The sequence below is a fragment of the Gossypium arboreum genome, chromosome 10, assembly GCF_025698485.1.
Source record: "Gossypium arboreum isolate Shixiya-1 chromosome 10, ASM2569848v2, whole genome shotgun sequence".
In the NCBI taxonomy this organism is placed as follows: domain Eukaryota; kingdom Viridiplantae; phylum Streptophyta; class Magnoliopsida; order Malvales; family Malvaceae; genus Gossypium; species Gossypium arboreum.
The window spans coordinates 11254535-11326623 of NC_069079.1; the positions used below are offsets into that span (position 1 = coordinate 11254535).

At 34.0% G+C, this 72089-nt stretch overlaps 2 protein-coding genes, 1 long non-coding RNA gene and 1 other non-coding gene across 10 annotated transcripts; 3 read left to right on the forward strand and 1 right to left on the reverse strand.

The window, feature by feature from the left end:
- Positions 1–17660: 17660 nt before the first annotated feature.
- On the forward strand, positions 17661–23186 carry LOC108487017 (protein NUCLEAR FUSION DEFECTIVE 4). Of its 2 annotated transcripts, XM_053019788.1 has the most exons (4): positions 17661–17777; positions 17975–18381; positions 21262–22163; positions 22457–23186. In XM_053019788.1, exons 2-4 carry the CDS (start codon positions 18052–18054, stop codon positions 22920–22922), a joined length of 1698 nt encoding a protein of 565 aa, XP_052875748.1. In that variant the 5' UTR covers positions 17661–17777; positions 17975–18051; the 3' UTR covers positions 22923–23186. The 2 variants fall into 2 exon arrangements, with proteins under 2 accessions (XP_052875748.1, XP_017646706.1); XM_017791217.2 differs by having other exon boundaries at positions 17713–18381.
- Positions 23187–27037: 3851 nt separating this feature from the next.
- On the reverse strand, positions 27038–36678 carry LOC108489184 (uncharacterized). 6 transcript variants are annotated; one of them, XM_053019792.1, is made up of 17 exons: positions 36480–36678; positions 36300–36380; positions 35270–35568; positions 35061–35189; positions 34744–34951; positions 33885–34031; positions 33396–33470; positions 32801–32872; positions 32219–32290; positions 31789–31860; positions 31630–31701; positions 31311–31382; positions 30453–30524; positions 28695–28838; positions 28310–28381; positions 27749–27895; positions 27038–27593 (listed from the first exon to the last, which is right to left on the reverse strand). In XM_053019792.1, exons 3-17 carry the CDS (start codon positions 35465–35467, stop codon positions 27409–27411), a joined length of 1737 nt encoding a protein of 578 aa, XP_052875752.1. In that variant the 5' UTR covers positions 35468–35568; positions 36300–36380; positions 36480–36678; the 3' UTR covers positions 27038–27408. The 6 variants fall into 6 exon arrangements, with proteins under 6 accessions (XP_052875752.1, XP_052875750.1, XP_052875751.1 ...); XM_053019790.1 differs by having other exon boundaries at positions 31311–31409; XM_053019791.1 differs by lacking the exon at positions 36300–36380 and having other exon boundaries at positions 31311–31409; positions 36467–36678.
- Positions 36679–45409: 8731 nt separating this feature from the next.
- On the forward strand, positions 45410–46570 carry LOC128281609 (uncharacterized). Its single transcript, XR_008271856.1, has 2 exons — positions 45410–45539; positions 46344–46570. It is a non-coding gene; the product is annotated as an uncharacterized LOC128281609 (long non-coding RNA).
- Positions 46571–59873: 13303 nt separating this feature from the next.
- Positions 59874–59979, forward strand: LOC128282871 (small nucleolar RNA R71). The gene has a single exon (XR_008273223.1). It is a non-coding gene; the product is annotated as a small nucleolar RNA R71 (small nucleolar RNA).
- The last annotated feature ends 12110 nt before the right edge of the window (positions 59980–72089 follow it).

Below are 72089 nucleotides of genomic sequence, written 5' to 3' on the forward strand. Positions count from 1 at the left end.
AGGAGTTTTTAATCATGGTACTTCTTGTGGACTAACTCCATGATTAAGTAAATTGTGAATTATCGGAACGGTACTTTTGGACATAATTACAATTGCTCTAGCCTAATTGTATATATCCGATTGGATCCTCCCCTAGCTTAAAAAAAGCTCGATCGGATTAAATTTGAATTAGAAGAAAATTCTACAACTTTGGAAATAATTTAATTAATTGATGTGGAATTAAATTAGGTAGTCGTCTTAATTATTCAATTAGAGAATTTGATTAAAGAATTTTCTTAAAATTTAATTTGAAAAATCTCAATGATTTTTGAGAAAAATTAATTTTGATAAATTAAAATTAAATTAATCAAATTAATTAAAATAAAAACTGTATTTTTTTGAAAATTAAATTTCGAGTCAGACAATTGGACTGATGGGTAATTGAACTTGAAAATTGGACCCGAGATAAAAAACTGAACCTAAGAGCCAAAACTCAAGACCAAAACCCAAAAACTAGTTGAACTGAGCTCTATGTATGAAACTGAGCCGACGATCCAACTAGTGGTTGGACTGGACCTATCAGGCTGTCACTAGCTCATATCGAACTGGCAGCAGTCAAACCAGCCAAGCCCATTTGGGGAAAATGAAAACGGTTCAAGGTGCTAGGGAGTCATATTGTTGATGGCACTGTCGGGCACAACAGCTGTGATGGCGACGATATGGCAGCCGACGGATGGTCGGCAGCGACAGTTTTTCGGTGGTAGAATAGTGGAAAAATTAGACTCCTAATGGGACTTTGCCTGGTAACTTGATTTGAAATTAACTTTTCCAAAGATACTATTATTTTAAGGAATTTAATATTAAATTAAATTAAATATTTATCTAGATAGAATTTTATTAATTTAATATTAATATATGATATTAAATTAAATTTAATATTTATCTAGATAATATTTTATTTATTTGATATTAATGTGATTAATTCTAATCCTAGTTGAGCTCTCTCTAAATTCTCCCTATGGAGAGTGAGCATGGGTCATCATTCTCATACATTTGATTCAAGAAAAGTTGTAGAGAGAAAATTCTCTTAAGAAATTATTTCAAAAAATTTCTAGAGATGTTCTTGTTGTTTACAACTTGACCCCAGAAGCCTAAAAAAATTATGAAATTGCCTCACTGGTGATTTTGTGAAATTTGATTCGAAATAAGCCTACACTTTGTAGACGTGTGCTCTAGGATAGCGAAAAAAACCACTCGATCAAAGCATTCAGCCTAGACAAATAATAAATTTATGATTTTGATTAGGTGTTTAAAACTTTAGATAACACATCTAAGTTTTTATTTTTGGAAAAATTTTAAAACTCTAGCTTTTCCCTAAAGCTATATTCTCTTTTTTGGGTGTACTCCTATTAGTTGGTTGTCCAAAAAACAACCAACTATAGCTAGGTCCTTCGTTGAGGCTAAATATAGAGCTATTATTATCGTTGCTATTAAAATACTTCGGGTGTTGCATCTTTTGCAAGAATTTCAGGTACCTTTCTCATACTTTTCAAATTTTTTCTAATAATATTGGGCCCATATATCATTGTCAACATCCTATTATGCGAAGCAAGATAAAATACCTCGAAATTGATTTTCACTTTGTCCAAGATCACGTTGATCGGAAAAATTTCCCAGTCAATCACATTCATGCTACCGATTAACTTGCTGATACATTTACAAAAGCCTTACCCAAACTTGCCTTTGTTTGTCAACCTTCTAAGTTAGGTGTTGTTCCACAACCCCAAACTTGAGGGGAGTGTATTAGTGATATGAGCTTTAACCAAGTCTTAATTAGTTTTTATCTCTTTTTAAATTTTGAATTCAATTTTGAATTTAAATATTTTATCTTTTGTTGTTTTTGAATAACTAACCTTATATTATTGAGTTTTCTACTTGTATAAATAGGGTCACTTATCAATAAACCTTTTGTTTTTCTTCTCATGCTTTCAAAACCTTATATTAGATGTACCAATAGAATAGATTACACTCAAGAACACTAAATTATTAGTAAGTTTTATATTTTAGTTATTCAACTTCAAAAGTTACAACATGGTCATTTAATTATTCAAAAATTTTCATTCAAGTCATTGAATTATTTTAAAAAAATTTATTTAAGTCTCTAGGTTTTTGAGATTTTTTTTAAAAAAAGTCCAATTAGTGAGCTTCAAGTTATGATTCAACGACTGGTATGATGGATTAGTACCCATCAACTAGTAGAAGAACATATCTTAGAACCAAGTTGATCTGACGGTTAGTTTCGGAGATCGAAGAAGAAAGTTGTTTGAAGTTTGGTTCACATATTCATGATGTTCAAATCCGTTTCATAAAAAAATAAAGAAGGGGAATGAGAGCTTTTGATTGGTGTAGCTGGTACAAACAAAGAAAGCCATACATCGGAGATTTTAATAGTTCGATGACTTAGATAAAAACTTTCGAATAATTCAATAATCATTTTGTAACATTTTGAAGTTAAGTGACCAAAACGTAAACCTATTAATAATTTAGTGACATTGAATGTAATTTACCCTAAAAATTATAACACAAACATATCATGCTTAAAATAATTAAATGAATCCACCTCAGCTATATAAATATCATGTTATACTCTAACATTTTTGTTAAGAAGGTAAAAATCCAATCACAGAGGTGAACCAAATTTCAAAATGTTTTCTTTTCAGTAATTTTTTTAGGAAACCCTTACTGCATCTCACAACACTATATCAAACAATTAGGTTGCTTTAATGACTATACTTTTTTTTTTATAATTGGAATCGAAAAATAGAAAGGAAGTAGAGCTTGGAGAAGAAGAAGAAGAAGAAAGAAGAAATTGAGAAAGAAATTAGTGTAAATAACTGTTTTCATTCTATAACTGACACTACTATTACACCGATTTTATAAGGATGAAAAGAAATAAAGGAATTAAAACTTTCAAAAGTAGTTAAATTAATAGACTAAAATTATGACCAAATGATGAGTTTCATTAAACCCTGCTCTATGTAACATTCTACTTAACTCTCCCATACCTACGACTCAGCCCAATCAACTATAACCCAATACTTAGACCCAACATGAGTTTTAGTCCATAACAATATTCTACCTTCGATGAGGACCTTTTTCCTTAAGAATCTATATGAGTAAAAAAATATTTGATCTGCTGGAAAAGTTCCCAGGTGGTATCTTCTAGAAAGGAATTCGCCTATTCAACCAATACTTCAGTGACTGCTGCATTCCCAAGCTTTACCATTCTCCTGTCTAAGATTCTAACAGGCTCCTTGGCCCAAGATCCATTATCATCAATCACTGGTAAGTCAGCTTACACAATAAAAGATCTCACATGTTTCTTAAGTTAAGAAACATGGAAAGTGGGATTGACTCGAGAGCCTTGAGGTAGTTGCAGTTTGTAAGCTACTTTCCCTATCTTTTTTCCACCTTAAAAGATCCAAAAAACCTAAGAGCTAGCTTTTGATTCATCAATCTCCTTACAGAGTATTTCCTGTAAGGTTGGAGCTTCAAATACACTAGGTCCTCTACCTCAAATTGTTTGTCTATCCTGTGTCTGTTTGCTTGTTGTCTCATTCTATCTTGTGCTTTCTTTAGATAAAACTTGACCAACTTCCTTACAGCCTCTCAATGTTGCAAACTTCTATCAACAGTGGCCACCAAAGATGCCCCAACCAAATATGGCATGTGAGAAGGAGGTGTTTCTCTATATAATACCTCATAAAGTGTTTTGTGAATAGTAGTATGGAATGTAGAATTATACCACCATTCAACAAATGGAAGCCACTTCACCTAATCTTGTGGCCTTTCACCAGAATACATCTTAGGTAACCCTCAAGACACTTGTTTAAAACCTAAGTTTTTCCATCTGTCTCTAGATCGTAGGTAATGGAAAGATGAAGCCTAGTACCAACCTTTTGAAACAGATCTTGATAGAAGGTACTGATAAATACCTTCTCCATATCTGAGACAATCGAGTCTAACATACCATGTAGCTTGTACACATTTTCCATGAACAATTGAGCTATAGTTACAATAGTAAAGGGATGAGACAAGGCAATAAAGTGACCATACTTAGTTAGTCGGTCCACCACCACCAAAATGACACTATTACCAAATGAACTTCGAAGGCCCTCTATGAAGTCCATAGAAATTGATGATTAAGCCCTCTTTTGTATTGGAAAAGGCTACAACAGTCCTAAAGAAGCCATATTTTTTTACTTGTATTTTTTGCAAATGGAGCATTCCCTTATTCATTTATAAATATCATTGGATAGTCCCTTCTAATACAATAAGTTGCCCATTCTTCTTTTGGTAGCCTAGACCTTTGAGTGCCTTCCCAAGGCACTTGCATGGAAAATCTGAAACAATTCATATTTGAGAATAGTCATATCACGTACCATAATTTTTCCCTTCCTTCTAAGGAACCTGCCATCCCAATTGTACTTTGGATGCTTGGTGCCTTGTTGCTGAACCTTTAAGCACAATTTTTGAGTTTTGGAATCATCTTGATAAGAAGCTTGGATCTTTGAAAGGAGATGAAAACCGATGATACTGCCAGTGAATTATAAGAATTGCCCATTTTTTAAGGACCGATTCTTGGACAATGCATCTGTTTCAAAATTTCTGGAGGCCTTCCTACTAACCACTTCATAATCATACCCTATCATATTTGCAACCTACTTTTGTTGGAAGAGAGTAATGACCACTTGATTAGTCAGAAATATGAGACTTTGATGGTCAGTTTTGATATTGAAATGCCTCCTACAAGATAAGAATGTCATTTTTTACAGCTAACAATGCAGCCATCAGTTCCTGTTCATAAATGTATAAGACTTGATGCCTAATGCTTAACCCTCTACTGAAATAAGCCACTGGTCTCCCTTGTTGTTGAAGGACTGCCCCCACTTCAAATCTAGAAGCATCAATACCCACACAAAACTCTAATTGGAAGTTGGGAAGGACCAAGATTTGTGCTGCGCATAGAGCTTCCTTCAGTTACTCAAAAGTAGCAATAGCCTATTCAGTCCACTACCAAGCATCCTTCTTGAGGAGGTTGGTCAAAGGCCTAGGTAGGATACCATAATGATTGATGAGTCTTCTGTAGTATATCCTGTGAGGTCTAGAAACCCTCTCAATTCTTTAAGAGATATAGGTAGTGACCAATTCATCACACAATCCACTGTAGACTGATACATAGAAACAGTTCCTTGGGAAATAATGTACCCCAAATATTCCACTCTGTCAGTGCCAAAACAACATTTATTTTACTTAGTAAAAAATTGATGTTGCCTTAAAATTAAGAAAACCTCTCTGAGATGTATCAAGTGATCCAACCAGGTAATGGAGTAAACTAGGATATCATCAAAGAATACCAAGATTGTCCTTCTCAACAATGGTTTAAAAATAGAGTTTATCAGGCCTTGGAAGGTAGAAAGGGTATTGGTGAGGCTAAAAGGAATTACCAAAAACTCATAGTGGCCCTCATGTGTTTTGACAGTTGTTTTTGGAACATAAGGATCAAACATCCTAATTTGATGATATCTAGACCTTAAGTCCAACTTAGAGAATGCTCTAGCCTGTCCAAGCTTATTTAACAGTTCTTCAATTACTGGAATAGGGAATCTATCTTTCATTATCACCTAATTGAGTTGCCTATAATCCATGTAACACCCTAAAATAGGGTTTAAGATTTTAAAGGTATTTTAGGATTTTTGGCTTAGACGAGATCAAAATTTTGTAAGGCTAGTACTCGATAATGTTTTTGAATTTGGCACATTAGCTGTTAAACCAAATTTTGAAAAAGTGTTCTAGAAACCCTTAATTTTAGAGAAAGGAATGATTTGTGACAAAGTCAAAATAATGAGTATTTATGTGGTAATTAAACCTGTAACACCCATCACCCGTATTCATTGCCGGAATAGGGTTACGGAGCATTACCAAATTTATTTCACAAATAAACATACATTTCTCATACATTTTTCCATTCCAAATATAAAACATTCACAATCATTCATAACGTCCCTAATAAGAGCTTACGAGGCCCAAAATATTTTTAGGAGTGGTTCGGGACTAAACCGGTACCTCAAGAAATTTTTAAAAATCTTAGAAAATTTTACAAAATACAAGGGACACACGCCCATGTGTCTCACACGGCCAAAGACATGCCCGTGTCACAGGCTGCGTGGACATTCGAAATGGGATCACATGGTTGTGTCCCAGCTCATGTCCGACCCCATGTAACTCCCTGACTTGGGTCACACGGCCAACCACACTCTCGTGTGACTAGCCTGTGTGCCCTTCGAAATAGCCTCACACGTCCGTGTACCAGGTCTTGCCAAACCTGTAGGGTATACTGACTTATGCCACACAGCCAAGTTACACGCTCGTATGTTGGGCCTTGTAGAACATATTCACTTGATTTCTAATTAAACACCATGGGACATACAGCCATGTCACTTGTCCGTGTGTCACACACGGCTGAGACACACACCCGTGTCTCTGCCCGTGTGGACAAAAATAGGCTATTTACCAAGCCATCTTTCTCACCCAAAATTTTCAATCACCTACACAAACTAATTGGCACATAACATGACATAAATAGGCATTCAAACAAATCTCAACCAAGCCTAATTCATGCTAATACCATACCATCAACCACAAGACACACAAGTATCACAATAAGCCATTCAATTCATGCCAATTTCACATTCTCAAATCACCTAAATGGTAACTTTCATTTATGCATCACTTTGCCTAAAATCACAAGCATACCAATTCTCAATTATCAACTATTTGATACTCAATTACCAATCAACAAACAACCATTTACCACAAGCATTTACATAACAATTACCAAATGCATAACAAAGGCCATTTGCACACACACACACACACACATATATATATATATACATACACAACCAAATCAACCAAAATAAGCCAAGTCACATGGCTATACACATAATAAACATTTATCGTTTACAAGCTAACTCAAATGGCTAAGTCCATTACCAAACTATATACCAAAATGACCATAACTCCTATACATGCCATATAACCAAATACATAAATTTTAAAGTACCAAAGTGATAGCTTGACAGTGTGATGAGGTCTACGACGGTTCCCAAATCCGAGCAAGCCTCGATATCACTATAAAACACAAAAAATTAAACAGAGTAAGCTATAAAGCTTAGTAAGCTCATATAGTTAATAAGTAAATCTTACCATTCATTCACCAATCAAGTAGTATGATCATAATATACAACTAAATCATTAAATAATAAGGTTAACATATATTCAATCACATAAATAATCATGAATTCACAACATTCATAGGTTCAATACTCATATAGTTTCCGTACATATCTGTATTGATAGGTATCTATTTCTCACTGTTTCATATCTTTGATATACCCATTGAACCATTTGGAATACTATCGGATACTCAGGAATCTCGCACCCTAAGTACCAATACATGGCCGAAGCTATCTCAATCTCATATCTCATATAATGCTCACTCTCGAGCTATCAACAGGTCTGCTCACACAAGCTGACGGCTATAACGTAGCTACACGGTACTATTCACACAAGTTGACAAGAATCCATAACACATGCCAGATAACTCAGCCACCAGTAGGACGTATAGACCAGCACCCAAATTAAAAAACCCCTAATGACATGTCATTCATATCCTAATCTATTCCTAAGGTTCAACCGAGATTTCACATTACCAAATCTTCGTCGAACATATCTGTAAGATTGTATTCACAATTAATTCATTCACAAAGCATTTAAAACACAATTATAATAATGCTTATTAACATACGAACTTACCTTAATCGCAGAAACAACGAAATGGATTAACTAATCTAAAACTTTGTATTTCCCCCGATCTAAATCCGAACTTCATTTTTATTGATCAATTATATTTCTATTCAACATAGCCCAAAATTCATATTATGGCAACTTTACACTTTTGCCCCTAATATTTCAATATCTTTACAATTTAGTCCTTAACTCATAAAAACACAAATTCATGCAATTAAGTCCCTACCCATGCTAGCTGAATTTCTCTTATTACTATATAGCCCATATTTTTCATTTATTTCACATTTATACCACAATTTTTACATTTCTCAATTAATCCCTAATTGACAATTTTACCAAAAAATCACTTTACAAATGTTGTTTATCTAACAACAAGCATACATTTTGTATCATCAAACATCAAAACACACCTATATTCATCAATGGAAAACCCTAAACCTTTATAAATTTTGCAAATTAGTCCCTGGGCTAGCTAGATTAAGCTGCAACGATCTCAAAAACATAGAAATCATTAAAATCGAGACAAAAATCACTTGCCAATCAAGCTTCAAAGTGACCGAACCCTAGATGAACAAAAATGGTTTCTTTCCCTTCTAATTTTCGGTTGAAGATGATGACTAAAAAGATGATACTTGATTTTATTTCATTTATTTAGTCTTTATTTATTAATTTACCAATATAACTTTTAATTAAAACATTACAATTCACTAAAAAGATGTCCATCTTTGTCCAATAAAATTAAAAATGGTCTAATTACCATATAAGGACCTTCAATTTAAGGTTCCATAGCTATTAGACACCTTTAGCTAATAGAACTCAAGTTTTACACTTTACGCGATTTAGTTTTTTTTATTAAATTGAACATTTAAACGATAAAATTTCTTAACAAAATTTTCACACAATCATATTATCATGCCGTAGAAATTAAAATAATAATAAAATAATTAATTCAACCTCAGATGTGTGGTCCCAAAATCACTGTTTTGATTTGACTAAAAACAGGCTGTTACAAAACCAGTTTTTAAAATTAAACTTAAAAGCCACCCCTACCTACAGTTTTCACCTTAAACCTTCCTCTCCTTTTCTTTGTGTCGCCCCTTGTTCTTTTCCTCACTATTCCATTGGTTTTTTATTCCCAAATCACATACATTGATTACCTACCACTCCTAAGTTATTTACCATCATAACTCTTCAAGAAAAATATCAAAAACTCCATAGATTCCATCATCTTCTCCAAACGTGGGTGTTTCGAAGTTGTGTCAAAATTTATCAACTCTTTTGTCAAAGGTAAAATTTTGAATTCCTATGAGTTTCTTCTGATATATAGCCTTTAAAACTGAATTATTAACCCTCAAATCACGTGTTTTAAGCAAAAGCCGAAAATCGAGCCATTAATGGTGGATTTCGGGATTGAGTCAAAATTTGGTTTCAAAGTGTTTTTCAAATTGTTTTAGATGATTAAAAGGTTTTTAAACTTATCTTGAAGTTTCTTTATGGATTTCTTATGTTTTAATGAGTTTTGTGAAAATTACCTAAAATATGTTGAAAAATGTTGATACCATGAATTGAGTAGATTTGTCTAGTTTGAAGGTTGCAAATTAGGTGTAAATGATTAACTAGATGAATGGAACAAATTTTAGGCAAAAATATTGAATATAGACTAAGATATTAGAATTTAAAGTTTGTTGTGCTAATAGTTTAAATTACATGGGAACTTAGCTTAAAGCTTGTGTGTTAGTTGGTTTGAGTGAATTTTTGGTTGTTATTTGAATATGGTTATTGTATGATTTCTATGTGTAATGCTTCAGATTCGTTAGAGCTTGCTATGAGCTAGGGAAGTGTTAGTTGAACTTTCGACTTTTTGACAAAAGCATAAAGCGGTGAGTGTATGGAATTACTACTCGTAAACACGAGTCATGTGCCAACTAGGAATTTAGACATAGCCTAAATCCCTACTCTAAGTTTCCAGTGTAAGTTTCTTTGAATCCATAATTATCTTGTGATTTTGTGGTTGTGTATTGTGCATAAAAAGTGGTATGTTGATATAGTAACTATTGTGTAAAGTGCAATCACATACATGAAATGAATGTGTATTATATGTTGTATGACTATGCTAGTGTTTTACAAAAGATGCTAATATGCAGTAATAGTGCATGGATAATCAATAAGTAATATGTGTTGTTTTCGGATATTTTGGCCTTGTGATCTTGGAACCATTGGATATAGTTGGCATGCCGTAGGATTGTGAGTACTCACTTATATGTATAGTGGTTTTGAGCGTTGAAGCCCTGAGACATGTTTGGAGGGATAAGAGAATGAGAGCTAAGCTCTATTCAACGGGACATGTGAGGGGAAATAAGAAGAGTGTTAGCTATATGCTTCACTTTTGGGACATGTTTGACTCTATGGGTCTATGTGGTGTAATGGAGATCCGTGTATCCGATGTGTGATAGTAAAGCTCACTTTATGTTTCATAATCCAAGTGCCATCTTATCATATTTATGTAATTGTGTGGAACATGTTCTATACTTGATTGAGTATGTATGCATTATGAGAATGACCTATTAGATGATGCATGAGTTAATACTATATGATGCTAGACTTAAGAATGAGGTACTTGTGAGTAAATGATAGGTTGGGTTGCATAATAACATGTTTGCTTTGTGGAAATTCTTGCATTCACTGATCTTGTTGAAGCTCACCCACTCATTTCAACCTACGTAAATTAGTGACGTCATGGTGTGGGCGGTGTGGTTTCCGAGAGAGTGATCCAAGGAAGGCTGGTTATTTTTCGTAGGTGCTCTATTATTTATATTCGTATTAGGAAATAAGGAAATGTGGTAGACTTGTTTAGTTCCATGATATGTTTGGATTATTTACCGACTTTGTTATTTCGTTTTTGGAAATTTGTGAGTTTATATGTTTGCTTATGTTCATAAACTTTAATGATGGCTTGATGTATCTTGCTTGGACCCATTTAGACGGTTCGAACTGATAAATTTAGCCGTAGGATGATTAATTATCGAAGTAAGTGATGCATGATACTTAGAATTTGATTTGGGATGAGCTCATTGCATATGTATATCGTGTTTTGATGTCTAGGGGCAGATGTATCGATATTCAAAATTTAAAATCGAGACCTCTGTGTTTTAAAATGTACAGGAAAACAGAATAGAGATTTGATATCGATACCTTATCTCGAGTATCGATACTCGGGACTAAAGTATCAATAATTTTTAGCTAGTACCAATAATTTTTTACAAATAGGATTTTTACTGAGAAACAGTATGCTCTTTTGGTATCGTTTTCTTAAGTGGTATCGATGACACTTAAAGAAAATATTGATACCTTAATGTTAATATGTATACCTACGGACTTTTTTATGAAATTTTGCTAATTAACCCTTATGCATTATTCTGGCTGTATGTATGACCGATTAACGAATGATTTGCATGTAACAATGTTAATTAACTATTTGGACGACATAAAACTGATATGGGTTATCAAAAGGCAACAGGTTTGCTTAAATCTAGCTTCCTATTCGATGTACGTGAGACGAGACACTGATGTGGCATCCCGTATCTAGACTTAGCGACCAGGTCGGGTATAAGGTGTTACAATCCACACAAAGCCTCTACGTGCCATCTTTTTTCTTGACCATCACTACTGGAGAAGAAAAGGATTGCATCTGTCCTGGAACATTTCCTTAATCAATCTATGTAGCTCAGCCTTTTACATCACTGGGTATCTGTAGGGCCTGACTTTAACCATTGTTCCATCATCCTTGAAAGGAATTTTATAGTCTTGGAGTCTCTTATGTGGAAACTAGCAGGAACCATAAAAATGTCCATAAACTCATCTATTAGTAACTGAAACTCCTCTAGTAGGTTCCTAGGAAAAGAGATAGATAGGACTATTTGGTCAACACTAGTCATCAGCAGAACATAATGATCTATTTTAGCAGTGATAATTGAAAGCCACTTTGTAACCTGTCTCTGACTCGTTAACTCTATGTTTCATAGTAAAATGCCTTGAATTGTGTAGGGAATACCATTACTAGAGAAATGCATCACCATGGAACAAAAATTCCAAGTTATGGATCCTAGAGAAATGAGCCTGTAAAAAATAGAACATTGATAATGGAAATGTATTGCAAAGAAAAGAAAAGAAAAATAGAACACACAGAATTTTTACGAGGAAAACCTTTCGGGAAAAAAACCATTGGCAAAGATGAAAAGAAAATTCACTATGTCAAATTCAAATGATACAAGAGGGGAGACAATTACATCTATTTATATGTTTAAAACCTTATTCTAATCAAAGTCAAATAGAAGTAATTCGGTTAGGTTAAAACACTTTATTCTAATCAACATCAAATAGAGGAAGTAAACTTCTATACAGATTCCACTTGTGTAGTATGTATCGTACCGCGGGGGCCACCCCTAATTACGACCCCGATCCAATATTTTGCTTATTAGGGATCTACGATGGACTACAACCTTTACCCTCATAGATCCACTATCTTGTCACTTGTATTTATTTTAACAAGAATTTGGGTCACACAATTTCTAAACAGAGCCATTAAATGCCAAGTACTGCACCACATCCCTTCAAAAGTAACTACCTTCCATCAGCCATAGTGACATTTAATTGATGTTGCTCTCCTCCTGGTAGCGCCAACTTGGTAACTAGTCTGATATCTAAGAAATTGTGTGTGCTCCTAGTGTCCACAAAAAAAATAGCTTTGACTAATCCCAATTTTGCCTCAAATATCATTGTATAAGGCTCTTGAAATCCTTTGATTGCACAAAGAGACAAAACAAACATTTTTGTTTGATCCCCTTCACCAGTAGGGTCTTTCAATTGCTTTGAACACTCTTGAAACTCCTCCTCACCTGGTGACTCTAACAACATATAATACAACTAACTCTTGACACACTTGTGACTAGTGTGATCCTTGGCATTACACCTAAAATAAAGCCCCTTTTGTTTCCTTTTAGCTAGGGTGAGCATTAGATCGAATCGAGTTGAATCGAGTGAAAACATTTTGAGTTAATCAAGTTCATGAGCCCTATTTTATTATCCTAACTCAATTTGAAATTTTTTCAAGTCAAGTCGAATGAAATGAAATTTGAGTCAAGTCGAATCAAGTGAAATTGTTTGAGTTAAATTAAAAAAGTAAACATGTCAAATAAAGATATTTTTACATTATGACTAATTCCATGTTAGAGCACATAAATTTGAAACCATATATATTTAAAAAAAATTCAAAGCAAAATAATAATAATAAGATACTTAAGTATGATAAACTTAAATCATTAATTAGGTCCCCAAAATTATTATTTTTGAAAATTTTAAAATTTAACTTTTTATATATTTTTAATATTTTTAAAAATTTTATAATTTTTAAAATATAAAATTTGAAATTTTTATACATAATTTGAATTTTAAAAATTATTTAATTTTTTTTTTGTAATTTTTGTTGAGAGAGACCAAATTGCTTATTTTCAAAGTTGACAGGGACCAAAAAGGTAGTTACACCAATCTGTTATTCGAATTGTGAAATTCAACTCGACTTGAACTCAAAACTCAAATTTTTTTCGACTTTTTCGAATTGAATCGAGTTTTGCTCACCCATACTTTAGGCCATCAAGGCTGGACTTAAGCTTTTGGTGGATCCCTTTGAAACCATTAACCCTGTAGATGATGACTGAGTTGACTGATCAAATGATCTAAAGTGAGAATAACTAGGGGGTCTGGTAGCAACATAAGAGGGTGGTGGTGAGTTGAATATAGGCAATGAACTAGTGTCAACTAGAAATCCCTTTTTAAGAGTAGTTCCTAAAATTCCTTCCACCTATATAGCAATACAGAAAACTTCTACCAAGGATCTTGTGTTAGGAAATGTGTTCATATTGTTGTAAACATGTAATTATTTTCTATGTATTTGAACGATGAATAAATAAATAAAGTTAATTTCACATTTTACTTTTATTTCTCTTGTGTGTTCTATCTTTCATGTTTTGCGTGCATAGAGAAATTGTGACAAGCAAATTTTAGCTTATTGACTGTCTAAGTTCAAACTAATGATAAGTGGCATTATAAGAACGTTTACATTGCGAGAAAGACAACTTACTTCAGTAAATAATCTAAACGAGTCTGTAATCCCATAAAAGAATCAAAATGAGCATTTGATTCAAATAATTAGAAGAATTATTATGTTGTCTACAATTCCAATTGGAGAGATAACTAGTCTAGTTTTGGCTATCGGAGCAGTTGACTTCACGGGTAAAGACATAGATGTATTCATCAGGAAGAATGATACATTAGACTGAACCCAAGATGAATTAATTTAGAATTCATTTGTGAATTAATTCACTTGTGGCGTTCATTGTGTGATTTACCTAAATCCTGAGTTAGTTACTAATCATGTGTATATAACTCATGTGCTTTGATATAAATGGAGGCTTATGCTCTAAAGATGATCGAGCCGATAACCGATATGTTGGGTACATGACTTATGTATGGCATGAGTACTTAACTAGAAACAATGGAACTCATTGTTTGGTTAAAGAGTTAACAATACCCTTTCATTGACATAGTGTGGATTGATAAATACGGAACGTGGCCATGGGTTGCTTGTTCTCGAACGAGCGATTTATTATAGCTATTTGTTGGCAGTGATCATATTATTCATTAAAAAGAGACAATGATGACAATAAGATAAAATAGGATTGTATTGAGTGAACGAATTTAACTCAAATGAATTAAGGATACCATATGAGAGTAACACACATTACGAGGTCATTGGATAAAGCAATTGGATGAATTGCTTTTGTAGAGAGTATACAATAAGAAATTTTCAATCATGTTACTTCTTGTGGACTGACTCCATGATTAAGTAAATTTTAAATTATCGAAACGATACTTCTAGACATAATTGTAATTACTCGGGCCTAATTATATATATCTGATTTGTCCCTCCACTAGCTTAACAAAAGCTCGATCGGATTGCATTTGAATTAGAAAAAAATTCTACGACTTTAAAAATAATTTAATTGAGTCAATTTATTCGATGTGAAATTAAATTAGGCAGTCGTGAGAATTGTTTAACTAGCGAATTTGATTAAAAAATTTTGTTGAAAAATTAATTTGGAAAATCTAAATGGTTTTTGAGAAAATTAGTTTTGATCAAGTAAAAATAAATTAATCAAATTAATTAAAATTAATATGATATTTTTAAAAATTAATTTTCAAGTCAGACAATTGACCCAATGGGTAATTGAACTTAAAAATTAGACCTGGAATCGAAAATTGGGCCCGAGAACTCAAAATCGAGACCGAGACCCAAAAATTGGTCGAACCGATAGTCCAACCGGTGGCAGGACTAGACCATTTGGGTCGTCACTAGGCCCGAACTAAACCAGCAACAGCCGAACCTACTCAAGGTGCCGTAAGGGTGTCGCACTTGCGATGACACCACCGGACACGACGTGTCGGAGGTGGCGACCACAACATTTTGGTGGCTGGCGGTGGTTCTTCAGTGGTTGAGTAATGGAAGAATTACACTCCTACTAGGAGTTTACCAGATAATTTGATTTCAAATTAATTATTCCAAAATTATATTATTTTAATTGTTTTAATATTAAATTAAATTTAAAATTTATCTTGATAGTATTTTATTAATTTAATATTAAAGTGATTAAGTTTAATCATTGTTGAACTCTTTAAACTCTTTCTACGAAAAAATTATTTCAGAAGATTTTTAGAGATATTTTTTTATTTACAACTTGACATAGAAGTTTAGAGAAATTGTAAAATTACCCCACTAGTAATTTTGTGAAAAAAAAATTTATTCGAATGAGCTTGAGGATAACGGAGAAGACTACTCGATCGTAACGTTCTTTTAGACGATTAAAAAATGTACAATTTTAATTAAGTATTTATAACTTTATTTATCACAACCAAGTTCTAGCTTTGGAAAAAAAAATTAAAACTCTGATTTTTTTCTTAAACTTATTTTATGTTGCGTTTTTCAAACACGATTTTCCAACATATTTATTTAAAAAGCTGTCGATATCGGCTTATCTCCAACTTCAAATTGCTAACAAATATACTGAGGGCATATGATTCAGGCAACTACAGCTGTGTTAGGATACTTACAAACGGGTCATGGTAATGCTCGACAGAACCTTGCTGCTTCAAGGTGACCAGCTCAACCATTGAATCCTTGAAGATATACTAGATCCAAAACGCTCCTTCAAGCTGTTTGCGTAGCATGTCCAATCTAGCAGGTGCGGATCTCCAGGCCTCTGTGCATAGAAGTGATACCAGTCCAGTGTTCGACCCTTCGATACAGCATAACAGTCCATACCTTGTCACATTTTGGCACACCCTCAGTTGCAAAATATTGTTGAAGCTCCGACCACCAACCTCTGAAATCGAAACCATCAAATCTAGGGCATTCCAACCTATAAGGACACTCTTGAAGGAAACCAGATCAAGGTACAAGGGTATCGGCACAAGGTTGAGGCATTTCCAAAGGGTCTTTGGGAGTAAATCCAGGAGGTGGCCCTCCCAAGACTCCATTCCCTTTAGCAGCAGCCATCGCACTCGGGGAGGAAAAGTTCCCCAAAAACTACTCAAACAGAGAGCGCATTTCCTGTCGCATATCCTTCTAGAATCCTTGTCATCTAGCTTCCAGCTTAGTCCCCCACTTAGCATCCAGTTGATACAACTCACCCTGAACCTTCATTAAATCCTGCTACAACACAAACACATCCTTCTGCCCTCGTGTGGTAACACCATCCCCAGCCATAGGAACGTTGGAGCTTTGATACCTTGTTATGATCGTAATCGAAAAATAGGAAGGAAGTAGAACTTGGAGAAGCGAGAAATTGAGAGAGAAATTAGTGTGAATAATAGTTTTCATTCCATAACTGACACTGCTATTACACCGATTTTATAGGGATGAAAAGAAATAAAATTGCAACTTTCAAAAGTAGTTAAAATAACAGACTAAAATTATGACCAAACAATGCGTTTCATTAATCCTTGCTCTACGCACCGTTTTACTTAACTCTCCCATACCTACGATTCAGCCCAATCAACTATAACCCAATACTTAAACCCAACAGAGTTTTAGTCCATAACTTCTTTTTTTTTTTTTTTTTTTGTGTGTGTAATGTAAAATTTCAAAGATCCCAATCATATTTTTAATTCAGAAATATTTTCAACATATTTTTCAATCAAATAATTATGTTGTTCGCATGCAACTTTCAATTTAAAACATTTTTATTTAATGTTGACATTATACATAGTACTATATATTTAATTTTTATATAATTTAAATTATGTACAAATAAATTTAAATTAAATAATTAAAAATATGTCTAAAATTCGAGTTCAGTCTTAACATTTTTTTCAAACTTATTTTCGTCAGTATAATTTTTGGGTTAAATATGTTTCAAGTTCCTATACTTTTTTACATTTGAAATTTAGTTCTTTTACTTTTATTTTTAAGAATTTAGTCCCTTAACTTTTAAATGTTAAAATTGATGTCAAATTATTAACATAGTTAAAATTCTTCTATTAAATTCATTAGTACGATATTATAAAATTAAAAAAAAATTACTTGATAATCATATAACAAAAAGTTAACGTTTTAATGAACCTCAATTTAATAAAAAATTTAATAATATTAATAATTGAATTAACATTTTAAAATCCAAAAATACAAAATTAAATTCTCTAAAATATATTAAATTTCAAATATAAATTAAACCCTTGTAAACTTCACAGAGAAATTTGGATTTAGAGGAATAATAACCCACCTTGCCTAATCACAAATGCCTTTAATTATCTTATTGTCTCCTTTATCTCAAGCTACAATAACGTCTGAACGTGTCGGTTGATAAGAAAAGAAAGTAAGAACAAGACAAAGGGAATGATTGAGTTATTTTAATCGAAGGCCTTTTCAATCCATGTGTAAATTTATATTGAAAATCTCTGAAAACCTTTGAAAAAAACTACTAGTCTAGTAATTATTTTTGTTTTAAAAGGAAATAGTTGGTGGTAGTAATAAATTCTATAAACAGCTCTGTTTCTTTAATCTTTTATATAGGCGATCGTCGCCACTTACTAAATCAGCAAACAAGTTCAACCAAGAAAAAGTAGCTCTTCAACGATAGCGATTAGCAAATGGCAAAATTGAAGCTGAAAGCGGGGAGCAGACCGCCATGGGTTGGGTTGGCAGCTGCTTTATGGGTTCAGATATCAGCTGGGAACGCCACCAACTTCACACTCTATTCTTCTGCTCTGAAATCGGTGTCGGGGTTGAGTCAGCAACAGCTCACGTTCTTGGGAGTAGCAAATGATATTGGAGAGAGTGTTGGACTCCTCCCTGGTATTGCCTGTAATCGTTTCCCTCCTTGGACTGTGCTGCTTGTTGGGGTCTTTGCCTGTTTCTTGGGATATGGTGTTATCTGGCTTGATGTTAGCCAAACTATTCATCCTCTGCCTTACTGGGTGGTAAGTCTTCACATCACATGTTTCATGGTTTCAATTCTATGGGTTTAAGTTTTAAATTTAGTTTTATATGACATTAGTCATTGGTTTTTATTTTATTATTTATTATTAGTTATACTGAAATTTGTTCTATTATCAGTTGTCTATCTATTTGCAATTATTGTCTAATTATGTGAATTCTTCTTAATTGGATTGGTTTTACAAATTGCTTTTTGGTTGTTTCTCCATAAGGTTTTCATGAGGACTGTTTAATCATGATGATTCCATTATTTTATTATTATTACTATTATTGGAAATCTTAGTTTAGTTTTTATATGGTGTGATAGAACCAGCTAAAGTGAGATGGGATTGCTATGATATAGGAAAATCATCTGCTTTATATGTTTCCTTTGGAGCTTGTTCAAACACTGTGATGCCCCATGAATGACAACAAATAGATCTAATCTTAATAGCTCACGAAAGACCATGAATCTGTCCACTGTCCTCCACCAGAAGAATTGCTTAATAAAGTTGGGAGAAAAAGTGTTTTATGACCTGCACTTGAATACTTTGAGTAGTAATATGATTTGGTGCTATTTTTCGTGATACCAAGCTCATCAAGTTATGTAATAATGACTTCAAGCAAAATTATATCCCAGTCTGTCTTGCTATATGCAGATCAATTATATCTTTGTGTCTTGATGCTTTAAGCCTGAAGCTTATCTATAAGTAGGCCCTCCTATTACCTGCCTGAAAAAGCAGCCTAGAGATTCTTACCAGTTTACCGTATTGGATTTATGGTTTCTGATTCTGTATTATGCATTTTTAAGTGTCAATGCTTTTCTTTTCCTCATGGTTTACAATATTGGTTGTTGGTGAGGAATGAGTACTTTATTAATGGTAGATAAATTCTCTTCTGAAAGCCTCCTGAAATATCACCAAGTTCTTAATTGTTTTCTTTTAAACATTTAGATTGGTTGGTATTCTGCTTATCTCATGGCCTCAAAAAGTGTTTTTTTTTTTTTGTTCATCCACTAACAAAGGAGAAATCATTCAAAAACTTTTTGTATGTTTTGGGTGGGAGTGGAGGGACAAAGGTACTTACAGGCTTGAGTAAATCTTGGAGAGCAGAATTATGATTACGAGCTTATAGTTTTATGAGTCTTGAGAAGATTATTAGCAATCAGAATCAAGCAACTTGTGTAGTTCTAATCTTAGGCTTTGTTTGGTATAATGAAAAGAAAATTGGAAAGATGGAAAATTGAAAGACTAGAAATAGAAAGAAAAAAATATTTTTTAGTAATTTTTTTCATCTACAGCTGATAGAGTTGAAAAATGAGAAGGAAAAAAAAAAAAAAAAAACCTTTGAAAAATGTATATCTCTATCTCATTTTCTCTCATCATTTCAAATTGAAATGATTTGTTTTTACGCACTAGGATCATTTCTCTTATTTTCTCTTCCTTTCTTTCTTTTTTTCCTATCAAGCACACTCAAATTTTATTTTCTACCTTGCACACCTAAGTGTTAATGAGTGCTAATGATATGATGATCATATTGTTTTAAGTCACATAAATTGGTATTACAATCCTCTGATTTTGGTTTCTATTTTTCATTTCTTAAGGTATGCATTTCTTGTACAAAAGTGTTTTCTTTCCCTTACCTCCATTTTCCGGGTTTCCTGCTTTCTTCAGTGGAAAATCTTTCCAGATTTTCTACTTCAAACTAGGGGTGAGTAAAATCCGATTCGATTCGAAAAACTCGATAAAATTTTTAAATTTTGAATTAAATAGTTCCAGTTATTTGAGTTAATCAAGTTATTTAGATCAACTCGAATAAAAAAATAAGTTTTTTGGTTTAACTCGGATATGAATTACACAATTCGAGTTATCCGAAAATCCAAATAAGAAAAGGTAAAACTACGTCATTTTGATAAATGTTTACCTTTTCTAAAGTTAAAAGTCAAAACCATTAAGTTAAAAGTTAAAACTACATTGTTTTGATAAAGTTTACTAATTAAGTTAAAAGACAAAACCATTATATTATATATGTTGTTAAATAATTTTATACTTCGTTTACTAATTAAATAATCGGTTGATGTAAGTGCAACATTGAGTAAAAATAGTAGGATTCGTTAACTCGACTTGACTTGACTCGAAATTTTTTGACTCAATTCGATCCGATTCAAAAAAAATTCAAATTGAGTTCGTTTGCCAAAATAGGATTTGTAAACTCGACTAACTCGAAATTTTTTGACTCGATCCGACTCGACTCGATCGAATAGTCACCCCTACTTCAAACTGTTCTCCTTGGAGATTACCGAGAGCATTTTGGATCACTCGTACCATCCAAACAATAAGTAGTACGGGTTGATTTAGAAGAAGATAAGTGATGAAGGAAATTAACCTTGTTTAAGTTTTGATATTAAACTCATGCCAATCTGGCACTTCTCTTGTCTGGTTATGTTGGTATTAACTGTTGATCAGTTTCATTTTGTGTTTCCTACAAGCAATTTACTGATATTCCTAGGTCTTCACTGGAGCATTTCCAAACCTGTAATTAGTAAATTATTTCACTACCTATTTATTCTTGCTCTTCATACTTTGATGTAGCAGAAAGTTAAAATAGTAGCTCTGTTGCTGCTGGTAAGCATCTCATAGGTCATTTTCTCAAATGGGATTTTATGTTCTTTATTTATTCCCAGTCTCGTTTGGAATGTGAAGAGATGTGTGGCTGTTGATGGATACCCCTAAGAAAATATCAAAGTACCATTACAGTTTTGTTTTTGTTAGCGTCTCCCACCAGATGGTTTTGAAAAGTATGGCTTACAGTTATTAATTTCTCTCATTCTCATTCTCTTTTTATGTTTAATGTACTTACTTGACCCATGTTCCATGCCATGGCAGTTATGGATCGCACTTGTGGTTGCCTCTAATAGTAATGCATGGTTTAGCACGGCAGTGCTAGTAACTAACATGAGAAATTTCCCCCTCAGTAGGGGTACTGTTGCTGGCATCCTCAAAGGTTATTCTGGGATCAGTGCCGCTGTATATACTGTATTATACAGCTTGCTGCTTGAACAATCCGCTTCAAAACTGCTGCTGTTCCTTACTCTTGGAATTCCAGTTATATGTTTGGCCATGATGTACTTTGTTCGCCCTTGCACTCCTCCTTCTGGAGAAGACTCTTCAGTTCATGTCCACTTTGTTTTTACCCAAGCTGCTAGTGTCTTGCTTGCTATCTATCTTCTCACAGTAACAATTATATATGACAAGGTTTCTCTAAGTGATGCTGTTTCACATGTACTACTTGCTATTGTATTTCTCTTCTTGCTTTCTCCTCTTGGAATTCCGATCAAGATGTCACTTTTTCGAGCCAATGCAGAGACAATTACACCCTTGGCAGGTTCAACAGAGCATTTGGCTGAGGGAGAAGGTGCTCCTAGTCAATCTGTTCCTTTGTTGTCTCCATCTTCATCAACCTCAAATCTTGGAAGTTTCTTTGAAAGTGAATACGCCTCGGATGTAGAAACTCTTCTTGCTGAGGGAGAGGGGGCAGTGAAGAAGAAAAGAAGACCCAGGAGGGGGGAGGACTTCAAGTTTCGTGAAGCTTTTATCAAGGCTGATTTTTGGCTTCTTTGGATTGTATATTTTCTTGGAGTTGGTTCTGGTATTACCGTTCTCAATAACTTGGCTCAAATCGGACTTGCATTTGGAGTAGAGAATACAACAATATTGCTCTCTCTTTTTAGCTTCTGCAATTTCGTTGGTCGTCTTGGCTCGGGTGCTCTTTCAGAACACTTTGTCAGGTTATTTCTCATTATAAAATTTTGATTCACTAAATATCTTGTTTCCCTTTTCTGTAATCATTCAACACCAGAGCGAGAACTACTAAATTCTCTTATTTTTTGTTGTCATGATTCCTTGTCCATACACATTTTGCTTGAAAGGAACAGCTTTGGTGGTTGAGTTGAAGATTTGGGAATGTTCCTAGTACTTCTATCCAAACTTTGTTCCAGTCACGGACTTTAGACTTAGTAGTTTATATTAAAAGTTTCCCTTGTTTATGAGGCATTATTCTAAGTGATTTGTGTTCTTGCAGGACGAGAACCATTCCTCGAACATTGTGGATGGCCTGCACGCTAATAGTTATGGTCATAGCATTTGTTCTGTATGCATTAGCTTTCAGTGGTACCCTCTATGTTTCAACTGCTTTGCTTGGTATCTGCTACGGATTTCAATATAATCTCATGGTTCCTACAGCATCTGAACTTTTCGGCTTGGAACATTTTGGTATCATTTACAGCTTTATGCTGCTAGGAAATCCTGTAGGTGCACTTCTTTTCTCAGGTCTGCTTGCTGGTTATGTTTATGATGCTGAAGCTGCTAAGCAAGGAAGTTCCACCTGCTTGGGACCTGAATGCTTCAGACTCACTTTCTTTGTTTTAGCCGGCATCTGTGGTCTAGGCAGCTTCTTGAGCTTGATTTTAACAATTAGAATACGGCCAGTTTATCAGATGCTATATGCTTCTGGTTCATTTCGTCTTCCTCGGGCTTCGGATCACTGAAAATCCAAAGTACTCACTTGCCAGAATGAAAGTGGTGATATGCCTGTTTTATATCGGTTTGCTCCACGAATTTTGGTCTCTAAGCAGTCCCTCACATTAGCTGCAAATTTTGCTGCACTTTTGAGCCTATATCAAGTAAAGTAGGTCATTGAGCTTAGTGCTCATATATTTGGCGGTTGTATTCAGAGGGATGTAATGTATCATCTTAACTATGATTAAAAATTTTTATATATTAATTAAAGAGATATACTTGCATTTATTACAGTTTAACTTATTATTATTGCATTCCCACTCATAGTTTAGTTATAAAATTTGTTTCTGTGCTTCTATGAAGATGGTTGTGAAGGAAATTTTCATGGCTGATTGCTATGCCTTTTTCTTTTCTAGCAAAGATTAAGACAGGATTTGTGACCCAATTTTTTTACTTTTTGAGATTATAAAGGGCATCCTAGAGAAATTGTTGTAAATGCTAATATTCGATTTCTTTTAATGAAATATTATGTAAATAAACTGAATAGTTATATTTCGAGTAAGAAGGACAAGAGCCCACTTTTTTGGACTATGAGATAATGCAAATCCCAAAGCAAAGCAAATGATTAATCCTAATCATTCATAAACAAAGAGTTGTAGCTTAATACTAAAACTACAATTACAATACTAATTTGAGCAACAAGTTTCTTATACCAATTTACAACAAATGCAAGAATTACATCATCTGTGAGGCTTGTAGACATTGGCAAGAAAACTGACGGCATGCTAGCCATCAACGCACACCTATGAAATGAAGGACATTCGCCTTCAAGGTATAAAAGTTAGGTATTCCTCTATTCTCATCTTCTCCATTTTTCAGCTCTTACTATTCCTGAATCTCCAATTTTATTTTCTCTTAAATTCATCATTATTTAAGCATTGAAGAACAATGTGAAGCACAAGCTTCAACGCTATTACAGCCCACTTTCCTCTTGCAAAGCCATTAATGGCTTAGGTCTAATTCTAAGTCTATCCAATATATGTTCAATCTCTATCCGTCTAAAAAATATGTTAGTATTTGAGAGTGACAAGAATAGGGTAATTTTTTTCAATCTTTTTCATAGAGCTTAAGAGTATATATAATATTTATACTGCAATAGTCATGTAAGAATAGGAATGATATATAATATATTCCTAAATATATTCTTAAATATATGGAAAGATATATAATATAATATATGTCTAAAAGATAGACAATATATTTAGATATCCCTAAAAGATAATATCCACCTTTGTAAAAATGTCAACCAACTGAACAACGATCGGAACATAAAAAGGTACAATCAACCCATCCTAAATTGCCTCCTTAACAAAGTAACAATCCACTTCAATTGTAATATGTAACGTAGATTGACGATCACAAAAAAAAAAATAGCTTTAGGATAATGAACACCTAAGCCCAATAGCAAGGCCTTCAGCCACTTGAGCTCACAAGTAAAGGAAGCCATATACCTATACTCAGCCTAAGCCGAAAGCAAAGAAAACATATTTTTCACCTCAGCCCCTTTACTCAAATGGGGCAAGAAAACAACAAAAACAGATGACCAAATCAAAGGGTAATTTGAAGCACACATTGCATCCTTTACTCTTTCTGCAACTGCCACTTCTTCAGTAGTCCTTGAATAATTCATACTAACCAATTCATCATCTAATGCATTCAAAAGCCACAAAAATAGTGCAACACGAATAGCATAAGCCCAATCATCGAAGTGTCGAGCTTTAATCGAATAGGAGTAATAAGAAAAACGGAGAGTTAGGTTCAATTTTAGGCGGTGGCAGTAATGATGGTGAAGTAGAATCGTCACCTATCATTAAGAACGATGAAAAAAATTGATAGCCAGCCCGGAGGCTAACACCGTCGCGCCACCGAGCAAAACAAAAAATAAGAAGCAAACGACTTGGAGAAAAAAATAAATAAAATGGGAACCTAGGCTCTTGATACCATGATAATAATAGAGTAATTAATTTCAATATTCATTGACCTCAAAAGTATACTACAGTAATCACACAGGAATAGGAAATATATATAATATATTTCTAAATATATGAAAAGATATATAATATCCCATAATAATATCTTAACAAAGAGACATTTACTATTAAAATTAAAATTAAATAATATTTTAAAAATAAACTTTTTCAACAACCTAATAATGAACACTTCGAGATAATAAATTAATTAAAGGGTCGTGAATAGCCAAATACTTCCCTTAAACAAATATAAAACAAAAATGTACATGTTTGACGTTTTCTTTAATAAAAATATCCATTCATAAGCAATAAGCTTTAAAAAAACATGATTACAACCATCTTCATTCCAGTGTCATTTTAGTCACGCAATTCGTGCGGTGTTAGGCGATTTTTTTATTTTAAGTTTGTCTAAATTAATCTAATTCAAAACAAATGAGCAACGAAAGAACATAAAACGACATAAGAAAAAGCATGTCAAGTGTTTGAGTAAATGTTCTCAAAGTATTTTATTACTCTAAAGAATACAAAGAAGGGAAAGTCTCTATTTATAATTGAGCTCCCAAAATCAATGGTATAGATTAATTTACGTTAACGGTCAATATTAGAACCTATCTACAATTGAGATTCTAAAAGGATTGACCATCAATCCTTAATATTACAAAATCATATCTTATTAAATTACAAATTTTTTAATATTATTTTTCATATTTACCAAGGTAGTTCTAGTTCTATTAATTCAAAAGTGCTTCACTGAACTACCAAGGCTTCAAGTAGACAGACTTCTCCACATATTCTACAAATTAAGTCAATTCATATAATTCGAATGAGCCTCATTTATTCAATTGAACTTCATGATACACTTTTTACGCAATCATTACCACAAACTTTAATCGCTATCTGTGACACTAGTCGAAAATATTATTTTAACACTAATAAAAATTCTAAATGAAGAAAAAAAATCTGATTTTATCATACAAAAATTACCTATATACAATATATGAATATTTATAATTCCAAAGAAAACCCTTTAGATCTTATTTTTAAGTTGGAACTGTACATTTCAAAACATAACAACAAAAAACATAGGTACAAATTAAACAACAATATGGGATATGCTAGCATAATGGCAGGCACATTAAAAATCAACCATAACCATTTGACTGTGTACTAACAACAAATAAATATTCCCAATTGTTATAGCCAATATTAACATCATCCATGACAAAGATCTCTGCACCCTGCTCGACCTCAAACCCTTGTCTTGTTTCCCTTTCGTCAGTGCAATCAAACTGGGAATGTAAAACCTAACGAAACAGCTGTCGTTGCCCCTGTAAACTTGAAAGCTGTCCATATATTTGGGATCATTGTAGACCTAAGTATATAAGAGCCAGCAATACCAATGCTAATGCCAATGACCTTTTCCTACTCAATATCAAAGGAGCTGATCCATGAAACACCAAGGTGTCCACAGTTTTTTGTAGGGAAAAATGTATAACAGGGAAAACATGGACTAAATGAAAACTTCAGCCAACTAGAACGATAAAATTCAAGCCCGTGCTGAATTTAATCCCTCAAAACATCGGTTTCGGTGTGCTTCCACAAAAGTTGCGATCCTTCCTACCTTGTTGAGGAGATCGTCCTTCAAGCTCGTTGTATGTAGGTTGAACATGAATGACAAACATATGCATTTGTCCTAATAGGGATCACCACCATTAAATCCAAGATTGCTTTTTTGGACCCAAAATCAGGGCATAATATTTGATCTTCCCATAATAACCTAAACTAACATCTTCCTATGATCCCAATCAATGGATATATTTGGTTCAATGCAACACAAAGCAGCCTTGATCGCAATTAGTGACGAAATATGGTACTGACGGTAAAAAAGAAATCAATTTCCATTTAAAAATGATCTTTCCACTTCTATTTTAAAAAAACTTAAATCACAATTACCATCAACCTTTTTTATTAAATTCGTTAAATGTAATATTTTAAATTAAAAAATAACAACATAAAAATGTGTTACGATGAAACTAAATTTAACCAAAACAAAAGTACCATTAAAAATCTTAAAAGTAAGACTAATTCTTGAAAATAAAAATAAAGATAAGGAGTATGAAAAGTTCAAGCATAATTCAAACTAAATAAAATTCATGATAATGGGCCGGTACGTACAACTGTACACAAGTTCACCCAGTACAGCACACACCGCTGATAAATCATTCGAAGCATATTTACAGAAATTTGATTATTCTTCTTTCATCTAAAAACCGCAGCCCTTAAAGAAAGTGACCATTTCAGCCCCTCCCTTTAAATTTACTAAAGTAAATTAAGCTGCTTCATTAACTAGCTTTCAATCACCCCATATGTACAAATCTGTCCCAACATCTGCTCAACTTTTTCACATATACAGATAGCAGTTTTCCCCTCCCTCCCCAATAAAAGCTATCTACAGAACATATCAACGCCACCATAAACATAATTACTACTCAGGGCGGAAGTTTACCAGATTAGGGAGACCAGCTGACTGAAGCCTCCTTATGTCATTTGCTGTGACCTTGCAAGCCTCCAAGGTCAGAGATCTTAAGTTCTTCAGGGGCTTTAGATGTCTCAATCCTGCACTTGTCACACGGGAATTTGAAACGTTCAAAGAGATCAATCCTGTCAACCCTGCAATGCATTAATGGCAGTGCACTACATGTGTCAGATCCAACGCTTTGGTTACTATTACTCTACACTACAATTATATACGAGCTACATTTTATCATTCTCAACCACCTCCCTTCGACATAGGAAAATAACAAAGTATAGAGTCACAGCAATACCGGAGATCATCTCCAAAGTTTTATCTGTCAGGTTACAGTTCTGTGACAGATTTAGCAGCGACAGGGATGAAAGATCTTTAATGTTCTTCACACCAGCATCAGTCAATCCTCCACCACAGATTTCCAAGGAGCGCAGGTTCCTCAAATCTGTAAGCAGATGATCCATTCTCAAAAAGTAAAATATGCAGTGTACTTTTAGATCAAAAGACTTGTGGTACATTGGTAATATAAGAGGTTGTTAATACAACACCCTTCCCCCAAAGGGCAAAGTAAACATTGATATCAAAGCAGATATGCATCTGTTATGGGGAAATAGTGGAGTTCCTAAACCATGTTATATGGACTCTTAACCTTACACTAGCACATATGGGTATTACAAGAGCTGCAGAAATAATTTAGAAAATTTACTGTATACAATACTTAAGTAGATATCTAACACCCTATCCTGAGTCCACATAACATAGTTCCAAAACTATCAATATGGTTGGCCATCCAAAAACACGAGTAAGTAAAATAATTGTCTTATACGAAATGGCATTCAAAATTAAGTACTAATCATACTTCGTAAGTGGCTTGTCCCAGAATCTGTGATACGGGCTCCAAAAAGATCAAGATGAGTCAGCCCAGTCAAACCTGCCTCAAGAAGAAAAGAAAATAAGAGCAATACAATAAACCTAGTATGCACATGATCCAAAAGTAAAGCATCCTAAGGTGCTTGCCAAAGCCCAAAGAACAGTTGATGTATATCCTTAGTTGCTTTTTAGAGCTTTAACATGAAACGTGTTTCTTGTTGACTGGTTTTCTGACAATTAGCTTGTTGGGAGAAACGTGAACATATATCATAATCAAATCATAGTTTACAGATAAAAGTGCCCACTCAAAAAATTGAAAGAAGCATGAAAAGCTTTAGAGAATTGTCCTTGACAACTGCTTTGTATAGTCTTACTTGTAAGAGCTGCAAGTCCAGCATCTGTGATTTGACGAGCATCCAGATTAAGTGATTTAAGAGACGTTAGTCCAGACAGTTCTCTTAATCCACCATCAGAAACAACAGTGAATGACAAGTTTATACTCTCCAGCTTACACAAACCTACAAGTAAAACAATAAAAATTGGATGATCAAGTATAAGAACTACTAGATTGTTCAAGTAAGTACTGTTCTCAATAAGCATATTGAATGATTTAGTTCTCTAGACTAGACAAACAAGGTGACCGCTCTCTCACAACTTAAAATTGTCTTCATTAATCTGCTTCCCCTAGGTTTTACCTCAAGCATGAAGACATATACTAGCTGTTTGTTTTAGCATTATGTCATACAAGCACAACTTGATTAGGCAATGCTCTCCAGCAACAGCTCTTTTGGCAACACTGACAGTACTCCCTGATAACACATCACCTGCAGTAATGCAGACTACACTACTGAAAGCGCTCACTGATAATAGCACTCCCTTGAACCAAGCACTCCATGCTTCCAGTACTTCAGTACTCTACTCCCAATTCTCCAGCATTCCAACACTACACTACTGCAATGCTCCATTACTGCATTCGAATGCTCTAGCACTCCACTACTCTAGTCTGTCACTATATTCTTCCGACACTTCAATGCTCTATTAATTTAATAATAATTAATTTAGAATTGAATATAATAAAATTATTTCTAATTTAAATTAATTAATCCATAATATAGAAGCGTGAAACACTGAAAAATAATTTTAACTGACTAAATAGTTATTACTTTTCAATATAATTTTTAAATTAATCCTATACTAAAAATCATCATATAATATAATCATAGACCATACACATATACAATAATTTGATTGCTAAATGTAAAACATTACACATTTATTTATACATTTAAATAAGAGAACAAATATGAAAGTATGATCAATTTTATATATCAAGCTATTTTTGCATACACCATCAGAATCCTAAATGACAATCACAATTAACATGTTATATATTAGAAGTTAGAACAAATTAATAAGTTACATCATATGTATTATTTTAATAAAATTATTTTTTAATCATACTTTGGACCATTTTAGGCTAGGCTCATTCTAGATTCAGGTCATTTCGGATTGCGCTCATTCTGAATTTGAATTATTATGGGTTTGGATCATTTGGCTTCAGGTTAAGCAGGTTCGAGTTTGGGTTGTTGAGTTTCTAAAGGTTAAAACGAGTTGGTTTGGACACTGATTTGAGTTGATTGGATTTGGGTGTATTTGACACATCTAACTATTACTCCCTCATTTACTCTTCAGTTAAGTCGCAGGCGGGCGGGAGGGCGGCGGGGATCTTAATAGCAAAAGCTGAGTATCATCCACTTAATGCCAAGCGTTCCTCCAGGCAAAGAGGAAGGAGAGTATTCCATTAAATCATTACACCAACAACTGCTTACAATACTTATTACAACAGATCATAATTGATTCATCACCGCCAACAACTTTAGGATCTTATCAACTTGAAACAGTTAAGGTTTTTAATTTCTAAAAGCTCCCTACAGCAGATAAACCTATATCAGAAAGGAAAATCTCCTGAGCTTTAAGAAAGCTACGAAATCAGGATATTAAATGGGAGCACAGAGCAAATTGCAACAAGGAATCAACTAAACAGATGGCAAGACCAGATAATTTAAAAGCATTTTACCAACAAAACTGAACCATAAATGATGTCAAACAAAGAGAAAAGGTGGATAGCTAACCAGAAAGATAGCGAAGACCATTGCTTCCAACTTCAGTATCAGACAACTCCAAACATTTCAAATTTTGAAGACCTAAACAGACAAAAATTACATGCAAACATCAGCACTTCTTTCGGGTGTTCAAACAACAGCTTTTTTAAGAGGCAGACTATTAAATTATGTTAATGAAATGAGTGTAGTAAAGAAATGAACTAACAGATGAAAACAAGCAAATGCAGGGAACATTTAGTTAAATTATTTATACTTGAAAAATGAAGCAATTTTGAATCTCAAAACATTTATTTCCTTCACAAACATAGAATAAGGTTAATTAGGTTTCCGATGGCAATACCCTCACCGCATATATCAAAGGCAACGGTAACATTACTTACAAGGCAGTCTCTTGCAAAGAAATCCAAAAAGCAAATATTATTATTCCGATAAACTCATTATACCGTTTTATTCCTTAGATAACTTATAAACTTATTCTACTAGTTAGAGAGAATAATTTCCAATATCTTGTGAGAGCAACTCCAAACAACCTTATGCTAAATCTCCCGAGTTCATTCTTATTCCACTAGCTATGGAAAAGGACTTTCTAATATATTGCAAGGGCAACCCCAACTTTCTTTTTGCTAGAGAAAATAATTTCCACTGGCAAGAGAAAGTAAACTTATTCCAATAGCTACAGAATAATTTTCAATTTCTTGTGAGGGCAACTACAACTTTTTGCTCTATCTCTTGAGTTCTTCCCATTTTTTTCTCTTTTTTGGAAGAGTTGTTTCCTTCCCTTTAAATATGCATATATCTGAATGTTTATATGATACATATTGCCCCAAATCGAACAATAAGGAAATATTAATGAATGTTACTAATAACCTGTCAAGTGAACCAGCCCATTATCACCAATTCTGCATGAATCCAAGTTCAAGCTCTCCAAATTTGTCAAACCTAAATAAGTATTACAAAAGAAATGGACTGTAGGTCCCATAAAAGTAATTTAAGAAATTTCACAAAAAATACATATATCACAAGACACTTTATAACATGTTCCACAAAGAATAATCTCATTATGTGGATAAATAATTTCAGTTCTACCAATATCCTCTTCATTATCAGATCTTCAAAATAGTAGAGTCGACATATATCAAACAAAAATACATAGTTTATTATGCTATCTAACAACGTGAGAGAGCACCTTTTAGGTGTATCAAACATGCATCACTGATGTCATTGAAACCCAAGTTCAATACTTTCAGATTACCAAGCTCTGTCAAAAGAAAATACCCATAAGTCAAAGGCCATCTCAGAACTTTTTTAACTCTACAAACATGGAATGGGTAAATATGAAACTTACTAGAAAGCTTCTCACATCCATCATCGGATAAGTTGCATCTGCTAAGATTCAAAAATAACAGAGATACAAGCACTACGGAAAGAGAAAGAAAAATGTCAAGAATGTCATGTTTATGTCAAAGTACCCGAAGCAATAAAATTAAATTTTATACAATAGATCGATCAATTTGAAATTTTCTCACAATAACATGATAAAATGTTGAAACTAAAAGATTAATCAGTAAGAAACACAATCAGGAGTTCCCATACAGATTTATAAAACCCAAAAGCAGTTACTGTCACGAGCACCAAAATACTGAACTGGAAAAGGGAAGGGAATGGATGATTTAAATGAAACATCACGTTTTAACAGCAGAAACAGAGCTGCAATTTGCAGTTCCAGATTCCATCTGGCTCAAAATGGTTAGCAGTATGGATGAAAAGATATATACCTGAAAGAGTATCAAAGCACGAAGCTGTAACTGGGCAGCCCTCCAAGTTCAAAACAGAAAGATTTTGCAGACCTGGAACAGATTAGAAATAAAATCAATTTCAGGGAAATAAGAATTCAGAAATCAGCAGCAGCCAACTACAGAATTCCTATAACCTTCTATAAGTAGAAAACGCTCGAGCATTAACTCTCAAGTTAAATGAACTAAAACAAAAATCCAGTTTCCACAAGGCAAAATTGTATACCACAACTTGCACAAAAAGCAAGTAAACCAAGAATTAGAGAAAGGAGACCTAAGCAGGAAATTTAAAAAACTAACTGATTCATTCTGGTCCAGAGGTTTAAAATGACTTTCTTTTGATGGAATTAGGCATGCATATAGCAAACAAACCTTCTAATATCGGCCACCTTAGTTTAGATTAAAGCCTTTATGTGTGTCTGTTGGGGGGGTAGGGGGTTGTAGACTCATAAAAATCCACCCAAATCTGGGCAGCCCAACAGAAGAAACTATCTGTCAATTTATCATATTCATTTTAATACCATAAGGTCAAGTATCGCAGCAAATGAAATTGTCATGTAGTACCTTTTAAATAAGTGATGCCAAAATCTGTAACCTTACTACAGGAAATCTGTAAGCTTTTCAAGTTTGTAAGCCCTAAAACATGATAAAAGAAGTTAGTGCAGATACAAAAATGAATTAAGTAAGTCATATTAGTATTACTCAGCAAATTAAAGCAATAGCAGAAGTAAAAGAGGGAAAAAATGAGTCCATTTAAAAGTGTTCTTAACCTTCATGCGACCAAGTGGCCAGACAAAGAAAAGACAAGGATCAAGAACAATTGAAAAGAGAAAAATATGATTCCAACAAGTAATGATGGCCTATTGGAATGCTACAAAAAGAGAAATTTCAACTGTCAAATCCTATGACAAAGGTAGCACAGTCGAGTCATTGGGAAATATATATATATATATATATAGCCAACCGGAGGTCAAGAGAGCGGAAAATTTTTAAATATAAGCCAAGTTCAAGTCAAGGCAAGACAAGTTTCTTCAGAAGGAAGGTAAAAACACAACTATATTTATGTGGGAGATAGCAAATGAGAAGAGAGTTAACTGGAGAATATAATGTTCTGGAAAAATCTACCAAATGGCAGTAGCAAACACAATGTAAGAATCACCTGAAAGAGGCTTCATATCAGCATCTGTTATGCAATTACACCATTTAATACTAAGAGACTCTAACTTTGTCAAACCTGTAGATTGATAAACAGAGCTCATCAGCCAAATATAAAATAATGCCAACACAACATCCATAACTAATATGCAGAATAACACCCCAAAGAAGTGCATTTCAGTATATGCTAACTAGTCAAGGGAAAGGCCAAACCCATCATGAAATCATCTCCTTATATATTCTGTCATTCAAACATTTCCACTAGTGTAGAGTTAACTTTAAGAACTAACAACTCAAATCAGCTGAAGTTGAACTAACTATCATGCACCCTAAAAGCGGAGAAAGAGGGAAGGGTGAACGAAGTTCAGATGGCCCATAATGCTACTCTTCCAAAATATGTTCCTCAGGAGCGCTTGCAGCCTCAGGAACAGCAAAAATCCTTGTTAAGAAACCAAAAAGTAGAGACAAGACAATCATACAAGTAGAAAACTACCTTTGATGTGAATAAGCCCCCCGTGAATCCCAGGACATTTTTCCAGGTCCAGCTTCATCAGGTTTACTAGGCCAGATAAGGCAGCCATTCCTTGTGCAGTGATTGCACTGTTTCTCCGAAAAGTGAGACTCCTCAAGTTTGAGAGACCTAAAAGATTTCACGTCACATGCAGACATAGAAAATTACCAAGATATGCAAAATTGTTGAATCTATACTAAAAGTTTAACTCATAACTGAGTTAGGATCACAAGTTAATTCAACACCAACTCGATTAAGAAAATATAAAAAAAACAGTTTTTTTAAATATTATAAAAAGGGTGACTATGTCATTTAATATTTTTAATACAATATCTTTGAAAAAAATAACCATTTATTTTAAAAAGTACTATATACAAAACAACTATGAACTACCCACCTCCTGTAAGAACAGTACTTTCACAAAAAAAAAAAAGGCACCAACAATTAAAAAAGTTCTATGTATATTTATCTTTTTTTAAGCATTGCAAGTTCGAAACATAAGTGTTTTCGTCACCAAAATATGCGTCATAAGGTAATCTAGTATCAAGTTAATGAAGTAGCTGAAAGGAAGAAAAGAAAGAAACCAGACCAAGAAGGAAATAGTAGAAGAGTAATCACTAATTTTTTTTTTTTTTTTGGGGGGGGGGGGAGGCAAAATATAAACAGAGAAGCGACTTTGAAAGATAAAATTCAATTTGTCAAAACCTTAGGCCAGAATTCAGATTTGCCTGGTTATGTTGCACCACAGGTCGCAATCAAAATACTTGTTATTTAATATTTTTTTCCTATTATGGAATTTTGGCATTTGATAGATCAGAATCGTAAAGCATTAAAAGGTTACCACTGATGTGTTTTAGCCCACGGTCAGAAATCTGGTCACAGTAATTTAAATTTAAATCTTGAAGGTTCACGCAATCTTTGAGATATATCAATCCAGGATCCGAAACATCAGAACCAGAGAGGTCTAGTGAAAGCAAGGATGAGCCTTGTGAAGAGATGACATCCATCCAATTCTCATTAACCCCGGGGTAGTCTCCCAGATAAAGGTCCTATTGCAAAGAAGATAAGGCATCATGGTTCAACTAGACTGATCAACAATTGAGTAAATATTTGACAATGATTTTGAAGTCCAGCATGCCCGATGTTTTAACTTGTTACCTGAAGAGCACAGTCTCGAAAAGCTTCAAGAGAAACATCAGTCAGACGTTGTGACTTCACTAGTTCATTGAAGATCTGCTGACTTAGATCTCTTGGAAGAGTAGAAAATGAAACATAATTATCTATATCCTGCTCAAGAACCAAGCTTAGAATATCAGTTCAGGTACAGGAAGGAAGGATTCAAAACAAGCTATAAACAAAATGAATACCTCCCGTATTTTATAGGTGCATAGTTCCAAAAGTAATGGACATTTCTTTTTCTCCCTTTGAATTTCTAGAACAGGTCTAGAAAAAGTTGTTGCTAACCACTTCGAACTCCCACTTTTGCAATATCTTCCCGAAACCCCTCTGTCAAAACCATCTACATTGTCCAGTTGGTCTCTTTTCCTAGAACAAGCAGCCCCCATTGAGGAAATACCTAGTGATCAATATATCTCATAAAAACTGCAGCATGACACTATCCATTCAATTGCCAAATACAGAAACATTCACTTCACTTAACTTCACCCTACAAATATGAAAGAGAGCAGAAGAATAAGTATTCAGCTGACATGATCATCAATAGGAAAAGAAATGTCCAGGCATATAACAATTCGTAACCATCATTGGAACACAGCATGTATGAGACCAAAAAAATTCTATTGGTTGGACAACAGGAAAACCAATTTAAACACGAGAAAATGAAGTTTGAAAATCATATAAAAGATGTTAGCAGCCAAATGAATGATTTTTATAACTTTTAGATGGTACTACAATGAGTTTGATTAAATTACAAAAACCGTCTTTTTCTAAACCATTTTTTTCAAAAAAAATTAAAAGTTGGACTATTTCTTTTTCATATTTCTAAGTAAAGCTTGTATTCTAAAATTAAAATATTTTCTATTTTTCACAATTTTTATCTAAAATCCCTACACTCCAAGCTTTAGCTTCAGGTAAAAGAAGTAATCAAAACACAAAAATATCATACAATACTTAAAAAGGAGCAGAAAATATTATTAGAAACAAAAATGAATGAATAAATAAAGAGATAGATACTTTAAATAAATAAGTAAGATTATATAGAGCAAAGAACTATGAAGGTCAAACTACATACTCCAATAAAAACAAAATTTCATCAAAATCTTTATGCCGGAAAAAAATCAATGTTATATTTTAGTCTCGAAAATGAAGTAAACCGAAGGTTCTTAAAACTATAATCTAATAAAATGATCCAAAAGAATAATACTATATGAAGCTTACAGAAATAGAATCACAGGCAGGCATCGCCTTTAACGACATGATCAAGCCTAAAACTTTGTAAATTTTCTTCCGATAACGTTCCTTTTCAGGAAGAAAGGGAAAGTCGACAACAAGCAGAAATTAATTACAAAAATAAATAAAATTAAAAAGAGAAAAGGAAAAATAACCTCCTTTTGTTACCTGATCATGATCAAAGGCTCGAATTGATTTTCTACAGAAAAAGAAAAAATGGGTGAATAGAGAGAGAGAGAGAGAGAAGCAAAAGGTAAAGAGAGAAAAAGAGGGAGAAGCGATGGAAAGGACGGTTGGTTTTGGAGTGGGGGTTGGGTTGGGTCGGTGTTTGGTGCACTGAAAAGGATGATGTATTATGTATATGATAAGAAACAAAGGAGGAGAGAGATCAGCTTCGGTGGGTCCCCTCCATATTATTTTAAAGATTTTTTTGTTTCCTTGGGCTCATGCTTATCCAAATTCTGGAACATTATTTTTTAAAATAATGGTTATCAATTCCGTTAATATTTAACTTATTTGATTTTTTTATTTTAAAAATCTTGAATTAGTATTCTATATCTATATTATCCTTACTAGTTTGTTGAATTTGCGTTATGTGAAATTATTAAAATATTTTTATTTTAAATTTAATATATAAAATAATAATTAATTGAATTAGTATTTAATATATAAAATAATAATTAATTTAATTAGTATCACAAATCAATTATATTAACTCTATTACGAAATTATTGAATACCCTTACTTTAAAAGGTAATTAATATTATTATAAGGCTATTTTACTATTTTCGTACTTTTATATAGTTTTCAAACCAAATAACTAAAAAACATTATTTGAGAATCAAATACAATAGATCGTTCCTTTTAACTTGTAAACATGTTTATTTTGAAAGAAATAGATTGTCATGTCGTGACGATGAACTTTTGACTTCATAACGAAAAACAGAGCAAAGTTCTTCTGGCAACATCGTTGTTGCAATGTCACAAGAAGCACAAAAAAGTAAGTTGTGTTCCCCGGCGTCGCAATGTCAACCCAAAATTTTAGAATCCTTACAATTAGGTCCTTTTACGACCTTAGGTTAGCAAAAAGGGCTTTTATAAGCCCATATAAAACCCGGAAATGATGATGTGTTTTTTGTTGCCTTTGAATGTTTATCGATTTGAAAATGTATGTAATTCGACTGTAGTTGCTTCAGCAATAAATGGGACACCTTGTAACTTAGTCCGATGATCGGGTTGAGTATCAGGGTGTTATATAATTATAATATATATATGTATATTTAAAATTTTTATTTATTATAACTATTTATAGTTTTTACAAATATAACAATGTTTATATTGAATATTTTTATATTATTTATTTTAATATAATTATTCTTATTTTTAAAATTTATAAAATTTCATTAATTTATTTTTTCTAAATTAATTATTTATCCAAACAAAGCAATTACAAATCTTAACCTTTTGAATTTATAAATTCTAAAATACTAGAATTTTAATAAAAAAATTTAAAATTTTCATCTAAACACGAAAGAAAAAGAATTCCCTTAACAAATTCTACATCAAAATACACCCTAAGAAAATAGTTCTTAAGTGAGATTTTTTGAGAGGTAGTTTTTTTTCTTAAAAAGTGGTTTAAGTTATTTTATTTAAATATATTGTATAAAAACTTGTAAAATCACCCTTAAAATATTTATTAACTTTAAAAATTCAATATTTTTCAAATTAAGTTGGTGATAAATCAATAATTTTATAGTAATAGAAATAAAATAAAGACCCTTCACTTAGAATTTTAACTTTTAATTAAAAATTACTATTATTTAACTATATTTATATAAATATTTTTGTGAAGCTAAACTTAATCATAAAATAAATGTTTATTATGATAAAATATAGATAGATTATTAAATGAGGATTAGATTAGGATAATGGCCATTGGTATATATGATTAAAATAATTAAATGATGGTTGATTTATAGTGTGAGAAACTTTTTGGTGTTGGTTGGTTGTGGCTGGTGATACAACTTGTTTTGGATGACGATGATGATGGCGAAATTACAAAGAAATGAAATGCTAATAACTACTTTACGCTTTACTTGTTATGGTAGACGAAAAATGAATGAGATTGAAAATTTTGTTAATTTAATTACTAAGTTATAAAATAGGAAAGTTGTTATAAATTTAATTATTTAATTAATATTTTTTCATTTTCATCTTTCATGCATAGTTTTTCAATTTTGTATTTATATTTTATAATGATATGAAGTTGCCATACCTGATCTCATATATATATATATACACATTATAAATGGGAAGGGACCTATGACAAAGCATTATTTGATATATATACAAATAAGGTCTTTTTGCAGTTATTTTAAGGTGTTTTGAGTAAAATCGAGTTGTTTTAGTGTCTAATCATGTTTTAGGTGTTTAGGAGGTAAATTTGTGTTTTTGAGTTATTTTTAGCGTCTTTCGTGTTATTTTATAGTTTTAGTTATCAATGCTTAATAAAGGCAATATGGTTATGTAGTGATAGACAGTTGAAGCGGAGGAAGTAGAAAAAAGATCGAATTCAAGTTGTTCGACTCGAAAAAGAAAGATTTGGATATGACCTGAAAGAAGAAATAAACAAATTTAAAAATTAGAGAAAACAAAACACAAAAGAAGAAATTTAAGAATTAAGAATAAATATTTAAAATAACAAATAAATAAATAAATGAAATTTAAAAGTGGATAATGAAACAAGTAAACCAATGGATATGATGGATAGAAGGATAACCGTTCAATTAAACCTGTTGAGATATAAATCCCAACAAACTCAATTAATGGCTCTAATCAACCCTCCTAAGAATCTTTGGCAAATTGAAGGGTAAACAATGAATTCTCACAACTCCTTAAACAAAATCGAGAAGAAAACTATGTTTAAAAATTACAAGAAAGAAATCTTGCACAGAGAAACAAACTCCCAGAGTTGAAAACTTTATTAATAAAAACAATTATCTCCTTAATAAATAATGAAAAAGCCTTTATCTAGGCTATATTCGTAAATCGTTACATTCAACTCCATCTTTGATGTTCTATTTCGGTAAGTTTTTGGGGTAGGGGAAGTTTTATTTTTGATTTTGGTAAGTAGGTTGGGGTTTTTTTTTATTCTTTATAAGTGAAGAGTTTTTTTACTGTGTTTTTATTTATTGTTAATGATCAATTAGGGGAGATTTGTGAGGCGGATAGTGTCCTTCAGCGGTTTGTGCTTAAGGGTAAGTGGCTGAATTTGTTACTATTATAGTCGTATTTTCGATATTGAAGTTTAAGTGTTGATGTAAGATTATGTTTTAGCGTTTGGATTCAGTGGAAATTAGATAATTAATTCGTTTGGACGGTCGTTTAGGTACCAGAGTGTTCGTCTTTATATTCACATCGAAAATTACCCAGGTGTGTAATGAAAAACGTGAAAAACAACAATCAACGAAAGCCAAAAAAGTATATTATCGATGCCACACGGCCGTGTGTGACACACAGTCTGGGCTATTTAAGCCATGTGGACCACACGGGCGTGTGTGAGGTCGTATGCCAAGCTGTGTAGGCTACACAGGCTGGTCATTTGGGTCATGTGGGTGTAAGGATTTTTGTATGCGCAAGTGTACACAATCATTTAAGTAATAACTAAGTAAGAATGAGTTATCGTCACCACAAGGGCTGTATAAGCTTAACCAATTAATTGCAAAATTATAAAGTCACAATTTGATATAAAAAACACAATAATTTTGGATAATGATGATTAAATTACCTAGATGCAAAGAGTGATCCCTAATACAATTTTAATCTAAATGCAATTCACTTAAAGTGATGAATGAATGGCTTTAGCAACAAAAACTATCAACATTAAATGGGCTAGGATAATTATATTAATCAATTCAATTTATTTCATCATGCTTAACAATGTTCGGAAATACTTCCATGGCAACTCAATCTTTCATGAGTTTGGAAACCAAATTAAGTTCTTTCAGAATCTTTTACTTAGTGAAATATGCATTTTACTGGTCATATTAGACTATGGGTTTCTTAGCATTTATGCAAGGTCACGGAGACATTTACGTTTACAACATTTTAATTACATAAACATAAAAACTATGCAAGATAATAGAGTTAACTAAAGATATTATGAACCTCAACTTTGTCGCGTTTAATGATCTAAATTGAGCATTGCACTTTTCAATTATGCGTCTACTAGCCGTCGTCTGGTTAGGATCGCTCAGCTAATCTGAATGCACCCAATCACATATGAATGAAATACATCATGATATTTGTAACAACCAAATTTTCAGTGGTGTCAGAAACAGTGGTTTTGAGACCATAATTCTGACATAATAATTCGTAAATATTATTTAATTAAAATATTTACAAGGTCTTTAAAGTCATATTAAATTTGTTGATAAATTTTATCGTTTAGATAGTTTAATAAGTAAAGAGGACTGAATCGTAAAAATTACAAAGGTTAAGTAGTTAAATTAAAGGGAATAAATGGATAGTTTAACCCATGGGGAATTAGTTAGTGTAATTAGATGATGTTATGTATAAATGATTAAGTTTAATTAAGGTTAATGGTGATTTATTAAGTGTTAATTAAGCAAGTCTAAATAATTACAAAAAACCAAAGCATATATATTATTAAACCAAATAAAACAAAGGTAAAAATTCTATTTCGATTTGGCCATCTTCTTCACGATAATAGAAAATAAAAATGAGGGTTTTCATGTATTTACTTTGAAGCTTCAATTGGTAAGTGTTTTGATGCTCGTTTTTAGTAATTTTTATATTTTTGGGTTCGTAATAGCTTCATCTAGCTAAATAATGACCAATTTGTGAAAATGTTAAGTATTATAAATGTTTCCATTGATGAATAGAGTTATCTCTTAAAGTTTTTGATGAAACATGAAATTTTATTGATAGATTAGGTTATTTTGAAAAGTGATTTTTGAGGGTGTTTATGTTCAGGGACTAAATTGATTAAATGATAAATTGCTTGTACTTGAGGTAAAATTATTGCAAATAGGGGATGGTATGAAGTTATATAACTTTTAGCTAACATGGTGTTAAGGAAAAATGGGTAATTTACGTGATTAAGACCTAGGGACTAAATTGAATAAAGATGAAAGTTTGAGGGGTAATTATGTAAATTTTCCAAAAAGGATCTAATTGTATGAAATGACCAATTTTTGTTGTATTTATAATTAATTGGATGAAGCTATTATTTTAGATCAAGAATATGTTGATAATTACAGAAAGGGAAAAATTGTAAAGTAGTCCCTGTACTTCTGAATTTCTACAAATTAATCCGGTAAGTTCGGACACTTATTATGTTTCAAACTATCTTTAAATTCCTTGTTGATACATTGCTTTTGAATGTGGTGTTGTATGCTGAATGAAGCTCAAACAAACAAAATCTACTAATATACTGAATAAAGTTTAAGTGAGCGAAATCTACGGATATACTGAATAAAGCTCAATTGAGCAAAATATATGGATATACTGAATAAAGCTCAATTGAGAGAAATCTATGAATATACTAAATAAAGCTCAACTGAGCGATATCTATCGATATACTGAATAAAGCTCAATCGAGTATTATCTATTGAATATACTGAACTACTGTATTAGTTGTTAATTGCTGATATAGGTTGCATATTATGGAAATCTCAACGTTTAATATTAATTGATTTCTATGTTTAATTGGAAAGATTTATCAAATTATAAAACAAACTTACTAAACTTTATTCTAGCTTACCTGTGTTGGATCATTTTGTAGATTACGTGTTGAAGGCTTAGAAGATCGGGTTAACATCTAAAATCACACTATCCAGGAACCTTAGTAGATTTTGTTTCTCGGTTTGGGTATATATGGCATGTATTAGGACCCTCTATGTATAAATTATGTCAATTACTTAGTCTTGAGTAATATGTTATGTTTATGATGTGTTATTGAATGACTTGTGAGAATCTACATGTTACCAAAATGTGACTTAATAGTTAAAAGTATGAAATGCTATACTATGTGATAACTCAAAGCTTATAATGAAATAGTAATTATGGTATTTCTATATAATGTAATTCAATTTGCAAAGGTATAAGTGAAATGTGATGAAATGTATTGAGGTGTCAATGATGACATATTGGTTTGATATATAAGTTGAGTTTAGTGACATGTTTAAGTGTGTCTGAAGTTGGTTTTGGCCTATAAAATAGTGTAATTGAATGTGTTTAGGTACCTAAGAAAATGAGTGAAAATTGAGCTTGAAATTGGACATTTTTGGGCTCAAACAGCCTGAAACACGAGCTGTCACACGGCCATGTGAAGCATACTGGCAACCCACACGGGCGTATACCTAGGGTGTGTTTTAAAACAATATAGGTGCAGTTTCCCGATGGGCAGATATACGGCTTGCGACACAACCATGTGAGGGTATTTTGAATGTTACATGGGCTGGCACACGGCCTACCAAACAATCGTGTGATCAAAATAAGAAAGTTACATGGCCCATACATATAAGCGTGTGTGGTCTTACACGAGCATGTAAGATAGCCTGTAACGCCCCAAATCTTAGGTGATTAAATTTGTAAGTTATGTTGTATATTTGCTTGCTTGCTTGCTTTAATGGTTAAGTGCCTTGAGAAGTGTAGGAAGTCCTGGGTTCAAACCTTGATTTTGCTTTAAAATAGTGGGTTCTTAAATAATTATGGGATTATCAAGTCACAAAAAGCCTACTAGTTCAGGGGGTAGTGGCGTGTTACTACTTCTAAGAGACTTGAGTTTGAGTCCTGCTGTACTCAAGGGGTGTTTTATTTTGCTAGTTGCCATGTGAGAGGTTGTATGCCAGTGGAACTCTGATGCTTGGACAGTTGAAGTGTTTGAAGGGTGTAGGGGATTGTGTAGCTGAAATTTAGGAGGAAAAAAGGGGGATTGGATGGTGATCGGTTGAGGATGTGGTAGAGATATTTTAGGAGGAAATCAAGGGGATGTGGAGTAGGGAAGTGTTTGTGCCGAGTGAGGACTCTAGGCACTCAAAGGAATTCAGCTTAGAGTATAGTAGGTTTCTTTTTCTCTATTTCGGTTGTTACCAAGTGTTTTCTTTTGCTTCTTTGCACTTTCGGGTTGGTAGGCCGACTTTTGCTTGAGGTCTTTCGGGTATTCTTGTTTTTGCGTTTTGGTGCAACTCCCTTTCGGTCAATTAGTTTGTTAGCCAACTCTTTTTGCTATTCTTTCTTCCTATCTCTTTCGAAATTTGTACTTTTTGGTTGGGGCCAATTCTTTTCTACTCTCCCCTCCTTGGAGCTTTGGTGGATTTTTTCATCATTTCCTCTCATCACTTTCGGTTTTGATTCTAACTTCTCCCTTCCACAATTATTGTAATCCTTGGACCAAATACCTTGTCTCCTCTCCTCGTCTATCTCTTCTCTACTCTGTAATGGCCTAAATTCAAGGTTATCGGAACAATGGTTTCGTAACCATAGATCCGATTTAAAGAGAAATTTATTTCAATATTTTTGCTTCAAAATTGATATGATAGGAAAATCGTATGAAAATATTGATAGGAAAATTTTACCGATTTAATGATTAGATAGAAAAAGAAATTATTGAAGAAATTGGATAAAAACAAAGTATCGAGACCTCTATCTCGTAAAACCAAGTCAAAAATAATTTTATAAATATTTATGAAATGTTATTAATGTGGTATTAAAATTTCGTTAGGAAATTTTAATGTTTGGGTAGTCAATTAAATGAAAAGGACTAAATTGTAATAGGTGTAAAAGTTGCTAGAATGATTAAATAGCTTAAAAGTCTAATGAGAAAGGATTTAAAAGGCAATTAGACCCAAAAGTTATTTTGGCTGGACGGCAAGGGTATGAAATCAGCAGAAAAATTGATAAATTAAGGGTAAAATTGGAATATTGCAAAATTAACTAAATAAAACTAAGACTAAATAGGAAATATCTAGATTTCTCTTCATTTTTCTTCAATTCCAGCAGCTAAAAACACCATAGGAGGGTTCTCTAAGCTGGCATTTCATAATTTTTGCACCAAGTGAGTTAATCCTTGCCTTTTTCTTGTAATTTTTGTGTTTCTAAGACTTTTACAACTAGGTGCTACTATTAAATTCATTAGTTTTTGATTTCATGGATGAAATTGAAAGTCACCATGGTTGAGTGCTGTAAGTTTATGATAAAATAGAATTAAATTAAAGCTTTAATTTGTTTATGAGATGATTTTATTAGGTAATTTCAATAGAAATTTATTTTTAGGACCTAATTGTGAAAATGCTTGGAATTAAAGTCTATTGCTGAAATTCTGATTCCTAAAGGTTGTAAACTAGTTTAAGGTGATAGAATAAAATGTTAATTGAGAAAAATAAGCTCAATTGAGAGGCTAATTGAGTAGGGACGAAATTATCATTTATTAAAAGCTTAGGGGATAAATGGTAATAAACAGCTTGCACAAAAACAGTTTGGACAGCAGCAGTAGACTAACTTTGAAAAATCACCATAAATTGTAGAAATCGAATTAGAAGATGAAAAAAAAATATGGCATTAAAGCTTATTGAGTCTAGTTTCTCATAGAAGAAATAGTATAAGCAATGGATTTGTAAATTTTGAGATATAATAAATTTTGTGAGACAAGGTCAGAATGAATTCGGGTTCCCCTGTTCTGACTTTGAAAATTCATAAAAAATTTAATAAAAATAATTATGGGCTTAAATTTATATATCTAGAATCCTTAATGAGTCTATTTTTAATAGAAACAAACGATAACATTATTTGAATTCTGTATAAAGAGATAATTTATTTTTAGTGAAGAAGGGTCAGAACTGTTAGACAACAGAACAGGGGTGAATTTGAAGAATAAACTGTACTGATTGGCTAAATTAAAAATTCTGAAAATTTTATGGTAAAAATATATATGAGTCTAGTTTCAGGGAAAATTAACGGATCTTAATTTTGAGTTCCTTAGCTCAAGTTATAAATAATTTAGTGACTATGACTCAAGTAGACAACTTTGAATAAACTATAAATAATAGTTGAATTATAGAGAATGTTGCATATGAACATGAAATGTATTAAATTGATAATTAAATTTATTTATTTAGATCCGGAAGATTCAAATACGAAGCTAGATCGAGGAAAGGAAAAAGTTCGGGATTAGTAGATTTTTATTGTTTACAAACAAGTATCAAGGTAAGTTCGTGTAACTTGAATTATATTCTTAAATGCTTGAGATTGTATGTTATTGATGTGAATATGATTTGAATGTTCATTGTATGAAAATTTATGAAACATTGATATATTTGATAAAATGGGAAGAAATCCGGTTGAATGAAAGGAAAATTCGATGGATCTCGAAAAGGAATTGACGGTAAAAGGATCTAGCCGGACGGGTGATCCTATCTTGATATAGCCCTCCAGAAGAATATGTGTAAAATGGATTTAGCCGGACGGGTAATCCGAATTAGGGTCTGAATTGCTTTGAATGGTAATTCAGATCCAAGCTCATTAGAGTAATTGTCGTTGCGAGGATTTAGCTCGACCGGTAATCCCGACAATACTCTATGAGTTTATATTGCGAAATTTAGCTCGATAGTAATCCCGCCGCAAGGTTGAGGTTCGCGGGAGTGTGTTCTCTGAAATGGATATGTGCGCACATGAATATGAATTGATGGACCCGGAATTGTACAATAAATGTGTACCTCTGAAAATCCATCGAAATTCCGATAAATTCAACGGGATAAATATGGAAAAATAACAAGGAAATGGAAATCATGGTATTGACGAGCTCATCAATCATAGTATATATTATTGGTACATGGAAATTATTGTACTAACTTGAATGTTGAGTTTGTGCATATTAGGGTAATAATGCATTGAATGGATATATGGATGTTTATTGTATTGTATTGAAAATATTAGGTAAGTATAATTCTTGTTACATGAGCTTACTAAGCACGAAGTGCTTACCCCGTTTCCTTTTTCCCTGTTTTGTAGTGTTAAGAGCTCGGAGGTCGGATTTGGTTGGAGACACATCACACTGTCAACCTCAGGATTTCGGTATATAAAGAAACTTTATTTTGGAAATCAATGGCATGTATAAGCTAACAAAGTAAATGTTAACGTGAAATGAATGTAAAGTTAGCCATTAGTATGGTTAACAAACCTGGTTTTAGATATGTGATGACGTTATCTTATAAATATGCATGAATTTATCTTGAAAATATGTTGAATTGATTTGGTTAATGTGGATTGGTCTCGATTTAATATTACAATGAAGGTTAGATATTTATAAAAGGGCTATATTGAATATAAAAAAAAATTTAATTCGTAAACTCCGGTAATGCCTCGTACCCTATTCCGGTAATGAATACGGGTAGGGGTATTACATACTCTCTCTGGATCCCCTTCCCTTTTCACTGGTGTGTGGCCGAATATTGTTTGGTAAGTCCCTGTTTTGTCTCTGCTCTTTCGGCTTTTCTCTCATTTTCTCTGAATGTAGATTCTCATCTTTTTTTTCTCTTAGTCATGGTGTTCTTTCAGGTTTTAGTACTTCTCAAGGAGGGAAGGAGTTCTCTAGTGTTGCAGAAACGATTGGAACCTTTCTCTCGTCGCTCGATCGAAGGTAACACTATTTGTTGATATTGTGTTGAACTGAGGTATTTTGGCTTGGATTCTTTGGTTTTGGCCGAATGCTTCTTTCTCGTATGTTTCGATTTGCTTTTTCTATGGGTTGGTATGCATTGATTCAACCCTTGTGTATAAGCAAACATGAGTAATAAATTTGCTTATTATGCAGATAACCATCAGAGAATTTGGTATCAACCTTCGTCAGCGTTTAAGCGGGCTAAAACCACACTCGTTCAATCCAGGCAAGTATCAATATGATTTTGAGATGAGCGTTAAAAGAGGGTGTTTAACCTTGTGGATTAAAGGACTAACCAAGTGTCTTGATTGAATATAGGCTTGGTGCTCGTGGGTTTCTTCACCTTACTGCAACAAGGTGTGTAAACACTGCCTAAACTATAGATCAACAAAAAAAGCCAGAAAATGTAATCTTTGATGCCACATAGGCGTGCGCTCGCTTGTGTGGTAACCCGAACGCATTGACGTGGGCGCTTGATCGTAGAGGCCACTATGAGCGATTTCATGGGCTTAGGCCGTTTTGGGTCACGTATGGCTGAAATGGACCGTATAGGGCCCACATGGGTAAACTATACGAACGTGTGGAGATTATTGGGCCAGGTTGTGTAGTTTACACGACCAAGGCCACTTTTGGGCTTTGTGGGCCCACATGGGTCGTGTTATGGGCCTTGGGCTTATTTTCGCTGTTTGACCTACTGTTGGGTCAGTAAGTATACTTAGACCTCATAGTGATGAAATGACTGTTATACTCCTATGAGGTAAAAGGACTGATATGCCCCTTTGATATGTATGACTGTAATCGAGCATGACACTTTTGCATACATGTATGATATTATGACATGATATATTGCATAGGGGTGGGTGTAATATATTTAGAGGAAATGTACTGTACTGGCAGCTCTGCTGTAATACTGCTTAGTGCCGCAATCGGTGCTATATACTTTGGAGTGTAGGGACGAATGGGTTGATCTTATCCCCACATGGAGTGTAGGGCTGGACGGAGTGAAGTGTAGAGGACGGATAGGTAGGATTTCTAATTGCATTTCTGTTATTGTTACTGAAATGGGCTAAGGCCCACATTGATGCTAATACTGTAACAGGCTGAGGCCCTAACTGATACTGGATTGTTACTGAAACGGGCTTAGGCCCAGACTGTATTTGCTTACTGTATGACCGACTATTGTTAAGGGATTACACACTGAGTTTTCATAAACTCATCCCTCTGCTTTTCTGCACAGGTAATCCTTGGATGGATCGGTGCTGCGAGGGACTCAATGGTGGCTACACAACCGCTTTTGCTTCCATTTTAAACTTTTAATTTATAAGTAATTTAATCTAGGTATTTGTTTTGTAATAAGGTCTCTTTAAGTTTTTAATTTTGGTTTGGGATTTATATACTTTGAATCAAATCTGTTAGTAGTAGGCCGCGGAGAGTTAAATGCATTTCAAAACACCACGCTAGTGCAACACATTTTGAAAAGCTTCCATAACAAACATTGTTTTTAAAGTGCAATATCAATCTATTATGATTAACACTTTGCTAAATCACTTGAGTTTTAACAATGAATAAGATATTCAAAATTTTCGTAAAAGATCACAATGAGGTTTTAGTATAGAACGAATTTTTTTCAACGGAATTATGTTTATCGAAAAACACTACAATGTGACATCGCAGATTCGACCATAACGTCTAGACCGGGTTTAGGGTGTTACATATCAATATGACCATGTTGGAGACACACGGGTTGGGCTTTGTCACACGTCCTGGTCATATGGCCGTGTGACCCCTGACTTGGAAATTTTCAATCTTTTCTTAAATGTTTTGATTTATTTCGAATTGGTCCTTTAATGTTCATAACTTACTTTTAGATTTTCAAAAGCTCGATTTTAAGGCTCAAAACTGGATAATCTCTTTCATATTAAATATTACTTGTAATTATGAAATTAATTGATTATTGAATGTAATTTGTTTTTAACTATTCCATTTGACTGGTAACATCTTGTATCTTACTCCGGCAACGAAAATAGGATATGAGTGTTACATTTAGTGGTATCAAAGCTACGATTTAGTTGATTCTCGAATTGAGTGTAATATGTTTAAAACTTAGAAAGTACATGTCATATAACCTGTGATAGTGTGATATGAATTGATCCGGTCTAACCCCTATTTTCTTATAGATTTTAAAAGATGCCATCAGATATTGAATGTGAAGAAACTAATAATGTGGACAGTAATGTCCCAACTATTGATACTGGTACAAGTCATAGTATACTGATCCTACCGATGTCTGAAAATAAAGTTAAAAATATGTTCTTCGGACTGATGGGATAGTGGATTTTTGAATTTATGTGGAATAACCCAGTGACTCCACGACCACCGCCTTCTCTTGCACCACCTGTTTTCCTTCTACGGCACCTACTGTAGTACTTTCTACTATACCCCTTATGATGCCACCACCACTTTTGATAGTTGTATTGAATCGATGAGTCCTGGTTCATAAAGCCAAAAAGTTTGGGGCTGAAGAATTTTAGAGTAGATCCGAAGATGATCCTGCAAAAGCTGAGTACTGGTTTAAAACTATTCAATGAGGTTTTAACGAAATGGCTTATTCTTCTGATGATTATTTTAAGTGTGTTGTATCACTGTTAAGAGAGGAAGCTTACAACTGGTAGACGACAATAATTGTAGTAGTCTCGAAAAATGATATTTACTGGGATTTCTTTAAATTTGAATTTAAAAAGAAGTACATCAGTAAAATATATTTGGAAAAGAAAAAGAAAGAATTTTTGGAACTGAAACAAGAAAATAAATCAAAGGTTGAGTACGAAAGGGAGTTTGTATACATCAGCAAGTATGCTTGGGAGACTGTGTCGATGAAAGAAGAAATGTGTACCCGTTTTAAAGATGGGTTAAACGATGAAATTAAAATGATGATAGGTAGCACAAAATATGGCAGTTTGTGGTATTGGTTGACTGGGCCCAGAAAATGAAGAAAATTCTTAATCAGAAGAGACATAGAGAAAAAAAGGCGCGAGGCTTCAATAAAAGAAACTTACCTAGAACATTTTTTGTGCCACCACCGAAAAAAGCAAGAGAAAAAGATAACCGTGTTACAGCATCATTAGAATTTTCGAGTAAAAACAGAACAAAATAGCCTGATTCAAAATTTCAAAACTGACCTGCTGATAATATATCTAGTGTTCGAAATGCCCCGAGATCATTGTGTGATTTTTGTGGTAAGCCTCATACTTGCGACTGTATGTATCAGATATGGAGCAACTGACCATTTCGTATGAAATTGTTCGTAATAGCTGGGATAAAAAGATGATCGGAGTGTAAAACCCTCTACTACACCACAAAGAGACAGACGCCCTGGTCAGAGCAATAATACAGGGATGAATCGTGCTAATACCACAGACACCACTGCTAGACTCGAGGTTAGAACACTTGCTTGGACTTATGCTATATGGGCTTGATTGTAATTTTCATGACAGGTAAGTTTTATATATTTATAATTAATCGTTCTTGAAACTAACTATTATCACGATGTAGGCAAGTGTACCTATCGAACAGTAGTATAGTTTAAGCAAGACCGGATTGTCGAACCCAAAGGAACTAAAAGTACTAGTAATGATTGTCTTTTTATTATCTAGCCTAAGAATAAGGGGATTTTGTTTCAACTAACTAATTATCTAAACTAAGAATTCACAGAAAATAGAATTGGGGAATTACTTGTGGAAAAACGATTGAATTAAGACAATACCTAAGGAAGAATCCAACTAGACTTCACTTATTATTCTGACCCTGAATCGGACGGTATATTCATTTAACTTGTTCCGTAGAGATCCCTAAGTTATGTTATTATCCCTATTCAAGACTAATAACGTCCAATCCCTAGATTGAATAATTGAGACTTTTCTCTAATTAACACCCTAGGGTTGCATTAACTCGGTCTATGGATCCCCTTATTAGGTTTCACCCTAATCTAGAAAAATCTTGCCACCCTATCTCTAGGCACGTAATCAACTCCGCTTAATTATGAAAAATGTACTCTTAGATAGGGTCTATTCATCCTCTGAATAAGAGCTTATCTTGAATCAGTATCCTGGGATATCAAAACAAGAATTAAGAACACATTATTAAGAACAAGTTAAATATTTATCATACAATTCAGAAAATAATAACAAGATTTGTCTTAGGTTTCATTCCCCTTAGGTATTTAAGGAATTTAGTTTATAACTAAAAAGGAAAACATCTCAGAAGAATAATGAATACGAAACATAAAAACCTAAAACTCCTGGAGGGAAATTGAGGGGAGATCTTCAATCTTGATGGTGAATCCAGCTTCTGAGATGGATCAATCGACTTCCATTGAGCAGTTCCCTGCCTCCTTCTTTGTGTGTGTGTCTTTCCTCTTCCTTTAGGGTGTATTTATAGGCTTTAGAATGCCTAAAAACCCTCAAAATTTGCCTTTTTCCGAATTGGACTCAACATGTGCTGGCAAGGACACACCCTTGTGACACGCCCAAGTGCGATTACTTCAGGCGTGTGTTCTACCTATGTGAGTCGTGATTCAATTCTGCCAAATTGACATGACCGTGTGGTCTGCCCGTGTGAGGAAGTCCAGGCCGTATTGATTTTGTACGTTGGCCTATTTTCTCTGTTTTTGGCCCGTTTCTCGTTCCTTTCGCTCTCCTATGCTCACCTAAGTATAAAACATGAAATTAAGGCATTAAGAGCATCGAATTCACCAATTTTAAGGAAAAATCATCCATAAAATGTGTTAAGCATGGGGTAAAAATATGTATAAGTTACGGTTTATCAAATACCCCCACACTTAAGCATTTGCTTATCCTCAAGCAAAATTCTCAACTCATAATCAAAATAAATTTTCTCAACTTATAATATCTATCGCTCAAAATAATCCATGGGTAATCATACATTGAAAATTCAACTGAAAGAACATCAAAGTTTCAAACATTCCAAGTTGAGCACTTTATCATAAAAATATAGGTGTCTCCCATCGTCTAAGTACCTTTGATTCAAAATGTCACAGAGTTTCACATCCTCACTAAAGATTCACTCAAATCACTCGAGGTGTTTAAGGACAATAAATGAAGCACTCAATAGTCAATAATGAAAAGTCATTACCATAGGCTTGCATGAAAATCAAATCTCCCCCACTATAAATTGAGATGATACATCAATCAAAAGGTTTTTAGAGGGTTGTAATGAGGCTTGGTTAGGGGGTGTGGTCACAAGCTGAAAGAAAAAGTTAGAATCGAGATTGAATTGAAAAATTACCTAACTAGAAAAATGACTAGTCATTAATCGCGTTCAACAGAGCTTCTTTTCAGAATATGGAATTTAACTTCTTTGGCTCAAAAGATCACTACTACTAATATGTATACATACATTTTTTTAAAGAACAAGTCAAATAACTAACTATTAAGAAAAGGACATAGCTAAGCAATTTATTCAAATCAAATCTCGACAAAAATAGGGATCAAAATAATTGAGGGGATTTCAACAATAATGGGTTAAAGGTTAATATTAAGAGTAATACAAGAAATGAGTTGTTAGGCTCAAGAGGGTTCACTAAGGGTTAATTGTGAAGGTAGGCTTTTTATGACATGAGTGGGTTAATCCTAAGTGCCTTTCTCATTTTGACATATCAAATCAAATTGTGTGGTATTGACATGCATAATCAAGCAAGTTCTAGAATAAGAGTTCAATACTGACGCACTCATAATGAAAGTGAGCATGAAAGAATTAATAGATACTCTTGAAGGCTGATCGCATGATTTCGTGATAGGTTTTAAATATTTATAATTACTCGTTCTTGAATTAACTATTATCATGATGAAGGCAAGTGTACCTATCGAACAGTAGTATAGTTTTAGCAAGACCGGATTGTCGAACCCAAAGGAACTAAAAGTACTAGTAATGGTTGTCTTTTTATTATCTAACCTAAGAATAAAGAGATTTTTGTTTTAACTAACTAATTATCTAAACTAAGAACGCGCAAAGAATGGAATTGGGGAATTGCTTTTGGAAAAATCGATTGAATGAAGACAATACCTAAGGAAAAATCCACCTAGACTGTACTTGTTATTATGGCTTCGAATCAGATGATTTATTCATTTAACTTGTTCCATAGAGATCCTTAAGTTATGTTATTATCCCTATTCAAGACTAATAACGTCTAATCCCTAGATTGAATAACCGAGACTTTTCTCTAATTGACACTCTAGGGTTGCATTAACTCGATCTATGGATCCCCGTATTAGGTTTCACCCTAATCCGACAAAATCTTGTCACCCTATGTTTAGGCGTGCAATCAACTCCGCTTAATTATGACAAATGTACTCTTAAACAGGGTCTATTCCTCCTCTGAATAAGAGCTTATCTTGAATCGGTATCCTGGGATATCAAAACAAGAATTAAGAACACATAATTAAGATCAAGTCAAATATTTATCATATAATTCAGAAAATAATAACAAGATTCGTCTTAGGTTTCATTCCCCTTAGTTATTTAGGGGATTTAGTTCTTAACTAAATAAGAAAACATCTCAGAATTATAAAGAATACAAAACATAAAGAAAACCCAAAACTCCTGAAGGGGAATTGAGGAGAGATCTTCAGTCTTGATGATGAATCTGACTTCTGAGATGAATCAATTGGCTTTCTTGGAGTAATTCCTTACCCCCTACTCTGTCCTCCCCTTTACTTTCTTCTCTAGGGTGTATTTATAGGCTTTGGAATGCCTAAAAGCCCTCAAAATTAGCCTTTTCTGAATTGGACTCAACTTGGGCTCGGCAGGGACACGTCCGTGTGACACACCCGTGTGCGATTACTTCAGGCCATGCTCGAGCCCGGCAAATTGACACAGCCGTGTGGTCTGCCCGTGTGAGGAGGTCCAGGCCGTGTTGATTTCGTACTTTGGCCCATTTTCTCCGTTTTTGGCCCGTTTCTCGTTCATTTCGCTCTTCTATGCTCTCTGAAGTGTAAAACATGAAATTAAAGCATTAGGAGCAACGAATTCACCAATTCTAATGGAAAATCATCCATAAATGTGTTAAACATGGGATAAAATATGTATAAATTACGGTTTATCAAAGGCTCAAGATCTCACAAAAATTCTGGCTTTTTGATGTTTAAAACTTGTGAATTCCAACTCAAAGTAATACCTAAACTTTGGGGAAACAACCTAAAATTTTAAATTCTTAAAAATCAACTTATCATGCTTAATTCTCTAATGTCTTAAAGTTTAAACAATCAATGCATAAATGCTTATATTTTAATTCAAGATATATCAATCAAAATCATAAATCAATCAAAATTTATCCTAAATATGGTATGAGAGCTTTTCAAGAGAACAAGGCAGTCATTCAGGGATTTTTCTGATAATGAAATGAATACCCCCCACACTTAATATGTACATTGCCCTCAATGTACAAAGTTAGATATATTGACAAATGTAAGTGTAAGTTCATAAGATAGGGAGAAAAGTGAAACTTTCTGAGTTAAAAATGGATGAAATTCCTGGATTAGCGAGAGCGAGTTGTTGGAAATAAAGCTGGAGGACAAAGATGATTCTGAAGGACAAAAGAAAAATTGTGGGAATAATTTGATAGTAATCATAAAGATAAGCCGCGTTTAAAAACAAAAGAATCTTCAAAAATTAATAAAATAAAAATAAAATAAGATAGAAAATCTAATTTTTCAAGTGGCACGGCCGGTTCACACGCCAGTTTGGTTCGTATCCCGCCCGTGTTTGTCGCGAAATGAGATGTCGTCACACGGCTTTCGGGCACGCCCGTGTGTCTAGGCCGTGTGGCTCTATGATCATGTTACACGACCGTGTGTGATGTGGTTCGCTTCTCCCACGGTCGTGTAGCTCTGCGTACGCCCATGTTATTTTGACAGTGTCGTCCACGAGTGCTAGACACAGGCGTGTCAGACGCCCGTTTCATTTGGTAGATTTGACCATGGCCAGGTCGCACGCCCATGGCCACGTATCGCATCCTGTGTTGGGAAAGATAACTTTTACCCTATTTTCGTACGGCCATATCGCACGGCCGTGTGCTCGGCCGTGTGGAGTTGGGAACTTGTGCTCAAAAACTCTGTTAGTGACCTAGATGTTTAAAAATTGAAATTTAAATAATTTAAAACCGTTAGTACTTGGGTTGCCTCCCGAGAAACGCTTATTTATAGTCTAAGCTCGACTGTTACCTTATTGGTTTATTCAGGGCGGTTTGTGGAGTCGTAGCTCCTCTCCATCGTCTTTAAAATTTTCACCATTATAAAGTTTGAGACGATGTCCATTTACTTTGAAAGTACCGTGTGATGGGTGACTTACCTCTATTGTGCCATATGGAAAAACAGATTGAATTACGAAAGGTCCTGACCATCGTGATTTAAGTTTCTCAGGAAACAATTTGAGTCTTGAGTTGTATAGTAGGATAAGATCTCTAACTTCAAATTGTTTTCGTTGCTTTAAACGAGTGTCATGGCGTCGCTTTGTTGCTTCCTTGCATAGGCGTGAGTTTTCGTATGCATTGGCTCGCCACTTATCAAACTCCTTCAGCTGCATCAACCTATTTTTTTCTACAAGTTCGAGATCAAGGTTTAGAAATTTAATAGCCCAAAAAGCTTTATGCTCTAGTTCGAATGGTAGATGACAACTTTTTCCATAAACAAGTCTGTAAGGTGATGTCCCTATTGGGGTCTTAAAAGCGGTTCTGTAAGCCCATAAAACATCATCTACTTTCATTGCCCAATTTTTTCTGTTTAATTCTACTGTATTTTCAAGGATCCGTTTGATTTCTCGGTTTGCCACTTCAATTTGTCTATTAGTTTAAGGATGGTATGGGGTGGCTGTTCTATGATGAACTCCGTATTTCTTAAGAGTTTTTCAAATTGGGTATTACAAAAATGAGTGCCCCTGTCTCTAAGAATTGCTCTAGGTGTTCCGAATCTCGAGAAGAGTTTCTTAAGGAAACGTACTACCACTCTAGCGTCATTAGTAGGTAGAGCTTGGGCTTCCACCTATTTGGACATATAATCAACTGCTACTAAGATGTATTTATTCCCAAATGAACTGGGGAATGGGCCCATGAAATCGATACCCCAAACGTTAAATATTTCATATGAAAGCATATAGTTTTGAGGCATTTCATCATATTTAGATATGTTACCTGTCCGTTGGCATTTTTCACATTAAGTAACGTACCTGTTAGCGTCTTTGAATAACGAGGGCCAATAAAAACCTGATTCAAGTATTTTATGTGTGGTCTTAGTTCCACTATAGTGTCCTCCAGTTGGCCCTGAGTGGCAATGTTCCAATACTTTTGATGTTTCTGATCTTGTAATGCATCTTCTAATGACTTGATCTGTACATCTGCGAAAAAGAAAGGGGTCGTCCCAAAAGTAGTTTTTCACATTATTAAAGAATCGCTTCTTTTGCTGGTGTGTTAACCCTTTTGGGATAATGTTAGCGGTTAAAAAATTCGCGATGTCTGTAAACCAAGGTACCTCCGAGTCAGATATAGCGAAAAATTGTTCTTCAGGAAACGAATCATTTATTTCAACTTCATCTAGTTCTTTGGTATTGGAGTTCTCAAGCCTGGACAGATGATCAGCCGCGAGATTTTAAGCTCCTTTCTTATCCTGAATTTCCAAGTCAAATTCCTGCAATAGGAGAATCCATCGAATGAGTCGAGGTTTTGTATCAATTTTAGTTAAGAGGTAGTGAAGGGCGGAATGGTCAGTGTAAACAACAACATTATACAATATGAGATACGATCGAAATTTATCAAATACAAAAACCACAGCTAGCAATTCTTTTTCCGTAGTAGTATAATTCTCTTGTGCAACAGTCAAAGTTTTGCTAGCATAATAAATAGGTTGAAAATGCTTGTCTCTTCGCTATCCCAATACTGCACCTACTGTAAAATCACTCGCATTACACATTAATTCAAATGGTAAGTTCCAATCAGGTGCAATTATGATTGGAGCATTAATTAATTTATCCTTTAAAGTATTAAATGCTTCTAAACACTCCTGATTGAAATTAAAAGGTATATCTTTTTCTAGCAATTTAGTCAAAGGCTTAACTATTTTAGAAAAATCCTTAATAAATCTTCTATAAAAGCCAGCATGTCCTAAAAAACTTCTAATAGCCTTAACCGAACTAGGAGGGGGTAATTTTTCGATTGTTTCTATTTTAGATTTGTCTACTTCAATCCCTTTACTAGAAATTTTATGCCCTAATACAATACCTTCTTGAACCATGAAGTGACATTTCTCCCAGTTAAACACAAGGTTCGTTTCCTCACATCTTATTAAAACTCGTTTTAAATTTTTAAGACAGAGATGGAAAGAGTTACCGAATACCGAGAAATCATCTATAAATACTTCCATGATATCTTCCACGAGTTCGTCAACGATGGCCATCATACAGCGCTGAAAAGTGGGAGGAGCATTATATAATCCGAAAGGCATTCTACGATAAGCGAACGTACCATATGGGCATGTGAATATCATCTTTTCTTGATCTTCAAGAGCTATTGGGATTTGGAAGTAGCCAGAGAGTTTGTCTAAAAAGCAGTAGTACATGTGCCCGGATAATCTTTCCAACATTTGGTTAATGAATGGCAAAGGGAAGTGATCTTTTCTTGTGGTATCATTTAGTTTCTTGTAGTCAATGTAAACTCTTCATCTTGTGACTGTCCTTGATAGGATTAATTCATTCTTCTCGTTGGTCACAACCGTCATGCCGCCTTTCTTAGGGACAACCTGCACTGGACTTACCTAAGAGCTGTCAGAAATAGGATAAATAATTCTAGCATCTAGAAGTTTAATTACCTCGACTTTTACAACTTCCTTCATGTTGGGGTTCAGTCGTTTTTGAGCTTGGACACACGGTTTGTATTCATCTTCCATCAAAATTTTATGGGTGCAAAAAGAAGGGTTGATTCCTTTAATGTTAGAAATTTTCCAAGCTATGGCCTTTTTATGTCCTTTTAATACTTGGATTAATTCCTCTTTCTCCTTGGATTGCAAGTTAGAAGCAATAATAACTGGTAATGTAGAATTATTTCAAGGAATGCCTATTCCAAGTGGTTTGGTAATTCTTTAAGTTCTAGTTTGGGAGGCTCTTCAATAGAAGGTTTTTACTTAAGTTCATCGTTTATCTTAATGCCCTCATATTCTACTTGTCTTGAAGAATGTTGATTAGGTTCACTATCTGTCTCTTCTTCTTGAGCTAGATACAGTTCCGTCGTGTCCTTCTGTATAATTTTCTGAAAAGAGTCTTGAGTAGTATGATCAATAGAGTCAATAAAATAACATAAATCATCCTGTTCCCTAGAAAATCTCATAGCATCATAAATTTTAAAGATAATCTCCTCGTTACCTACTCTAAGTACCAATTTATCGTCACCCACATCGATTACAGCCCTAGTAATGGCTAAAAATAGGCGCCCTAAAATTAAAGGCACTTCCACATCTTCGTCCATGTCAAGCACAACAAAGTCAACAAGAAATATGAATTTATTTACTTTCACAAGTACGTCTTCTATAATACCCCTAGGATATTTAATAGATCTATCGACTAATTGAATACTAATCCTAGTGGGTTTAGTTTCCCCAAGATCAAGTTGTTTGAACATTTTATATGACATCAAATTAATACTATCGCCTAAATCAGCTATTGCTTTCTCAACATTCAGACTACCATTTAAGCAAGGGATAGTAAAACTTCTTGGATCTTTCAGTTTGGTTGGCAATTTGTTTTGGAGTATGGCTGAGCACTCCTCGTTGAGCTCTATTGTAGATAAGTCCTCGAACTTTCTTTTATTTGTTAGAAGCTTCTTCAAAAATTTTGCGTATATAGGCATCTGCAAGATGGCTTCAAAAAAGGTAAGTTGATATGTAATTGCTTATAAAGTTCAAGAAACTTACCAAATTGTGCATCAATGCGGTCTTTTTTCAATTTTACTGGGTATGGAACTGGTGGTTGATATTCTTTCAGCACTAGTTTGTCACTATTTTCGGGTTTTTCTTCCCCTCTTTCACTTATCAAGGCTTCTTGTGTCAGCTTCTTTTCAGATTCCGCTAACACTTTCCCACTCCTTAGTGTAACTGTTTTTACATGCTCTTCTGATTTAGTGTTACTAAGTAAACTTTCTAGTGGTCTTTCCGAAATTAGTTTGGATAACTGACCTATCTGAGTTTCGAACCCTTGGATCGATGCTTGTTGATTTTTAAGTGTTGTCTCGGTATTCTGAAAACGAGTTTCAGACACTGATATAAACTTTGTGAGCATCTCTTCAAGGTTCGGCTTCTTTTCCTGTTGATAGGGTGGTTGTTGAAAACCCGAAAGATGTTGTGGTATTTGATTTCCTTGATCGCCCCATGAGAAATTAGGATGGTTCCTCCAACCTTCATTATAAGTGTTACTATATGGGTTATTTTGGGGTCTAGAGTTATTGTTACCCATATATTGGACTTGTTCCTCCTCGATGCTAGGGTTGAAGGGCTGATACTCTGTGCATGCTCATCCTCCATTCGTCTCGCACCTCATTACTGGATGTACCTGAGTAAAACCAATTAAACCATCAATCTTTTTATTTAGAAGTTCTACCTGGTTTGATAGCATAGTAACCGAATCGACGTTATAAACGCCTGCTGTTTTAGTTGGCTTAATCTTCATGACTTGCTCACTGATAGTTATTCAGTGACATCTCTTCAATAAATTCGTAAGCCTCTTCAGGTGTTTTGTTATTGATGGTTCCCTCGGCTGCTGCATCAATCATTTGCCTTGTCGAGGGGTTCACACCATTGTAGAATGTTTGAACTTGAAACCATAGAGGTAATCCATGGTGAGGACACCTTCGCAGTAGGTCCTTGTATCTCTCCCATGTATTGTAAAGAGTTTCTAAGTCCATCTGCACAAATGAAGAGATTTCATTACGTAATTTGACTGTTTTAGCCAGCGAGAAATATTTTAATAGAAATTTTTCAGTCATTTGTTCCCAAGTAGTAATTGACCCTCGTGGTAACAAGTTTAACCACAGTTTAGCTTTGTTCCTCAATGAAAAAGGGAATAACCGAAGACGAATGACATCGTCAGAAACGCCATTAATTTTAAATGTATCGCAGAATTACAGGAAATTTGCCAAGTGAGTGTTTGGATCTTCATCCTGCAAACCATCAAACTGAACAAATTGCTGTATCATTTGAATAGTGTTAGGTTTTCGTTCAAAATTATTTGCAGCAATAGCAGGCCTAACTATACTTGACTCAGTTCCTGTTAAAGTAGGTTTAGCATAATCATACATAATACGAGGAGCAGGATTTTGATTTGCTAGTTCAACGGGTATCGTATGAGGTAGCTGATTGTCTTGGTTTTCAGCCATCTCCTCGGTTGGGGTTTGGATATCGTCCTCTTGCTCGTTCTTTGTGTATCTTAAGCTTCATATTATTTCTCTTTGGGAACTATGCGACCGATTTCTTCGTCAAAAAGTAGTGGTCTTGACAGATTTCTTCTAGTCATAAACTATAAAAACCTGCCAAGATAAAAAAAAAGTAAATTAATAAATAATAATAATAATAAAATAGAATTAACTTGCAAGAAGAAAAAAAAAGGTTAAAGTAATAAAAATTGAGTGTTCCTAATATCTTAGTTCCCCGGCAACGGCGCCAAAAGCTTGATCGCGATTTTCATGACAGGTAAGTTCGAAATGCCCCGAGATCATTGTGTGATTTTTGTGGTAAGCCTCATACTGGCGACTGCATGTATCAGATGTGGAGCAACTGACCATTTCGTATGAAATTGTTCGTAATTGCCGGGATAAAAAGATGATCGGACTGTAAAACCCTCTACTACACCACAAAGAGACAGACGCCCTGGTCAGAGCAATAATATAGGGATGAATCGTGCTAATACCACAAACACCATTGCTAGACTCGAGGTTAGAACACTTGCTTGGACTTATGCTATACGGGCTTGATCGTAATTTTCATGACAGGTAAGTTTTATATATTTATAATTAATCATTCTTGAAACTAACTATTATCATGATGTAGGCAAGTGTACCTATCGAACAGTGGTATAGTTTAAGCAAGACCGGATTATCGAACCCAAAGGAACTAAAAGTATTAGTAATGATTGTCTTTTTATTATCTAGCCTAAGAATAAGGGGGTTTTGTTTTAACTAACTAATTATCTAAAGTAAGAATTCACAGAAAATAGAATTGGGGAATTACTTGTGGAAAAACGATTGAATTAAGACGATACCTAAGGAAGAATCCAACTAGACTTCACTTATTATTCTGACCCTGAATCGTACAATTTACTCATTTAACTTGTTCCGTAGAGATCCCTAAGTTATGTTATTATCCCTATTCAAGACTAATAACGTCCGATCCCTAGTTTGAAAATTGAGACTTTTCTCTAATTAACACCTTAGGGTTGCATTAACTCGATCTATGGATCCCCTTATTAGGTTTCACCCTAATCCGGCAAAATCTTAGACAGGGTCTATTCATCCTCTGAATAAGAGCTTATCTTGAATCAGTATCCTGGGATATCAAAACAAGAATTAAGAACACATAATTAAGAACAAGTTAAATATTTATCATACAATTCAGAAAATAATAACAAGATTCGTCTTAGGTCTCATTCCCCTTAGGTATTTAGGGGAATTAGTTCATAACTAAAAAGGAAAACATATCAAAAGAATAATGAATACAAAACATAAAGAAAACCCAAAACTCCTGGAGGGAAATTGAGGGGAGATCTTCAGTCTTGATGGTGAATCCGGCTTCTAAGATGGATCAACCGGCTTCCCTTGAGCAGTTCCGTGCCTCCTTCTCTGTGTGTGTGTCTTTCCTCTTCCTTAAGGGTGTATTTATAGGCTTTAGAATGCCTAAAAGCCCTCAAAATTAGCCTTTCCCGAATTGGACTCAACTTGGGCTCGGTAGGGACACGCCTGTGTGACACGCCCGTGTGCGATTACTTCAGGCCGTGCTCGAGCCTATTAGAATGGCACGGGCGTGTGTTCTACCTATGTGAGTCGTGGTTCGATTCTACCAAATTGACACGGCCGTGTGGTCTGCCCGTGTGAGGAAGTCCAGGCCGTGTTGATTTCGTACGTTGGCCCATTTTCTCTATTTTTGGCCCGTTTCTCGTTCCTTTCGCTCTCCTATACTCACCTAAGTATAAAACATGAAATTAAGGCATTAGGAGCATCAAATTCACCAATTCTAAAGAAAAATCATCCATAAAATGTGTTAAGCATGGGATAATAATATGTATAAATTACGATTTATCAGGGCTAGAGAGGAGGCTACCACGTTTGACATTGTTACAGGTTTATTTTATTTTTTTGATGTTACTGTATATGCTTGGATTAATCCTCGATCAATTCATTCATATATTTGCACTGCATTGGCCACTGATAAAAATTTACCTTTCGAGTCAACTAAATTTGATACTCAAGTCACAAATCCACTAGGTCACAGTGTAATAGTTAATTTGATTTTTCGTAAATGTCTTCTAAAAGTCCAAGGCTGTGAGTTTCCCACTGATCTGATGTTATTGTCTTTCTACGAATTTGATGTAATACTTGGTATAGACTGGTTATCGTTACATGATGTAGTGGTTAACTATAGACAAACACAGATCGATTTGAGATGCCTAACAGGTAGAGGTGTGCATGGGCCGGGCCGGCCCCAAATGTGGGAGGGTTTCGGCAAAAATATAGGCCCGAAAAATGAGTTTGGACAAAAAAATAAAGCCCGTTTAAAAAATGGGCCGGGCCTCGGGTAAGGTATTTTAGCCGAGCCCTTCGACCAATTCGAATCACAAAAGGACAAAAAAATCTATATTTTTTTTTATTTTTGAATGTTATTTTATTGTTGTTTTCTCCCTATTTTGCTACCATTTTACTATTATGTTGCTATTATTTTGTTGTTATTGTTTGGATATTGTATAAAATTTATTTTATTATTAATTTTCTTATTATTTTAAAGGCATTTGTTAATTTTTTATTATTTTAGAAGCATTTGCTTGTTAAGTTGCATTTATCTTAGTGTTATTTAAGTCTACATATTTTTTAAAATTTATTTTTAATTTGTTGGGAAATATTTATTTTGATATTTTTGTATTTTTGATGTATTATATATATTTAAAAATAATATAAAGAATTAATACGAATTGGTAGGGCCGGGCCTGTGTTTTAGTATTTTTATCCAGGTCGGGCTTGGATAAAATTTTAGGCCCATTTTTTTGGCCCGGCCCGAGCCCAATAAATGGGCATGATTTTTTAGTTGAGCCCGGCCCGGCCCAACTAATTTCAGTTGATTCGGGTAAGTTAAATAGTGTTTCTAGAGTTGTTTCAGTGATATCTGCACAGAAAATAATTTCTAGGGGTAGTGAAGCATTTATGGCTTATATACTAGATACTCGAGATTTTGGATCGAAGTTGGATCAGGTATATGTTCTTAGTGAATTTATAGACATATTTCTTGAAGAATTGCTAGGTTTGCCACCAAAACGTGAAGTTGAATTTGCTATTGATTTGATACCTGAGATTGTACCAATATCGATCCCACCATATATAATGGCACTGACTAAGTTGAAAGAACTTAAAACACAGTTGCAAAAATTATTAGACAGATGTTTCATCTGCCCGAGTGTGTCTCCTTGGGGCGCACCAATACTATTTTTAAAAAAAAAGAAAGATAGTACATTGAGATTAGAGGTGTGCATGAGCCGGGCCGGGCCCATAAAAAAATTTCAGCCTGTTTTCAAGGCCCGGCCCACCCGCTCAAATATGGGCCTGAAAATTTGTCCAAGCCCGCTGAGAAAAAATGGTAGGTCGAGCTCGGCCCTTACCTACCCGGTCATATTAATTTTTTTGCTTTTTTATTAAATAAAAACTTTAAAATATAATAAATCAAATACATTTAAAACATAAAAACAAATATTAAAACAAAAATAAATAAATAATGGGACTAAAATAATTATTAAAATTATACATAAATTAAAAATATAATAAAAAGTAATTATATTAAAATTGAAAAATTGAAACAAATTAAAACTAAATTAAGAATTAAATTATATTAATAACAAAAGTTTTACAATATCAAAATAACATCAAAATAACAAAAAAGTAAAGTAAAAGTACTAAAGTTATTTAAAATTAAAAATAAAAAATTTTAAAATAATTTAATATTAAAATCGGGCAGGTAGAAGTAAGAAGCCCTGCCAAAAAATCTTACGAGGCTGGCTCGTTTTCTAAACAGCCTCGTTTTTGTCCAAGCCCGTTTTTCGCCTATATTTTACCCAAATGCTCCCATTTTTCTAAGGGCCTTGAGGCGGTAGGCCGCCTACCATGCACACCTCTAATTGAAATTGTGTATAAACTACCTATAACCGAACAAAATGACAGTAAAGAATAAATATTCATTGCCCCGTATTGATGACCTGTTTGATCAATTGAAAGGTGCAATAGTGTTTTCTAAAATAGATCTCAGATCGGTGTATTATCAAAAGCGGGTGAAAATTTGTGATGTGATGAAGACTACATTCAGAACCCGATACGGTCATTATGAATTTTTAGTAATGCTATTCAGAATTCACAGCCGATGGTCTCAATCAATACGTAGGACGAGTTTGCCAACCAATTCCTAGCCAAGTACTTTCCCTCGAGAAAAATGAAGAAGCTGCGGATGAACATCACCAACTTTCGACAAGTAGAAAGGGAGTCACTATATGAAGCGTGAGAGCACTTTAAACTCATGCTATGCAAATACCCTTACCATGGCTTACAATATTTGCTTCAATTACAATCTTTTTATAATAGCCTTGATGGGAACTTATGATCTATCCTAGACAGAACGTCTATGGGGGCGTTTATGTCTAAGACATATACTGAGGGTTGTCAACTCATTAAGGATATGACAATGAACTCATATATGTGATCGACTGAATGGTTCACATGTCGAGCTAAACCGCCAATCAAGAATACGGTTTGTGGCAAGGATAAATTTAAGCAAATCCTAGTAAGGCTTAATCACCTCAAACTTAGCTTCTATAGATTACAAGCCCTCAACCAACCTTATCTAATGGGTGTCAATGTAAGTCATCAGAATAAAGATACAAGCCGGGAAACTGCTACAAGAAGGCTTATGTCGAGGTAAACTACATAGGGAATAGAGGAAACAATCTTTATTCCAACACCTACAACCCAGAGTGGTGCCATTACCCCAATTTTAGGTTGGGAGGGAACCAAGAGGGACCCTCCAATCAAGTGGTACACAATTAAAATTACAATCAACCTTCGCAAACTTTTAGGCCATCCAAAGCCAAACAGAAGCCCGACTTTAATAGTGACCTTGTTTTCCTGTTAGAGTTAGCAAACTCGAAGATGGGAAGCATTCTGTGTAAGCAAATATGCTCTAAATACAAGGTCAACTCGAGAAAATCCTCCAAGTGTAACCACACAAAATCGGCCAAGACATTACGATTGAATTCTAAAGATTACATTGGCCATCAAAATGGCTTAGTAGAACTATCGAAGTTTATAAAATAATTGTTTAAAAACATTTGCTTATTTTTGAAGAAAAACTAAGCATGTTATCTCATTTTCACTAAAAGATAAAATTTTCCAAAAATGATGGGTTTTAAAGTTTATTTATCAAAAGCTTATTTCTAATTTATTTACTTTTCAAAATCTCAATTACATGATATCGTAGCAGAAAAGTGATATTCAAAATAGTTTTAATGAAAAAAACCATAATTTTAAGCATAATAAATTCAAAATCCATGTTTCAACATCCTAAAATCAACTTAAATGTCGTGTAGGCCAAATAAACCCAAAACTTAAGTCCAATGCCACAATTAAAATAAAACAATATAGTTTCGAAATAATAGAAATTATTTTTAAAGATGTCGAGTCTGCATCCTAAACTTATGGGTTATCTGTAAATAAGGAAATTAAAGGAGGGTGAGCTTAAGAAGCTTAGTGTGAATCCAATCACAAGAAATTTGGTGTAAAATAATAGACAAAACATACAGAATATCAATTCTTAGAATAATCACAATTGTATAGCAATTTAAAGTATTGGATTTTCAAATTAACATATCAGTATAATATTTCAGAATTCACAGTTTTGAATGCAAATGCTTATTAATGCAATGCAATTTCGATTTATCAGAAAGGGTCCTACCCAACTCTGTTGCACACTACAATAAGAGTTCCCAAAAACTCATCCATTTGTAGCACACCGCGTTGTGGGTAAACTACCATTGATTTGTAGATAAACTGTTAGTGAAAAAAATTGCAGGTAAACCACCAGTATTTCTAGATAAAAACATTTGCAGATAAACTGCCACTAGGTTGTGGATGAACCATCACTGTTTGCAGATTATTAAACTGCCACTCTTCCTCCATTCATATCGTCCCATTCCATGCAATGTAATATGACATGCTTTGTAACAAAATAGTGCAGAAATAGTAGACATGCTTAACATGTACTCAGTAGCGCGATAATAATATTATCACTAACAATATCAATATCACATTGACAAAAGGCACATGACATTCCCATCTTATACAATATAACAGTAGCAATTTGGTCATTAAATCACAGATTCCAGAACACACACAATATCATGACTTAGTTGAGCGAGTTAAAAATTTAAAAAAAATTCAGGGGATATATAAGGACTAAACTGAACATATCATAAATTTCTAGGCAAAACTTTCAAACAGAGGTCACGCGACTGTGTGGCCAAACCGTGTAATAGCCTAATGTTGTGTGGTTCATGAAGTCCTTAAATTTTATTAGTGTACATGGCCATATGGTAGCCATGTAACACTCCTTACCCGAGACTGTTTCCAGAATCGAGCACGAGGCATTACTAAACTTAATCTATCACTTAAATAGGTTTAAATTATTTATTTAAGCTTTTCGGAATGTGCTGCCATTCTGCGTCGTAGTCGCCTAAAAATTCATATCTTGAGTTTCGAAACTCGAAATTAAGATCCGTAAATTTTTCCTGAAACTAGACTCATATATCTATCTACTAATTTTTTTCTAGAATTTTTGACTTGGCCAATTAGTACAGTTTATTAGTTAAAGTTTCCCCTATTTCAAAACTCAACTACACTGACCTCTTCTTACTACGAGCCATGTTTCTTCCTGTACAAAATTCATATGACTAAACCGTTTGTTTCTATAAAACTAGATTAAATAAGGATTCTAACCATATAAATTACACCTTCTAATTAGTTTTTACAATTTATGGTGAATTTCAAAGTTGAAACAGGGATCCAGAAATCACTCTGACCCTGTTTCACTAAAACTCAGATATCTCATAAAATATAATACCTTTACCTGTTTTGCTTATTCCATAAGAAAATATACATAATAAGCTTTAATTTCATATATTATTCATCTTCAAACTATGTTTCTACAATTTTTAGTGATTTTTCAAAGTTACGTCATTTCTGTTACTTGAATCTGTTTTAGGTTACTTTCACATTTTCATAATTTTCATGTGATAATCATCAATCAATCATACATATTAATAAATATGTATATCATCGGCTATTTTATTAGCTAATCACTAGCAAGTATTTACACATCATTCATTGCTCATATTATACCAAAAGTAGCTAAGTTTCTATACATGCCATACACAAAACAAAACATCTAATTATACCGAGTTATTTCTTTGATAGTGTGATCGGCCTCCGACGCTTTCCTTCGATCCCGAGTGGCTAGATAAGTACTATAAGAAGAAGAAAATAAAGAGATTAAGCACTAGGCTTAGTAAGCTTACAAGCAAATAAATCACAACATTCAACATAATGGATAATTATGCATAATATCATCTAACATCATAAATTTCTTTACTTCTCAATTTCTATCTTCTTCTTTATTCCCTTACCTTCTTTCTTACCCGACCTTTCCTTTTCATAAATATAATCTACTTTTCCTTGCTGTTAATTCACTGTAATTTAACTCGTATCCTGACCCGTTGAACCACTCGAATACTAAGGATACTAGGGTCGCTTCTGTCATCAATATTATCTCGCCAATGCCATGTCTTTGACATGGACTTACATGAATTATTCTGTCTCCAATGCCATATATAATATGGACTTACATGGCTCAATCTGTCTCCAAAGCCATATTTCTAATATGGGCTTACATGGCTCATTTCTGTTCATCTGTCAACCCTAATATCCTAACATTCCTAGGGTTCAACCGGGCTTTCTAACACTTTTCCTCCGTCACTTCACCTTAAATTCGACTTTAAATATTTTCATAACATAAATATATAAATGCTGAAATTGACAATAATAATGTAAAATAAAAGAATATTGCATTTATTTACTGTAAACTTACCTCGATACAAAATGTGACTAAACTTTACAATTTAGTCCTTTACTTTTCTTTTCCCGATCTACTCTCGATTTCGCTCTTCTTGATTATGAAGCTTGAAAGTTGAAGAAACCCCAGCTATGGAGAGAGGTAAGGTTCTGCTGGTAACTTGAAGAAGATGATACAATTTTATCATCTTTTACCTTTTATTAATGTTAATAACCAAATGACCAAAATGCCCTCCTTACTAAACTTTTCAAAATTCCTTCCATGTCCTAATTTTGTCCATGAACTTAAAACTGGTCAAATTACCATTTAAGATCTCCTAATTAATATTCCAAAATAATTTCATACTAAAACTTCTAGAATACAAGTTTTGCAAATTATTCGATTTAGTCCCTAACCTCAATTTAAGCACTTTATGCATAGAATTTTATCACGAAATTTTCGCACAATCATGTAATCATACCATGAACCTCAAAATAATAATAAAATATTTTTTTTCTACCTGAATTTGTGGTTTCGCAACCACTGTTCCGTTTAGGCCCTATTTCTGAATGTTACATTTCTCCCCTTTAGGGATTTTCGTCCCAAAATCTTACCTGTGAAGAGATATGGGTACTGTTTTGATAGCCTCTTCGGGTTCCCATGTAGCCTCGTCTACCCCATGTCTATTCCATAGTACTTTCACAAGTACAATACTTTTGTTCCTTAATTGCTTTACCTCTCGAGCTAGAATCTTTACCGGTTCTTCACCGTAAGTCATGTCTGGCTGAATCTCAACCTCTGTCTGAGAAATCACATGTGACGGATCTGAACGATAACGACGTAGCATAGACACATGAAATACATTATGAATCTTCTCTAACTCAATCGCAAAGCTAACCGATATGCTAATGGTCCGACTCTCTCAATCACTTCAAACGGTCCAATAAACGTGGACTTAGTTTGCCTTTCTTGCCAAATCGAGAACTTTCTTCCACGGGATACTTTCAAAAAAACTTTGTCACCAACTTGATATTCGATCTCTTTTCTTTTTAAATCTGCATACGACTTCTGCCTGTCTGAAGCTGCTTTTAAACAATTTCTGATAACTTTCACTTTTTCTTCCGTTTCTTTAACTAGATCAACCCCAGTAATCGGCTTTCTTTAAGCTCATCCAATATAAAGGTGTACGGCATTTACGTCCAAACAAAGCTTCATAAGGTGCCATCTTCAAACTTGATTGATAACTATTATTGTAGGCAAACTCTACCAATGGTAAGTATTTTCCCAACTACCTTGAAATTCTAATACACAACATCTAAGCATATCTTCAAGTACCGAATAACTCTCTCGACCGACCATCGATTCGAGGGTGAAAAGTACTAAAACTCAACTTCGTACCTAAAGCCTCTTGTAACTTCTTCCGAACCGTGAAGTAAATCTTGGATCTCATGCGAAATGATCGATAATGGCACTCCATGTAGTCTAACTATCTCGAAATGTATAACTCGGCCAACTTGTCAAGTGAATAATCCATACGGATTGGGATAAAATGAGTGACTTAGTTAGCTTATCAATCACAACCCATATTGCATCTTTCTTTTTCAGTGTTAACGGCAATCCGTCACAAAATCCATAGTAACTCTGTCCCATTTCCATTCCTAACTAGCACAAAGTTGCAATAATCCCGAGGGTACCGATGTTCGGCCTTTACCGTTGACAAATCAAGCATCTAGAAACAAACTCAAATATCTCTTTTCATTCCTACCCACCAATACAATTTCTTCAAATCATTATACATTTTGTACCTTTTGGATGAATAGATAAAGAACTGCTATGTGCTTCCTGTAAAATCTTCCGAATAAGCTCATCATTCTTTGGTACACAAATTCTGTCTCTAAACATCAAACAACCATCAGAACCAATCCAGAAATCTGATTCTATGCCTGACTCACATTGAACTCTTTTAGCTTGTAACTCATTATCATCTTTCTGAGCTTCACAAATCTCTTCAAGAAATACCGGTTTAGCTCTAAATTCAGCTAAAATAGAACCATCATCTGACATGGCTAAATTGGTATTCAAAGCTCGCAATGTAAATAAAAGTTTCCTGCTTAAAGCGTCAGCAACTACATTTGCCTTACCTGGGTGATAATCAATCACTAACTCATAATCTTTAAGCAATTCCAACCATCTTCTTTGCCTTAAATTCAAATCTTTTTGAGTCATCAAGTATTTCAAGCTTTTATGATCGGTAAATATCCGCACCTTTCACCATACAAATAATGTCTCCAAATCTTCAATGCAAATACAATAGCACTAGCTCTAAATCATGTGTCGGATAATTTTTCTCATGTGGCTTCAATTGTCTAGAGGCATAAGCAATTACCTTTCCTTCCTGCATGAGTACACAACCGAGCCCATTCAAAGATGCATCATCAGAATCACAAATTCTTTACTCGGTTCCTACTGTACTAAGATAGGAGCTTCGTCAACAATGCCTTTAACTTATCAAAACTTTGTTGGCACTTCTCATCCATTCAAACTTAACATCCTTCCGTAGCGCCTCTCGTCAATCTGGTAGCTATCATGGAAAATCCTCTACAAATCGCCTATAATATCCAAAGAAGACCAAGAAAACTTCTAACTTCCGATACATTTCTAGGAGGCTTCCAATCAACAATGGCTGAAATCTTACTCAGATCAACCTTAATACCTTCACCGAGACAATATGTCCAAGAAAACCAACTTCTCGTAACCAGAACTCACTTTTGCTGAACTTGGCATACAACTGATTATCTTTCAGAATTTGTAAAACTGTTCTCAAATGCTCAGCATGCTCAGTCTCATCATGAGAATAAATCAAAATATCATCAATGAACACAACTACAAACTTATCTAAGTATGGTCTAAAAATTCGGTTCATTAAGTCCATGAAAATGGCAGGAGCATTAATCAAGCCAAATGGCATCACAAGGAACTCATAATGACCATACCTAGTCCGGAAGCGTCTTCAGACATCGACTCTTTAACTCATGAATCGATAGTATCCGGATCTCAAATCTATCTTCGAAAACACAGAGCTCCTTCAATTGATCAAACAAATCATCAATTCTAGGCAATGGATACTTGTTCTTTACTGTTACCTTGTTAAGTTGCCGATAATCTATGCATAATCTCATCGATCCGTCTTTCTTTTTCACAAATAACACTGGTGCACCCCATGGTGAACTACTGGGTCTTACCAAGCCTTTATCTGTTAATTCCTGCAACTGAGCTTTCAATTCTTTCAATTCCAATGGAGCCATTCTATAAGGAGCAATAGAAATGGGCGTGGTACCTGGAATCAACTCAATACCAAACTCAACTTCCCTAACAGGAGGCAAACCTGGTAGTTCTTCCGGAAACACATCGGGAAACTCACATACCACAGGCACTGATTCAATTTTCAATTCTGGATCTTTAGTGTTTAACACAAAAGCAAGATAAGCTTCATACCCTTTTCTCAAACATTTCTGAGCAGACATAACAGAAATTATGGGAAATAAACTATCTGACTCTTCTGAATTAACCCGAAGAATTTCACCATTTTCACACTTCAACTCAATGAATTTCTTTCCACAATTCACTATCACATCATGTGTAGTCAACCAATCCATACCAAGAATCACATCAAACTCATCAAATGGTAATAGCATGAGATCA

Excerpts from the sequence above, each read along its gene's own strand:
- LOC108489184 (XM_053019790.1), bottom strand. The coding sequence starts at position 35,467 with ATGGGGGCTGCTTGTTCTAGGAAAAGAGACCAACTGGACAATGTAGAT. Across the intron at positions 32,873-33,395 it reads TGATATGAAGCCTCTTTCAG|GGCTTACAAACTTGAAAAGC; the intron begins GTGATTCTTACA and ends ATCATGTTTTAG. Across the intron at positions 28,839-30,452 it reads TGGTCTTCGCTATCTTTCTG|GTTTGTGTAAGCTGGAGAGT; the intron begins GTTAGCTATCCA and ends TTTTACTTGTAG.
- LOC108487017 (XM_053019788.1), top strand. The coding sequence starts at position 18,052 with ATGGCAAAATTGAAGCTGAAAGCGGGGAGCAGACCGCCATGGGTTGGG. Across the intron at positions 18,382-21,261 it reads ATCCTCTGCCTTACTGGGTG|TTATGGATCGCACTTGTGGT; the intron begins GTAAGTCTTCAC and ends ATGCCATGGCAG. Across the intron at positions 22,164-22,456 it reads CTTTCAGAACACTTTGTCAG|GACGAGAACCATTCCTCGAA; the intron begins GTTATTTCTCAT and ends GTGTTCTTGCAG.